This window comes from Arachis hypogaea, chromosome 13, assembly GCF_003086295.3.
Source record: "Arachis hypogaea cultivar Tifrunner chromosome 13, arahy.Tifrunner.gnm2.J5K5, whole genome shotgun sequence".
In the NCBI taxonomy this organism is placed as follows: Eukaryota; Viridiplantae; Streptophyta; class Magnoliopsida; order Fabales; family Fabaceae; genus Arachis; species Arachis hypogaea.
In genome coordinates, this window is record NC_092048.1 from 143,318,412 (window position 1) to 143,390,500 (window position 72,089).

At 32.4% G+C, this 72,089-nt stretch overlaps 4 protein-coding genes across 4 annotated transcripts; 1 reads left to right on the forward strand and 3 right to left on the reverse strand.

Annotated features, from left to right (window-relative positions):
* Window positions 1–446: 446 nt before the first annotated feature.
* Window positions 447–2,267, reverse strand: LOC112792522 (uncharacterized protein At4g22758). Its single transcript, XM_025835790.3, has 2 exons — window positions 1,361–2,267; window positions 447–894 (listed from the first exon to the last, which is right to left on the reverse strand). Exons 1-2 carry the CDS (start codon window positions 1,593–1,595, stop codon window positions 701–703), a joined length of 429 nt encoding a protein of 142 aa, XP_025691575.1. The 5' UTR covers window positions 1,596–2,267; the 3' UTR covers window positions 447–700.
* A 9,412-nt stretch (window positions 2,268–11,679) lies between these two features.
* Window positions 11,680–12,036, reverse strand: LOC112783916 (VQ motif-containing protein 1). The gene has a single exon (XM_025827000.1). It carries the CDS (start codon window positions 12,034–12,036, stop codon window positions 11,680–11,682), a length of 357 nt encoding a protein of 118 aa, XP_025682785.1.
* Window positions 12,037–31,804: 19,768 nt separating this feature from the next.
* Window positions 31,805–32,554, reverse strand: LOC140177786 (uncharacterized). The gene has a single exon (XM_072210957.1). It carries the CDS (start codon window positions 32,552–32,554, stop codon window positions 31,805–31,807), a length of 750 nt encoding a protein of 249 aa, XP_072067058.1.
* Window positions 32,555–35,886: 3,332 nt separating this feature from the next.
* LOC112792523 (cullin-4) lies at window positions 35,887–43,535 on the forward strand. The gene is made up of 17 exons (XM_025835791.3): window positions 35,887–36,784; window positions 38,086–38,201; window positions 38,301–38,647; window positions 39,101–39,281; window positions 39,606–39,728; window positions 39,805–40,092; window positions 40,425–40,550; window positions 40,677–40,778; window positions 40,905–40,958; window positions 41,362–41,468; window positions 41,608–41,668; window positions 41,767–41,898; window positions 42,014–42,151; window positions 42,254–42,334; window positions 42,526–42,606; window positions 42,889–42,969; window positions 43,104–43,535. The coding sequence occupies exons 1-17, from the start codon at window positions 36,457–36,459 to the stop codon at window positions 43,215–43,217; spliced, it is 2,460 nt and encodes an 819-aa protein (XP_025691576.1). The 5' UTR covers window positions 35,887–36,456; the 3' UTR covers window positions 43,218–43,535.
* The last annotated feature ends 28,554 nt before the right edge of the window (window positions 43,536–72,089 follow it).

Consider the following 72,089-nt stretch of genomic DNA (forward strand, 5'->3'; position numbering starts at 1 on the left):
CAAGAATAATATTTGGCCTCGCCGCTGGAAATGTCTTTGGGCACATGCTGCTGCTGCTCTTCTCTCAATTTGTCAATATTCTTCAATAAAATTGGCAAATTTGCGGGTACAATTCGTCCAAGTAAAGCAACCGTGTGCACAGAAACAAATATTATTTAGATTTTAGATTTCTAGAAAATGTTATTATTGATTTATTTTATTTATTATAAATACAAATATTTATTTTTCAAACACGATTACAATTTACGAGTTAACCGGTGTCTGAAGATCAGAATCGACCAGAACACACATTACTATATTAGGAAGTTGTGGTGTTCTAGTACGTCCCTCCTAGCCCCAGCTGAGGTGAAGGTGGGTGAAATCACATAAGTTGTCAACAATTTACAGATCCCAACAACAAACACGTGTTCTGACTTAAAGAAAAAACAACACAACTAGCCCAGGCATTTTAACTTTGCGCTAACGGAATATTCCTCAGCATATTACACTTAACGGTTGAATAACATCAATTCTTATCCCAATGAACATCGAAAGCCTAAATATCAAAGCTTATTATTAAAATTCACTAAGGAGAGTGAGTCCCCAGGCTAGTGAGAACAAGAGAAAACCAACCAGTATAATAATAAAAAAACAACAACATGAAAGAAGAACAATGATGTAAGACTTGAACGACAATGAATTCGTTGAAACTCTCAAGCACTCAGTGGGAAGAAATCTTAAGGTTGAGGGACTTGTTGAACCAGGCCTTCCAGCTGCCGCTGCCTCTGCGGGAGAGGGTGGTTGTGGTCTCACTTGCATCAGCATCTGCCACACGCCTCGAAGATGTTTCCGGCTTCCTGCATAGCATGAAGTTCCTTGCTCCGTGTGATCCAATTGTCTCCCAAGGACTCAGGGCTGCACAAACATTAATACCAATTCATAATTCAGAACCATCTCAATTTCAAGCAATTGTTTTGTTAAAACAATTTCATTCTAAGCTTGCCAATGTAGCTTTTTTTTTTTAAAATGAAATTGAGCTTCAATGCTTTCATTGGGTACAAAATTTGAAAATTTCTCTTTTGGCTAACCTTAATACGTGACTCGTTAGCCAAGCCCTTAACCAATTAAGACAAAAACAAAGGGAAGAATCAGGTTTTCAAAAGAAGAATGCTTAAAACATGTTAATGACGACAAACAAAAGATGCCAAAATAGGGTTCCAAAATTTCCATTAAAACAAATGTAAAAAATGTCAACTTGATAAAACTAGAAGCTACAACGTCAACAGAGATTCACAAACTCAACGCAGGAATACAATTACAGCAATGCTGAACAGAACATGAATGCAGGAAACAAAAAAGTTTCAGAATTTGGAGGAAGTACCATCAGATCCAACAAGGGGGCAGTAGAGGGCAAATCCGGCGGTGTCGGTGCCAAGAACAGGGAGCCTCCCCTCGCGGGCGTAGGACTTAAGGGCGGTGTCGATGACCGCCGCAACAAGGTCTCCCTCATTCACGACAAACCGAATCGGACCCGCGCTCCCAAGCACGTTGATGCTTATCAGAAGCCTCCTCACGTTCGCGTTCTGGTTGTTCTTCTTCTGCTTGCTCAGCAACATCTTTTCTTTTCTCTTTCTCTCAAATTCCTCTTCTTTTTTTATTGAAATCAGTCGAAAGAAAAAAACGAAAACAACACACGCAGACAATTAAAAGAATTCACCGATCGGAGACGAATCCCTTAGCCCGGATCTGTAGCGATCACCGATCGGGTGAAGAAAAAGAACCAAAGAATGTGGATTCCCGTCGCAAAAGAAAAGGGGGAAATTAGGGTTTGTTAAATCGGCGTGAGAAGAATTCAGGGGTCGAGGCCGATGCAGCGGTAGTACCAGCCTTCCTTGCAAGAGCCGAATGCGAATGCAGATGCAGACGAAACGGGGAGGATTGCGCTCGCCCTTGAAGGAAGAAGGGGGCGCATGTAATCGCTGTTGCTTAGGGTTTCTACCATTCACAACCGATTTGAGCTTTGGGAGATGAGAAAAGAACGCACAAGAGGTAAAGGACCCAGTGTGTCGGAGAGAAAAAAAGATTGAAACTTTGTTCAACTTTTCAAGGGTGCATTAGAAAACGTGGGTGAGCTTCCTTAAATAAGGGTAGCGTAGGGTTGGTGAAATTCGGAAATTTCGGATCCGGATTCGGGTCCTTAGGGTTCTAGATTTTATTGTTGTTTTCTTAATTTAATTTAGTTCAATCATGATTTTCATCTCAAATTGTGTGTGTGTGATTCTTTTCCCTTGAGATTGTGCGAGCTGAAAGACACGCAATTTTAACAAGGCCAACAAAAATACTTAATTATTTACCCTAATTATTTTGGTTGATAACTTTTGTCTTGATTGGTTTATTTCCTTGGAATTAGGTTAGAGGGAGTTTTAAAGCCACTAAATAAGATATTAAATAAAAGAAATTATTTTCTTTAATATATTGAATTTATAAAAAATTTAAAATATAATATATTAAAATTAGGATAAAATACATATTTAAATCAAATAGAAGCAAAAATTACACCATTCATCCAAAATGAAAAATATTACAGGAATTTTCCATTTGGTTTAAATATGCATTTACCTTTAAAATTACTATTAGAAAAATTTTTAAATTTTTATTTTAATAAATATATAACAAATGTAATAAAAAATTAAATTTTTTATTTCTTATAAAAAAAATAATAAGTGACAATATATATTAACTAAAAAATATCTATAAAAAAATTTCTTTTGCAGTAATATATTTAATTAATGCCATTAGAACATTTGTTTACAAGAGTCTATTTTCTTTTGTGAATTTTTAAAATGTGTGAGCTAAAGATGCGCATTTCTACCTTTACAACGAAGCCAGTTTTTAATTCATGAATTTACCTTGTCAAAATTTATCATTTTTGTTTTGATTTTTAGATCACTCATTTTCCTTTTTGATTTCCTATGTGTTGAGGGTTGTTGAACTTGAACCAGAAACGTGTAGAAGATTACCGATTTGGTCATGTTTAGCATCGGATGCCCATTACAAAACATATTCTTTCTTAGGTTCATCGGTTCATGTGTACAGTACAGATGCTTGTTCAATTTCAAACAAACCAGCTTTCTATTAGACCCTTTTTTTATTTTTATTCAGTTTTAGATAAAAAATTATATAATATGTCATTATAGGGCGAATGTCATTGCTTTGAATTTGAATTTTGTTTGGCACATATTTGAATTTAGATATAGATTTTCATATTAAAGGAATAAAATTGGTCCCATGCCTCCTTGGGCTCTATGCATTTCCATTTGAAGAGAAAAAAATCTGAAAAAAAATTTAACCAGTACAAACAAATAAATAAATAATGTAAAATAAAAATACTATATGTATATAAAAATAATTATTAAATTAATTATCATATATTTATGTATATTCATATTTATATTTTATATTTTATATAAATAAATAATTTAATATCTAATATTTTGTGTTTGTTTGATATGAATTAATATAAAAAAATGTATAAATAATGTAATTCTTATTTTGAGTTTCTGTGCTTTAGTTTATTGGTAATATATTTATACAAAAACAAGTTAATTAAAATTATATTGAATTTAATTTTAATAATCCAGGCATGTCTTTTGTTCCCCAAACGTTTAAAATCCCATTGACAGTGGGCGCGTGTTTCGTTGTGACGCATTTGACCATGATCAGAAGTCCAAAGTAGTATGCTAAGTACGCCAGAAAATTCAAGAGCGGCGTCATTAGTTAGATTCTTAAATATTATTTCACCCCACTTGTATTGTAGTTGTAGAATAAAACTTTGTTTTTAAATGTTAGCCATCAATATCTGAAAATATATATTATTAATTGTGCATAGATTGGAACCCCATTTTTCCAGGCATCAAATTCCACATGGTGATGGCTTCCAAGACAGAGACTCTCAATCAATTAATCATAACTCAGTTGCAAATGGATACTGAATCGGTGAATCCTATTGGGGGGTGCAATTGGATTTCAATTTTTATTTTTGTTCAATCAATCAAACTAAAACGGCGGCCGATTATCCTAAATTAATGTACAAGTAATAATTTTGTTTCGAGTATTTATTTAAAGTTTTGGTAATATAAGTTGCGACTGAAAGTCTTCGACTAATTTCACGTGTTTTCTACTACCAATTAACGCAGAGCATAGTGCACCATGAATTAAATGACAAACTATCAGCTAGTGCATGTAATTTGGTACTTATTTTCTAAGTGATGTTTAACATAACATATAGCTATTAAGAAAGTGATTCAAAACTTTATTTCTACAGTGAATTGAACTAATTAATCAAAATGTTTTTTTAATATATATTATTTATCATTTCTGTTAACGAGATTTGAACCTAGGATCAAGAAGCTTTCTTCCTTTAAAATGCTCCTGATATATTTGATTTAGTTAAATGTGATTCAAATTTCTACAGATTTTGTTTCCTAATTTCCTCCCTACTTTTTTTTTAAAATGTTTTGGTAAACTGTTACTTTTTATTTTTATGGTGGGTCCAGGTTCCAGAATTCAATCTACTTGTGGGCCGTACTCTCAAGCTGATCTGCATCTATTGGGCCTACTAAAAGGCCTCACAGCTACTCTGTGGTGAAGGATAAAGTAGGTACAGGTCCAGTAAAATTATTTTTTTAAAGGATGTGACCCTTAAAAAATATCTCGTGTAAAATTGTATAGCCCTATAATTTCTAAAATTCTTTTAACGGTGTAATTTTTATTGGTTAAAATCGAGAATCTAACTTGTGAAGTTATGATACTTATCATTCATATATGTATCTAGTACTTTGAACCTGCGATTCTTATTAATGAAATGTGCTTTTAAAAAAAGTGGCACTTTGCTCCTGTTTTAATGTCTTGTTAAGACAAACTAGCTACTAAAATACATAGATCTATGTACATATATATCAACTGATGTTATATCTGAGTCCGCGATTATATTATAATGTAAGTCACATTATTCTTTGTTAGCACAAATTTCGACTCATGAAGACATTCGATTGTGTGGTGTATAGGAAGTCGAAACATGGCACAGATGGCCATAGAAAAAATTTCTTTTGATTATAACAAGAATAAAATGGTGATCAAGGTCAAAGGTTTAATGACTTGAGGAAAATCAATGAACAAGGTCGAAACCAAGAATGCATCACGTGGTAAATATGGATGCAATACAAGAACGTAAAATTTGAAAAGCAAGGCAAGATGGAACGTGGGATATCTCGATGAAAATGTTTTAGGGTCAAGGCAAGGTTGTGCCCTAAGAAAAGGGAGCAAATTAGGTTATGGTCAAGTTTATTCAGAAGTAAGTTTATTCTTGTAATCTATAAATAGGAAGAACTCAGAAAGTTTAGAAATTTTAATGAATAACACTAAATTATCATTTAAACTCTTAAAATTTTTAGTCTCAGTGACGCAAATAAAGTATTAAATGAAGTTAGAGCAAATAATGTTGTTCATATTTATGGCCAAAATATAACTCAAGCTGTCGAATAAATCCTAAACAGAGCAGGGTTAAATATAATGGTGACAAATTAACTTTAATTTATATCTCCCTTTCTAGATTATGTCTTACAGGTTGAACTCTCCAGGGGAGTCAAAACTCCTAAATTCCTTACAAAATTTGCTGGGAAAATGGAAAATTGAATATAGAGCACATTGCTTGGTATTCAGTCAAAATAGGCGAGTTAGCTAATAATGAATAATTGAAAATGAGATATTTTCTCTCTTCATTAACAAAGAACGCTTTTACTTGGTTTTCAAATTTGTAACCTAATTCGATCCATAGTTGAATTCAATTAGAACGAAGTATTCATGATCAATTTATTTAGGAGTGAAATAAAGGTGACTTTGTCTAATTTATTCACAGTAACGAGAGAAAAAAACTGAGTTGATCGATGACTACCTTATCCGATTTAAGAATATGAGAAATAAATATTTCACTCTTATTATTGAGCCTAAAATAGTTAATATGGATTTCAATATTCGAAAGAAATTAGTAAATCAATAATTTTTAGACCTAGCTCAGTTGGCTGATAAAGTCCAACAAATTGAGAAGTTAAATAAAGAAAAAGAAGAGCTAGAGTCGAATAAAAGAAAACTATTTTTCAATAAAAAGGTGAACTACATTGACTGCATGAGTGAGGAAGAGTCGAATAGTGAATCTGTTTTTGCTGCATAATTAAAATATGGGCCTCCGTATATATGTTGATCTCTTACTCCGGCAAAAGATAAGACTCATTTGTCAGGAGGAAAGAATTATTCTTGCGACCTAATAAAAGCTGAACAGATTTTCGATATGTTGTTTAAAGATAAGCAACTTGTACTCCCTGAGGGAAAAAGAATGCCATCTATTTCTAAAATTAGAAATAAAAAATTTGCAAAATTCATCAAACTTCAGGACATTATACTAAAAGTTGTGTTCGTTTTAGGGACTTGATACAAAAGGCTATTGATGAAGGTCGATTAAAGTTTGTTGATAAGCCTGAAATGAAAATGGATTTCGATTTCTTCCAAGTGACATCGTTGAAATAGAAGAAATGACATTTATAGTCAACATGGCTTGTGTCGAGCCTGTAAAGAAAATGAGTAATTCGAGCTAGACATGTTTGAGGCAGAAAGGTCTATTTATCCAAAGGTAGGAGAAGATATATTAGATTTCTTGTTGAGACAAAAGGAGCAGGAAGGAAATGTAGCAATATGCCCTTGATGTAATGTCTTGTTTGACATTTCAACTACTAAGGCTTTCGACTCAAAAGAGTAGAGGGTGTGTTCATCAGGAAGAATTAAGACAAGCTCGACTGATGCAAGGGATTAAAGGTCGAGAGCCTGTAGCTTCTATCAAACAACACATGCGCACGGTGGTGACAGTTGACCAGAAACCACAGGGGTGTCAAGTCGAACTAGAGTTCCTCCGTCAAATAACAAATAAGTACAGAATAATATCCCAAACTACTTTAGAAATTACAATTTCAATGTTTCTATAGAAGATTTTGGAAATTAGGCTGGAGCCCAGAAAAGAGGTAGGTCCAGACAAGGAGCAGGTAGAAGGGGCAATGGTCGAGGAAGGTCTCGACGTAATTTTCAAGAAAGAGCTCCATTCATTACAAGAACTGTGGCCCAAGCACAAAATGCTAGCTTATGTCAATACATTAGGGCCATATCCAGAATTGAGCAAAGAAAGTAAGTCACCTCAGAAGCAATAACAGAAGGGTGACAATGTATCCTCAAGCAAAGACCAGGGGACGGAGGAGTCGAAGGAGATATCGGCTATTCAGTCAATCAAGTTGATTCCCAAAAGAAAAGAAGACGAAGAGGCACTGACAAAAAATTTTAACTCTGTTTTTGAGGATGACTTAGATGTAATGTTTGGAGAAACTGGGCAATCTTGGTCCCAAACCCGAATTGGGTGCCTCCTTCTACAACATCCCCCCTGCAAATGCAGTGACCCCGTTGATAGAGCCTGTGGTGGGTGATACCTCCAGTGCCCCCGAGCATGATGCCCCTCTACTACTGTCCATCATCCGGCTGGGGATTTTATAATATTAAGTGTGTTTATCTTTAGTTTTAATATATTAAGTTTGTTTATCTTATGTGATTGTTACTGTGTGGTTTATTCTGTGACAGGTTTGCACTGAATACCAATGTTTGCAACACAGGAGATATTCAAGGTCATTAAGTCCATGTAGACTATCCATGGCTGGTCTACACGCAGATCCCGGCTGAGACCAGAGAGCGCTGATTTCAGAGGTGGGCAGTAAGAACCCAATTTGGTTAGAATTGATTTATTGTATTTGAACTGGATATTCTTTCAACTAACTAATGTTGGCGAATCACTTTTTGTAGTTGAAATTCATACGAGATGTGGAGCATAACCTCATGATCTGGAAGATCTACGACCACCGGACAACCAAATATTTTCTGCATATGATGAGTGATGTTCGTTAGGGGAAAGACCACCTGACGAAGTGGATCCGTCCAAACATCAAGCGTGACCTTGAGGCTCACTTTAGAGATAACGAGGCTTTCAAATGTCGATCTCTAATGAACATCACCAACAGGGCTTCGCCCAGGTCGTCGAGGTATACGTGTGGGTCGGCAACCTTCATGAAGACGAAAATAAAACTGGTAAGAATTTTGGCATTATTTTATGTTATAGTAGTTACTTGAATTAGTTAGAAGAGTTTACGGTGTTTAATTTCCTTTTTCATTATCAAGTTAGCCAATTTAGTTAGTAGAGTTTAAGGTGTTTAATTTTTAGTTTTAGTGGAATTAGATGGTTATGATAGGTTATGATATGTTAGATTAGGCTCTGAAATTGCTAAAAAATGTTGGATTATTTAACTGTTTGCTGATTTCTGCTACTAAAATTGTTTGAATAATGCTTGACTGTGAAATAATGATGTTAATTTAGTTTGGATGGAACCCTTCAAGGGTGGCTAAATTCGGCTGTCGAAATTTTTATAAGATTTTCATTTAAATCGAAAAAAATTAAAATTATGTTTTCGAAATTAGAATAGAGCTTTCCTGCTGCATAAATATTTGTCTGTCATTGTTTAATTTATTCGTTTATTTTAATGTTTGGTTGATATATTAATTTGTAGTCTAAGTCATTGGATCGTGAAGAGACACTAGCGGAGACCTTCAAGTATACCCTTACTTTGAAGGCAAACAAGAAGAGATTTGCTTACCAGCGATCAATGTCCCTCTATGTGAGTTTAAACTAATCCTAAATTTCAGCTTCAGTGGTTTAAAGTCAATTATTTAACTATTATCCTAATCACAACTAACGTGTGTAACGTAGGAGGAGTATCAGCAGAGGTTGGAGGCTGCGACCCAGCAATCTCAGCCGCCTAGTGGAGCCAACGAAGCCAGCTCTGAGTCCTCAATTGTGGATCCCGACAGAATGTTAGGCGAGACCGCCTCTGAATCCCATAAGAATTGCCACTTTGGGTTGGGTTCATTCTTCACTAGTGGCCTCCACTCCTCCGCGTTGGTGGCTTTCTCTGCTTCTGTCTCTACCACCGCCCTGTTGATCCACAGGAAGTTATCGACCTGAGGGAATAGGTGCAGAAGCTAACAAGAGAGCTTTACTAGCAGCAGGAGTAGTCTGAGCAGAGGTATCGAGAGATTCTTGCATGCGTTGTCGCCAGCTTAGACTTGACGGAGAACCTGGAGCAGCTCGAGCGGCTGCGACAGCAGATGGAGGAGTACAGCCATCAGACGCGCGCTGGAGGCAGCGGCGCTGCTGGTGGGGATCCGACGGTAGTACCTACTCCGCTGTCGAAATTGGGGCACCACGACGCCGCCACCGCCAACGAAGATGATGATTATCAGGATCTATAGGAGTTAGGGTTTTATACATTTTTGTTTGTCTAAGGTACATTACTTTACTTCTGTGTCATTTTATTGTATTCATACCATTTATTTTTAATAAAATAATTTGTCGATTTCCGCTAATTTTAGATTTCTGATAACAATTTGGTTAATAAGAGTTTTAATTTGAGTTGACTATTAGTTGTCGCTAAATTGTGCCAAAAATAAAAATTAAAAAATAAAAATCCTGCCGACAGATGTATCTTTGGATAAGTTTTTGCGCCGTTTGAAGCGAAATGGCACCAAAGTTACCGTCAGATAAATATGACGGTAATCATCAACTTAGGCTTGACAATTCATTGAAAACATCGATGAAAAATTCGTTGATAATTAGCGTTGGACTGAAAAAATCTACTAGTAAAAGGTTTCTGGCACCGTTTATACCGTCAACTACAGGACAATGGTAAATCCGACGATAAATTCCACGGTAATGAGCGTTTTTCTTGTAGTGGAAGAATTAGGATGACCAACACCAATAGTGAGCCGTCAGGCCTCTGGCATGTTTGTGACAAAGAGAGGATAGTAGTGGTCGGTGAGGAAAAAGAGCGAGTGTTTGAGGAGGCGGCAAAGTCTAAAAGGGAAAAGGAGATGCATGATATATGATATAAGATAGTGTTTGATTGTTATTCATATCTCTCTAAAATATAGATGTGGGGACACACGTTCTCTGTTTAGTTTAATAAAACATAATTTTTAGATCGACACAGACAGACACGAAGACACTAAATTCGTGTACTTTCAAATAACTAAAACACTGAGACATAATTTATGAGACACTGATATTTTAAACTTTTATCCTTATTTAATTTTTAAAAATCCAAAATTTACCCTTTCATTCTCCCAAACCTAACTCCCTTCTGTATGTTAGCATCTTCTACCTCCCTCCAACTTCTCATTCTATTTTCAGTGGCTCATGATTCTTTCCTTTCTCCCATCTTTCCTTTATCAATATCCTCGCCTCTATTACTGCTCTCTACGAGACTCTCATTATCGCTGTCGCGTCCTCCTTTCTTTATTTCTCCCTCTTGTTAGTAATAATAATTTGGGTTAAAGTTAATTTATTTTTGGTTATGAAGGATAAAGGAGAAAAATAGATGGTGATAAATGAAAAATTCGAATAGTGATAGTAAAAGTAGAAAATGAAGATATTATAAATTTTTTAAAATTGTGTATTTTATGTATTTATTTTATTAAACAGAAAATATATGTACGTGTATTTTTTTTTTTTTGGTTTTCATGTACGTGTATTTTATGTCTATATTTTCTTAATCTATGTTTCAGTATCTACATCTCAGTATATAAAAGCTGAAGAATTAATTTATATTAGATTTATACATATAAAGAGATAAAAATATACTACTATTAATTTTAATGTATAAATAGTATTTATGAGTTATATATCCAAAACATACCTGCATAATAAATGCGAAGCACTTATATTTTATCGATCCCATTGCATTGTGAGGCTACGGTTGAATGCAGCACATGAATAGATAACATATAGCTGTTTCTGGGGTCCTCCGTGTTCAAATTTTTGTCATAAGAATCAGACAGTTAGGTTATTTAATGTCCCGTATATAATAATTAAGGAACACACGTGGTCATGGCAAGAAGTATATATATATAACTAACTAACTAGTTACGCGAACTAACACAGTTTACAGTATATTGGGAACGAAATTGACGATAATTAAGTAATTGTATATTTCAGACTTACAGTTGATTAAGTTGGATCAAACAAGAGCGAAAATTAAGCAGAGTAATTAATGTAATGTATATAATGTATGTACAGGAAATGCATCTTCTCCGGTTTTTTTAACAGCTGAGGAAATAAAGTGTGATTTTTTAACATTAACTTTATAAGTGGGACTAAAATTAAATATAAGAAAAAAAATAATAAAAAATAAGAGATCATAATTAACACTATCTAATTTTTTTTTATTCCGCAAAGTTTAAGAGTCTAATGGATCTTTATAGTATAAGATGAAGGTTCTCCACATGTTATTAATTAATATATATTCAATATTAGCTTCGGATTACAAACCGAAGATCAATTAAATTGTGACTCCCATGGACTGACTTGTATTTGTTTTTGATAATTCATGACATAGATTCTCCTATTTTATTTCTCCAATTCAATTAGATGATAAAGGAAGAGATTACTCGATCCATTTCCGTATCGCTCATAATATATATATTAATTCGAGCACCTATTTCAGATGCATATCCCATTTTTGCACAACAGGGAGAGGATCACTCTGTAGCTTAGCTAGCTAGCTAGTAGAGTAGGTCGTGAATGGAAGGCAAATCAGACAACAATGCATCAAAGTCCTTGAAGGAAACATTGTTGTTGAGTATGATGGTAGCAGCATGATGATTGACGGCAACTTGTTCTTGAGGCTTCTTGGCACCGATACTACCATGACGATATGCCATAATTGCTTCTTCTTCTTGTTCTCGTTCAGTGAAATATAACGGTGAAGGAGTAACAATAGGCATGGAAGAGTTCTTGCCAGTGAGAGATTGAACAACTTGTCTGAAGTTAATAGGGTCGGTTTCAACGTACCTTGTTTCGATCTGCACTATCTTTGGAGCAACACTACTACCACTACTACGACCATTGTTGTTCATCATGATGATGTGTGGTAACTGGTTAGAGACAGTACTAATAAAAATAATAGTTTGTATGGTGAGAGCGTGGATGGGTGTTTATATAGCAATGCAAGTGGCAGTCATGGGAGACTAGTTGACCGGTCGACCACTTCATTCCCATCGAGCATCGAGTCAAAATCTTCAGCTATTTTGATTGGCCAAGTCAACTTTATCGTCATCATCAAACCTTTTTTCCCTCTATTACTAGAGCCGAAATATTTACTTCTACGTATTCCTACGTAAACGTACATGTATTTTTTGGGTGGCCCTAAACGTACATGCATGTTATGTTATTTCTGCAACTCTATTCTAATTATTGATGATTTTACTGTGATAATAAAAATTAAATATTTAATTTAACAAATATTTAAAAAAATTTTATAATACTATACAATAAATATCGCTTCTTATTTTTCTTAGAAAACATTAACATTTTTCATAATTTTATTCTTTTATATTTTTAACTAAAAAAAATGTTCTAAAATCAAACCAAATCGGTCGATTCAACTGGATTAATGGAATAATTTTTTTATTAATCCGATTGACATAAAAAACTACTTGTAAAAAATTAGCAATTCAGAAGCCAAAAGCCCAAACCCCAAAATACCTATCTCCTTTCTCTCTCTCACGGAACCCTAAACCAATTACCTTATCTCTCTCAAAGATCCAACCCAACCAGTAGCACCAGGGACGGTTCTACATACATTGTTGTGGGGGCAAGCGCCCCCACTACAATTTGAAATTTTTTTGAGTAATACATGATAATAATATTTATTTGCCCCCATTAGATTATTAAATTTGACCCCACAATAAATTTTTACTCAACTTTTGGTACTTAATCGTCAATTTAAAAATTTTATATTAGAAATTTGTTAGAATTTAGAATGATCAATTCTCAAATTTAAACGAAATTAGTGTTCTTTTTTAAAAATCAACTCAAAAGAATATTATTTATCTTCTTTTCAAATTAACTTTAATTTTTGCATAGCAACTGTATCAATTGAAAGAACTTTTTTAACTATAAATATAAATAAGAGTGGACTTCTAATTGTGTTAGGAAGTGAATTTTTAAATAATTATTTAGTAATATATATAAAAAGAGAGAAATTTTGATGGTAGTTAACAAAAAAATTATTTAATTTTTTAAAATATAAAACCTAAAATAATAGAAATTTAAATTATATATTATTATTTAAATTACTATTTTAGTATTGTAATTTATATATTAGATATTTTGAAGGCTAATCATATTTTACAATAATAAAATATAATCATAACAATAGTTATGTTATATGTACATAAAAAATAATTATTTGTATAAAATATATACTAAAATATAAAATACACATTAAAAATAAGTTAAACAATACATATATTTATACACAGATATATAATAATTAATAAATAATTTAATATTTAATTTTTTATATACATATATTATTTTTATTATAAAAATAATTATGATGTTATATAAATTTTGCCCCCACTACCAAAATTTTCTGGATCCGTCACTGAGTAGCACCCAGCACCCAATCCCGCCATCATGCATCAAACTCTTCTCCTCAGTTAGAGAATGTCATCAACGCCGGTAGTAATAGAGAGATGGTCAACACGAAATTTTTTACCGTCGATCCTCTTCGCCTTTACATCTTTTTTATATTTATGTCGTCTCTTCTTCAAGTGCGGTTAGTTTGAATCCTCCTTGCTGCTCAGTTTGCTCGATCCTCGTCTCTATCTCGCCGTTCCTCCCTCGCTGTTAGCTTGGTTTCTCCTTCGCCAAAAAGTCTTTTCAGAATTACTGTTGGCGGCGTTGCCATTTCTATCCTAGTCGTTAAGTCTACCTCTGTCTTCGAGCCTTAGCTTCTCTCTATCTCTTTTTGAATGTCTCTCTTCTGCCGCCGTGGACTCTTCGTCATCTTTTTTTGTCGCCGTGAAATTACAATATTTGATTATGTTACTCTCTCTTTCTTCAATAATTAATTTAATTTTTTATTTTATTAATTATAATATTTTTGAGTTGCTATATTTTTTATTCTGGATTCTAGTTGCTGGACAGAATAGATTTTAGGTCCTATATAAAAATTTGATTAAGTGTTTATTTGGGTGCCATTAGTATTTATTTGGACGTCATCATCTTGATAAAAAAATATTTTTTAATTTAAAAAGATATTTTTTATTTTCTATGTGTTTAACAAATTTCTAGTAATAAAAATAAAAGCACTCGAAAAATTAAAAAAATATCTTTTTTGAGAAGATGTAATTTACATCGTTTTTAAAAGATCATTTTTTCTTTAAAAAAAGATGTTTTCATATAATAAATAAACAAAAAAGTACTTTTATATTGTTATACCCAAACATAATTGATGATAGATAAAAAGATCTTTTTACATGAGATATCTAAACATAAAGTTACTTTTACTTTTCCATAAGATCTTTTAAAAAAAGATAACTTAAAAATTTTTTTTAAAAGCTCACCCAAATAACAGATTTTTTTCAATGAAAAATATATCTTTTTTTATTTTTTAGTGTGTTTTAAAAATTTCTAATAGTAAAAGAAAAAATACTAGCAAAATTTTGAGAAGTTATAATTTACATCTTTTTTAAAAAGATATTTTTTTCTTAAAAAAAGATATTTTTCACATAATAAATGAACATAAAAGTACTTTTATTTTATTTTACTTAAATATAATTAATAGATAAAAAAGTCTTTTTACATAAGATATCTAAATATAAAATCACTTACTTTTGTAAAAGATATTTTAAAAAAATATAATTTAAAAAAAAAGATCTTTTTCGAGAATGGCACTCAAATAAACTCTAACTTTGTTGATTAATTTTGTCGTTGGACAAAATAGATTCTAATTGCTGCTTTTTTTTTTTGCCTTATTAATTTTATGAAACTAAAATAATTTTGTTGATGGTTGATTTCAATAGTTCTAGGATGACTCTGTTAGTAATGCTTCACTATTTTGTTAATTTTGATTTGAATGATGATTTTAGAATTTTGAGTTTTAATTCAGTTCTAGTATGATAAGATACCAATGTTAATTAACATATTAGGAATTAATGTAGTTTAAAAAATACTATATCTTTCTTAATTGAAATAATTAATTTTTTGGTGAATGAAATTTTGAGGAGTGAACTATCAACTTAATTTGAATTTATTTTTTAGAATGATAACGCGATCCCTCAAGAAAAAAATGATCTATTTTGATTTCTGTCATTTATTTTGTGACACAACGCAATTTCTGTGACTGTTTTTTCGTCAACTCTGAACGAAAAATGCTGACGTGTCAGGTTCAAAAAATGGACAAAAACTTAATTGTTTCTAAATTTAAATTGGTTAGGAGTTTGTTTGTCTTTATTTTTTAAACGATATCTTTTTTATATTAATTTTTTATTCATTATATTAATATTATTTTTCAATAAATTATTGAATATATGGTATAATAAATACAAACTAATTAATAAATTATTCAAATTTAAAATATTATTTATTATGAAACTAAACAAATAATTCTCAAATATAATTTTTTACTATATAATAATAAATATTAAAATACTGTTACATTAATAATAACCCTATAATATTAGGGTTATTAATTTAATGTAAAGATATCAAATAGAATTATTAATTTATTTTAAAAAATAAAAAATTAAATTTATTATCACACAAAAATTTTTTACTATATCTCAAATAACGTGTTCATTACTTTTCACTTTATTGTGAAAATTATCTATATCACCATACTTGATTTTGAGTAAAATATATGTAAATTTAATTGAATTTTAATATACGTAAAATTTTAATCAATCAACATTATTCTTATATTGATAAATCTTCATCGATATGTAGCCTTATGACAATATGCATTATTAATATTATTGATACTTTGAGTTTGTTGAGTTTATAAATGGTCTCCATAATATATATATATATATATATATATATATATATATATATATATAATTTTTTATTTCATTTAGAGAGATAAAAAATTAAAGTTATTTATTACTCAAAAAAATTATTCTATATCAAATAATGTGTTCTTTAATTTCTAATTTATTGTGAAAATTATCTAGATCATAATACTAATAGTATATCATAAGATTATTATTATTAATGTATTAATCGTATTTTAATATTTATTATTTATATATATATATATTATATTTGTGAATTATTTATTTAGTTTCATAATAAATAAATAAAATTTAAATAATTTATTAATTAATTTATGTTTATTATACCATATATTCAATAATTTATTGAAAAAGAATATTAATATAATGAATAAAAAATAATTTAAAAAATATATCATTTAGAAAAAAAGGATAAATAAATTCTTAACCAATTTAAATTTAGACACAATTAGATTTTTATCTATTTTTAAATCTGACATGTCAATATTTTTCGTTCAAAATTGACGGAGAAATAGTCACAGAAACCACATTGTATCACAAAATAAAGAACATGAATTAAAGTGGATTATTTTTCTCTTAAAAAATTACATTGTTATTCTAAAAAATGAATAAGGACTGAGTTGATAATTCACTTAAATTTTGAGTGTGACTTTATATATGGTTATTAAAAAGGGTGAAAGAATTCTCTAATGCTATACAATTTGATTTGGTTGAGAATTGTGATTCAAATAAACGTTTTTATTTGTATATATTTTTTTATGTTTTATTTCTTTTATTGTGAATTTGGTGTAGACTAATTTTAAAGTTTATGGTGGACAATAGAATTGAATTGTTATTTATAATGGAACAATGAGTTAAATCAATTTATTATTTGTAGTACTATGATTTCAGTTGAATTATTAAATTATTGGATCAGTTATCCAACTGATTTATTTAACAGTTCGATTTTCACAATTTTACTGAAATAACAAAAAATGTTATAATATTCCGTAAAACTACTTTTATCGAGATGTATAGTCTTCTTTTTCCTCGTAATATGTAGTGTAAGTCATCAGTCTCTTAGCTTAAGTCAAATTGGTCAATTATGGGGAAATTTCTTTCTCAGTATTGAACATTTGTACTTTTCTAAATTCATTCGGTCAAACTCAAGATTTAGTTTTTAAGTAGTTACCACAAACTAATATTTTTAAGAAAAATAAAAAAGTCAAACCTGGTGTGATTCTCACATATTTTTATTTAGTTCATCTCATCCTTATATTTAATAGTCATAAGCATTAATTTAAATGTGTAGGTAAGATTATTGTATTAAGAATTTAAGATACATCCATAACTTGTATTTAAATAATTATATTTGAAACAAAAATATTTTTATATTATATTTAGTGATAAGCTATAATACAGTTCATACTCATATACTGAGTATAGTTATAAAAATTGGATTATTAATAAAAATATAAAGTAAATCTGAATTTTTTTATATTGTATGCTCTTCTTGTCATTAAATTATATTATTTTTTATTATTTCATATGTTAATTATTAATTATATAATAAAATTATATAATAATTTTTTATATATTATTTTAATTTTACATTCACTTATATTTAAATTAAGTATATTTTTTATGATTATATATGATATTTATTAATATTATTTTTCAATAAATACATATAGTATATAACAATACAATAAATATAAAAATATTTTAATATAAAAATAAAATTTGAAAAATTTTTATCATAAAAAATACTAGATTTTATACATTTATTTAATAATAATCGAGTTATAACTTGTCGATTATAATTTGTTGAAATTTAATTATTTTTAAAATATTAGTTAATTAAGATATATATTTTAAAAATTTTATTATCTTATAATTTTTATTTATATAAAACTAATTCAATTAATAATTCATCAGTTAAATCAATAAATAAATAAACTAATGACATGATGAGTTCCATTACCGATTTGATTGTTAAATACCAGTCGCATTTAATTTTTTTTTTTTTTTTGACAGGGGCTATGAGCTAGAGATCTGACCCTGCCCAACCAGAACCTGATTCGCCTCATTACTCGCTTTCCCCCGTGCCCGACCCTAACTCCATGTCGTCCTCCTCGCATCGCTCTCTGTTAGGTGTTGCTGTCATCGTGGGATCTTCCTTGCCAGGCCTAGCTGATGCATGAATCTGAAGGCTGAAGCATTCTTCCCGTTTTGTAACCTCAGTTCCTCTCTGCAATGAGACGTCCCGCGATCTTTCGCCTACACGCTTCTCCTACCCAGTGATAAACCCAATTTGTAGGGCTTATCTTGTATTGATTTTAGGGGATTTTATCACCTTTTACCCACATTTATTCAATGAAATAGCATGGTTTTGTATATTCTCCTTTAATTGTGCTTAAGAGTGAAAACATGCTTTTTAGGTCTTAAAATAAATAAATTTAATTCACCTTGATTCCATTAGATGCCTTGATATGTTTGTTAAGTGATTTAAGGCTTAGGAGGCAAAGATTGGATCAAGGGAATGAAGAAAGAAGCATGAAAAGTTGGAGAACTCATGAAGAAATGAAAGAACCGGAAAGCTGTCAAGACGACCTCTTCGCACTTAAACGACCATAACTTGAGCTACAGAGGTCCAAATAATGCGGTTCCAGTTGGGTTAGAAAGCTAACATCCGGGGCTTCGAAACGATATAAGATTTGCCATAGTTGCTACACGTATGGTGGCGCGCACGCGCATAGTACGCGCATGCGCCGTTGCTGCCACCTGGTTCACTTAAAGCAAAACGTGGCCAGCGAATTCTAAAGCCTTGTGGGCCCAATCCAACTCATTTCTGATGCTATTTAAGCCAAGGATTGAAGGGGAATCAAGATACTTTTCATACTTTTGACCATTAGTCATAGTTTAGTAGTTAGAGTTAGTTTCTAGAGAGAGAAGCTCTCACTTCTCTCTAAGATTAGGATTAGGATTAGTTCTTAGATCTAGGTTTTAATCTTTGCTTTCTTCCACTTCTACCTCTCAATTCTTTGTTGTTACATTCATCTTCTTCTACTCTTTTGTTGTAATTTCCTTTATGTTGTTCTTATATTTTGTTGTAGATCTAGTATTGTTCCTTCTACATTCTTCCAATTCAATAAGAGGTAATTCATACTAAATGTGTCCTCTTTGCTTTTCTATTGTTGATCTTTTGTTTTTGTAGTTGTAGATTCCTTTAATTCTTGCATTTAATAGTGTTTACTTTTATTGCACTCTATGTGTTTGATGAAATGTCTCTTTTAGTTTTAGTGTAGATTTTATTCCTCTTGGCCTAGGTAGAGTAATTAGTGACACTTGAGTTATCTAATTCCTTTGTTGATTGGTAATTGGAGAGATTGCTAATTGGTTTGGAGTGCACTAAAGCTAGTCTTTCCTTGGGAGTTGGCTAGGACTTGTGGCTCAAGTCAATTCATCCACTTGACTTTCCTTTATTTAGTAAGGGTTAACTAAGTGGTAGCAATGAACAATCCTCATCACAATTGAGAAGGATAACTAGGATAAGACTTCTAGTTTTCATACCTTGCCAAGAGCCTTTTATAGTTGTTAGTTTATTTTCATTGCCATTAACTTTCATGCCTCTTATCAAAACCCCAAAACAACTCAAACCAATAACAAGACACTTTATTGTAATTCCTAGGGAGAACGACCCGAGGTTTCAATACTTCGGTTTATAAATTTAGGGGTTTGTTTTAGTGACAAACAACTTTTTGTATGAAAAGATTATTGTTTGGTTTAGGAACTATACTTGCAACGAGAATGCATTTGTGAAATTCTAAACCATCAAAAATCCAATCATCAAAATGGTGCCGTTGCCGGGGAGTTGCAATGGTGTTGTGTTATTGGTTATTGTATATATGTGAATATTGTGAATAGCTTGATTTTTTTTTGGATTGCTTGCTAGTTAGGACTTTGTTTCATCATTTCTTAGTAGTTTTTGTTTTTATTTTCTCTTTTCACCATGAATTCTCATTTTGGCTATGAGTGTGATTACAATTATGTTGTAGGTGATGAGGACTATAATGAAGATGTGTATCAAGGATGGGATAACCAAAGGTGGGAGGAGCCATTTGCTTATGATCAATCCTCATGGCAACAACCCCCACCAATGCACTATGAAGAAGAGCCATTCTATGATGCATACCAATCAAATGGCTTTGGTGAATCTCCTTGTGACTTTCAAGAACCACCACCATATGCCTATGATCCATACCTTCAACATAACTCTCAACCATACTCACAAGCCCCTTCTTACCAACCACCTTCATATGATCCTAATCCATATCCACCATTCCAACAACCATATGAACCACATATAGAGCCACCACAATTTCAACATCAACATTTTCAAGAGCCACCCCCTCCATATTATTACCAAGATGAACCACCTCCAATAAATGAAAATTTTCAACCACAAGGTGAATACTACTTTCCACCACAACCTCCCATGGAAGAATACTCATATCCATTGAACCAAGAGCCACATGATCCTAATCATATTATCCAAGAGGAACAAGAGTCAAGGGATCATCTCAAGGAAGCATTGGATCAATTTCAAGCAACCATGGAGTGTGTTGTGCAACAAGTGGAAAGAGTGGAAAACATTGAACCACCACAACTCCACCAAGACAAACCACCTTCCTATTATGAACCCTTTCCCCAAAATGATGAACCCTTCCACCCACCCCAATCTCTAATGGATGAAACCCTTGATGTTCTTGTTCAAGGGCAAGAAGAGATGAAAAGGGATGTGCAAAATTTCATGGCCGCCTTGGATGCGGTAACAAATCAATTAGCATCCCAATGCTTGAACACTCAAGGAACTCCCATGGATACATGTGGAGAATCGAATGAAGAACATAGCATGAAGGAGAGATTGGAAACTCCGGTGGGAAATGAGGGAAGTTGCTTTGTATTGGAACAATTGGAGGAAGCTTTAATTGTTGAAGACACGGAAGAAGTGGTAGAAGACTTAGGAGATGCGGAGCCTCCATGGGAACATAGAGTTGAAGAAAATCCCTCCAAGATGATTGAAATTGATGCTAGGGAGGAAAGTGCACACCTTCCAAGGCATATTCCATATGAAGACTTGGATGGGATAGAGAAAGAATTGAGTTCCCTTGGTGATGAAGATCAAGCATCAAGTCTTAGTGGTGAAGAATCTTTTGAGCATGAAGAACCTTCTCCAATTGGATTTGAAAGCGTTGAGGAGGTGGAGGCAATCAAGGAAGCAAACAAGGGAGTAGAGCTTGCAAGCACATTGGAGATACCTCTCCCCAAGCCACCACCATCCACTCTCTCATTCAAGTGGGTAAATTCCTTATACTCAAGCTTTATTATTCCCCTTGAATATGGTTTGCTTGAAACGGATGGTCAACTTAGATATATTTGTGGCTTTAAGAGTAAAAAAGAGATGGTTAGTGGTTGGAAGCATCATCCTAGGTTCATTATGGTCACATGTCCAAAGCTTGATAGCAAAGGTTGGTGTATAACTAGAGTACATGGGTCTAGAAGGATGTTTGGTCACTTTGTTGAGAATTCACCTTGCTCACCACCCACATGGATTAATGATAATCAACTTGGAGATGGGTGTGAAGATAAAATATGGGATCCGGGAACACATGAGGATCAACATTGGGAGCCCATGGTTTGTGAAGAACTCCATCAAAGCTTGGAGATATTAATCTTGAATGATGGAGCTTATTGGAAGTCCAAGCATTGGTGGAAGTTCCAAGATAAGTACAAGCACAAGCCACCTTGAGAGAAGCTCCCCATAAGTCCAACTTAAGGACAATAAACAAAAGTGCTAGGTGGGAGACAACCCACCATGGTAACTTCTTTTCATTTTCTCTTTTGTAAATATTTGGTAGAATTAGTCTAATTTCATGTTTTGTTTAGTTAGTTGAGTATATTTGGTAGTTTAATATGTTAAATAAGGTTTTATGGTGTTTTGGTAGCTGTTTGGAGGTTTGGAATGCTTAGATTGGTGCAAAAACATAGCAAAATTTTTTGAAAAAACAGAGCACCATCCACGCATACGCGCACTGCGTGCGTACGCGTGCATCAAGCGTTTTGGACCATCCATGCGAGCGCGCCATGCACGCGTACGCGTGGACTGAGAAGTTCCACCTTCCATACCTTGACCCGAGAGTTAGGCCTGCACTGTGCGGAAATTGGGCCTGAGGCACAAACTTATTTGCGCACACGCGCACATGACGCGTACGCACCACTCTCGAAATAAGCCATCGACGCGCGCGCGCCATGCGTGCGTACGCGCGGATTTCCTTCCTTCGCCACATTTCTTTTCTTTTCCTCTTTCTATTTCTTTCCTTCTCCTTTCTTCTTCCATTCTCCTACCCCTCATCCAGCACTCCCAAACACCATGGATAACCATTTATTTTAGTTAGTTAATTAGTTAGTTGGTTAGTTGCTTAGTTAGTTTTAGTTTAGTTTTCATTTTATTTTCTCTCTTTTCATCATAAGTGTTGGATTATTGACTTTGTTTACTATGCATTGCTTCCCCCTTATTGCCTAAATGCTAATTTAGCATTAATGTTTTTAGATAATCTTTGTTGGATCCTATGATTGAGGTTATATTTTGCTACTTGGTCTTGAGTTTTTCATGCTTATCTTTTGAAAAATACCAAGTGATGGGAATTGCCTTCGAACTTGTAACTCTTCTTGAATTACATGATTTGGCCACCATGTGATTTGAGCCTTATTTTGTGATTAGGCAACCTCTTGATGATGGATGATGTTGTGCATTTACCTTAATGCATTGTGTTTCATGATCATATGCATCCATATGTGTTTGACTTGAATGCTTTCATGCTTCTTTAATGCTTATTTTACCTTACAAGTTTACTTAAAGCATCTCAAGCATACTAGAATAAGTAAAGTGCATGCTTCTTTGGTGACATAGCTTTTTATGCTAATGTGTGTTCTAAACCGCGCAATTTAGAATTCACACACCTAATATTTCTTAATGTCACACTAATTCACTTACTCAATTCTAGTGATTTACCTCATTCCAACAATTATGCTTCCTTGCTTTTGTATTACCCTACCTTATGGTGTTATATTTTTGTTTTTCATGATGAATGCACCACGAGCAATAACGGAAGCAAGACTAAGAACACGTAGCAATCCGGAGAGTCGCCGTACCCCCTTGCTCATCTTTGAGTGCACCGAGGACGGTGCAAACTTTTTAGTGTGGGGAGGTCGTCCGACCGATCAGCGATTTTGGGTGACAAATTTCTAATCCCAACACTTTTGCATTTCATTTTAGGTTTTTAGGATTTTTGTTGCATTTTCTTATTTTTGCATATATATACACAATAAGCTTAGTCAAAATAATGAAAATTTTCAAGATTTCTATCTATAGGGCACCTCAATTGATTTGAGTGAAAACTCTTCATAGAACTTGCTTGAAATATATATATATTGTGGATCATAGATTTTGAGTTAAGAACACAAGCAAGTGAGATTTGAGCCTAATGGTGTGGCTACATCCTATAACCACTTATTTTCCTTCTTGTGTGCATTATTCTCTTTCTATAATTGTAATCTTTGATTTGTTTGATTCTTTATGTCCATTATTTTGTGTATTCATGCATTTATATGATTGAGGCCATCATTTCATTAGCTCACTTACCCAAATGGCCTTACCTTTTATCTTCCTTTGTTAGCCAATTTTGAGCCTACGATTAACCCACTTGGTTCTTTAATTTAGCACATTACAAGCCTTAAAGCGGAAAACAATAAATGTCCTTATTTGGATCTTTGATTAGCTTAGGCTAGTGTGTGTGAGTATCATTCAAGTGTGGGAACCTTGGGACATTGGGTGAATAAAAGGGTAGTTTTGTATTATTATTGAAAATATTGGGAATTGGGTACATACTCATGTATTGATCAAATGTAAAACCTTATGCATTGAGGTTTTTGTATATAGAAAGAAAAAAATGAGAGAAACAAAAAGAAAAAGAAAAGAAAAATAATATGGAAAAGAAAAAAATAGAAAAAGAAAGAAAAAGAATAAAAAGAAAGAAATAAAAAGGGGACAAAATGCCCCAAATCAAAGTATAGTCCAATAAAATCAATGCATAGGTGTTGTGAAATTAAAAAGGAATACATGAGTATGTGAAAAAGTGAGGAATGGGTAGTTAGATTAGAACTTAATTGTATAGGATGTCATAGGCTAGGTGGGAAGTTTAAGCTTATTAAAGATTCAAATTCCAAGCTAACTTAACCAAATATGCATCCTATCTTGACCCTAGCCCCATTACAACCAAAGAAAATACCTCATGATAGATGTATGCATGCATGAGATATTTGTTGATTGTTAGAAGAAGAACAAATCTTGGAAAATATGATTAGGGGAGAATTGAGAGAATCAACCCTAAACACTTGAGCGAATAGAGTGCAAATACATCCGGTGAGGGTTTGATGCTCAATTACATGTTTCCACCTATGATCATCTCTTCTCATGCAAGTTTGTAAAAATATTTAATAACTCAATTCAATTTTGGATTAGACTTGCTAGTCCTTAGCCCTTGTGCATATATGCTTCTTGGGAATTGATTTATTTTGACCAAGCAATTGCATTCATTTAGATAGTTGCATATAGGTAGATTGCATCACGCATTTAGTTAGTTCACATTGAATAAATGCCATACCCTTACTTCATTCTTGGTTTAAGCATGAGGACATGCTTGGTTTAAGTGTAGGGAGGTTGATAAACCCAATTTGTAGGGCTTATCTTGTATTGATTTTAGGGGATTTTATCACCTTTTACCCACATTTATTCAATGAAATAGCATGGTTTTGTATATTCTCCTTTAATTGTGCTTAAGAGTGAAAACATGCTTTTTAGGTCTTAAAATAAATAAATTTAATTCACCTTGATTCCATTAGATGCCTTGATATGTTTGTTAAGTGATTTAAGGTTTAGGAGGCAAAGATTGGATCAAGGGAATGAAGAAAGAAGCATGAAAAGTTGGAGAACTCATGAAGAAATGAAAGAACCGGAAAGCTGTCAAGACGACCTCTTCGCACTTAAACGACCATAACTTGAGCTACAGAGGTCCAAATGATGCGGTTCCAGTTGGGTTAGAAATCTAACATCCGGGGCTTCGAAACGATATAAGATTTGCCATAGTTGCTACATGTATGGTGGCGCGCACGCTCATAGTACGTGCATGCGCCGTTGCTGCCACCTGGTTCACTTAAAGCAAAACGTGGCCAGCGAATTCTAAAGCCTTGTGGGCCCAATCCAACTCATTTCTGATGCTATTTAAGCCAAGGATTGAAGGGGAATCAAGATACTTTTCATACTTTTGACCATTAGTCATAGTTTAGTAGTTAGAGTTAGTTTCTAGAGAGAGAAGCTCTCACTTCTCTCTAAGATTAGGATTAGGATTAGTTCTTAGATCTAAGTTTTAATCTTTGCTTTCTTCCACTTCTACCTCTCAATTCTTTGTTGCTACATTCATCTTCTTCTACTCTTTTGTTGTAATTTCCTTTATGTTGTTCTTATATTTTGTTGTAGATCTAGTATTGTTCCTTCTACATTCTTCCAATTCAATAAGAGGTAATTCATACTAAATGTGTCCTCTTTGCTTTTCTATTGTTGATCTTTTGTTTTTGTAGTTGTAGATTCCTTTAATTCTTGCATTTAATAGTGTTTACTTTTATTGCACTCTATGTGTTTGATGAAATGTCTCTTTTAGTTTTAGTGTAGATTTTATTCCTCTTGGCCTAGGTAGAGTAATTAGTGACACTTGAGTTATCTAATTCCTTTGTTGATTGGTAATTGGAGAGATTGCTAATTGGTTTGGAGTGCACTAAAGCTAGTCTTTCCTTGGGAGTTGGCTAGGACTTGTGGCTCAAGTCAATTCATCCACTTGACTTTCCTTTATTTAGTAAGGGTTAACTAAGTGGTAGCAATGAACAATCCTCATCACAATTGAGAAGGATAACTAGGATAGGACTTCTAGTTTTCATACCTTGCCAAGAGCCTTTTATAGTTGTTAGTTTATTTTCATTGCCATTAACTTTCATGCCTCTTATCAAAACCCCAAAACAACTCAAACCAATAACAAGACACTTTATTGTAATTCCTAGGGAGAACGACCCGAGGTTTCAATGCTTCGGTTTATAAATTTAGGGGTTTGTTTTAGTGACAAACAACTTTTTGTATGAAAAGATTATTGTTTGGTTTAGGAACTATACTTGCAACGAGAATCATTTGTGAAATTCTAAACCATCAAAAATCCAATCATCACCCAGCCCGGTGCTGTCGCCGCTGTTGATGAATCCTCCTTGGAGATTTTGGCCAGTATGTTTCTGCCTCTGTGACCCTCTGCCTTGCAGCATCCCGCATCGGACCAGGACCCTCAGTGCTCCCCACTCGACCTGCCCTCCAGGCTTCACCAATACGGTTAAACCCCTCTGTAGTTGGCCGCCGTGACGCACTGGGTTGAAGCTGCTCTCCCCCAACATCTTCTTGCATGTTCCGGTTTTCCACCGTCTCAGGTAAGTCCACCTCTATTTGTATTCCTAGATGGTTGGTTGAGATTAGCGTCCCATTAATTGGATTATGTGTCCGTAGATTATGCTAAAGCATTGCGAATCTGGCCTCTATTCTGATTGTGTTTCTTACAGGATTGGGAACATTGATTGTCCACTGTCTCATGAGAACATTCCCCACTGCCATCACTGCGAGTTGGTGAGCTACTGTGTTGCCTTCCCTTGGAGTCCAGGTAGCTCCCACCGCTGGCGCCTCTTCCAGCAATTGTAGGATGTCTCTGAGGATTGCATCCACTTCCGCTATAGGCGTTCTAGCCTTAACGGCTTGAACCAGAGGTAAACAATCTGTCTCAATAATACAGTTTTCTATTTCAAGATTCTTGATGAGTATGAGAGCTTCTCTGTATGCCTGAGCTTCTGCTGCTAGTGCTGAAGTTGTGATGAATTTTGATGTTGTCCCAGTGATTATCTTACCCTACCAGTTCCTAACAACGACTGCTGAGGCTGCCTTGCCTGTATCCCTTTGGAAAGCTGCGTCGGTATTGACCTTCAACCTATCTTGTGGTGGTGGTCTCCAAGTAATTCTCTTCCTATCACCAATCTTGCCTCTACTTAAATTGTGATCTGTGCTGCTTCCCCTTGTTGTGATGTGAAATTCTGTTGCTAGATATTCTGCATTGATTATTACTTGTTCTGGATTGATATTTGTATGCTGGAATATGTATTGGTTCCTTGCTTTCCATATATACCAACATACACACCCTAGATTACATAAAATTCTTTCCTGATCCTTCCCCGTCCCACTTTTTATTTTCTGAACTGTATCCATTATCCATTTTCCAAACTATGCCACATTATAGACTGTAGGTGCTATTTGAATGCTCGATCCGAACCAAACTGCTCTCGTCCACGGACATAAAAGTAAAGCATGTTCTACAGTTTCATTCTCTTCCTGGCATATGTTACATGAAGGCTTAACTGCACATTTACGCTTAAATAAATTATTATTTACTGGCAGAATTCCTTCCACAGCTTTCCATAAGAACATTCTGATCTTTTGTGGCACTGGTAGTCTCCATATGGTCCCCCAAACCTCCCTGAAGTTCTGACTTGATGAAGCTTCATTGAATTTTGTCTCTTCTTTTGCATCTTTCTCCTCTTTCGCTGCCCGATAGCCCGATTTCACTGAGTACTGTCCCTCGGATCGGTATGGCCAGATCAGATTATCCTTCTTATTTATCAGGCTGATAGGTGTTCTGATAATCAATTCCGCTATATTCCCTGGAAATAACTCCTTAATTCTATTCTCATCCCAGCCCTCCCCTTGTTCTATTATTTCGCTCACTTTTTTGATTTGGGCTTCTCCACATCTACTCACCCTTCCTATTCCAGCTACCCAATTATCCTCCCAGATGTCTATCTCCGTTCCGCTCCCTATGCTCCATCTACCCTTCCTTCTAAAGAAATCCCTCCCCTCCAATAAGCTTTTCCATATCCATGACGCGTTCCTTCCTTCTCTCGCTTCCCATAGGCTACAGTTAGGATAATAAATTGCCTTTAGAATCTTTTCCCAAATGGTTTCCTCCTCTTTTAGTAGTCTCCAAGCTTGTTTCGCTAGGTGCGCAATGTTTTGGCATTCTAAATCCTTGAACCCCAACCCTCCATTTGTTTTGCACTTAGTCAAATTTTTCCAGCTTTTCCAGTGAATGCTTTTTTCCTTCCCGTTGTTTGCCCACCAAAACCTCGCTGTTGCAGCCTCGATTTCTTTGCAGAAGGATTTGGGAAGCTTGATGACGTTCATAGCAAAAGCCGGGATCGCTTGAATTACTGCTTTTTATCAAAATCTCCTTTCCGGCTTGATTTAAAAGCTTCTCTTTCCATCCTTGCATCTTGTCAAATATTTTCTCCTTTATCCATTCCAGCACCCTGTTCTTGGATCTTCCCCATCTCGCAAGCAGCCCTAAGTATCTTCCTGGATCCTCCCATGATGCCATTCCTGTTATCTCCTCTACGTTCACCCTATTCTGAATAGAAACTTGGCCACCAAAGATTAGCCTGGATTTCTTCGTGTTGATTCTTTGTCCTGATGCCTCCATGTATTTGTTTAGAATCTGAATGAGTTGATATATCTCCTCCTCTTCTGCCCCTGCAAAAATTATACAATCATCAGCGAATAACAGGTGAGTAATGACTGGTGCTGATGGGGCTAGTCTTATTCCAGATATCATCTTATCCCTCATCGCCTTTTCCATAAGAATAGTGAAGCTTTCAGCTGCCAAGATGAATAAGTAGGGTGATAAGGGGTCTCCCTGTCTAAGGCCTCTTTGTGGGGTGATCCTCTTAGATAGCTTCCCATTTATTTTAAATCTGTAAGTGGCACGTTTGACGCAGCTCATAACCAATCTCACCCATTCATTACTGAAACCAAATTCTTCCATAACCCTCTGTAGGAATTTCCATTCTAATCTGTCATAGGCCTTATTCATGTCCAATTTTATGGCCAGGTCCTTGCTTCCCGAGTTTCCTTTTCTTTTTAACATATGGAAAGCTTCCTGCACAATGATTATATTGTCTTGTATGAGTCTTCCTTTGACGAAGGCGCTCTGAACTGGGGATATGATATGATCCAGCACTTTCCTTAACCTCCCTACCAAGACCCTAGTTACAATCTTATAAGCAAAGTTGCAGCAACTTATTGGTCTGAGCTGATTGAGATTTTCCGGTTGTCTGACTTTTGGTACAAACACAACAGTAGTTTCCCCTAAATCCCCAGGTATGAAACCTTCTTCGAAAATTTGCTTCACAACTCCACAAACTTCTTTACTTAGAATCTCCCAGTGTTGCTGGAAAAATATCCCATTTAAACCATCTGGCCCCGGAGCTTTCAACCCTCCCATACTAAACGTTGCCTCCCTTATTTCCTCATCATTAATTTTTGCCATTAGTTCCTCGTTCATCTCTCTGGTGACTCTCCTTGGTATGTCTCTTACGCACTCTTCCAGGTTTCTATCTCCTTCAGAGGTGAATAACTTAGTATAGTACCTTTCCACTAATCTCATTATGTCTGCCTCTCCTTGTATCCACTGACCTGTCTCATCTTTCACTTTGTCAATTCTGTTCCTGATTCTTCTCTGAATGGTTGTTGCATGAAAGAATGATGTGTTATTGTCACCCCATTTTAGCCATTTCAGCCTTGATCTTTGCCCCCAATATTTCTCCTCTTGTTTCCAAAGTTCAGCTATTTCCTTCTTTAATTCCCTATCTCTTCTTTGATTTCTTTCTGTCAAATCAGCCTCTTGGATATGATGTAATTCTGTCTTCTTTCTTTCTAATTCTTTATCTGCTTTCTTGAACTTCCGTCTGCTCCACTCCATCAGCTCCCTTATGCATCTATTTCTCTTCCTTTTAAAATTATCCCAACAATTTCTGTTTCCCTCATCCTGTTGCCAACCCATCTTAATCACCTCTTTACATTCCTCATGCTCAGCCCAAAACACCTCAAACCTGAATTCTTTTCTTATCCTACCTCTTGGTTGAGTTTCCAAAATAAGCGCACAATAATCCGAGCTTATAGCTGGCGCTGCTTTTAGACTAACATTCTGGTATATCTGCAACCAATTCCAATTCACTAACACCCTATCTAGTCTCTCCCTAGTAATGAAATTATCTCTAGGATTAATGAACCAGGTGTATTTACTACCTTTAAGGTCAACATCCATCAAATCATTATCCTCTACAAACCTTCTAAATGTTTCTAAACAGATTTTTGGTTGTGGACGAATACATACCTTTTCTTCTTGACTTAGTATGTCATTGAAGTCCCCCAAAAAAGCTTGAGGTACCTCCTTATTTATGTTGCTTACCGTGAGCTCCTGCCATAACTTCCTCCGCTTTTGAAACATAGGATTTCCATACACAAAAGTACCCTGCCAATTCAGATAATTATTAATGTTAATGTTAGCTTTAATATAGTTGTCACACCATTCATAAACATTAATTTTCGCATTAGATTTCCATAGGAGACATAGTCCACCGGACAAGCCCCGGGGTTCTACGCAAAACATGTCATCAAACTTCAACTTCCTTTTTATCCTATTCATTCTGTCCATATTAGCCCTAGTTTCCATAAGAAATACCATAAGCGGCTTTACTTTTTTACATAGATTGTATAACTCAGAGATTGTCGGGGCAGCTGCTATTCCCCGACAATTCCAGCTAATAATACTCATGGCTGAGGTTGGGGCATGTTAAGGCCCGCCTCCTCAGCCATTTGACCTTTCTTGCGAAATTTCGAGTCTTGTGTTGCAAGTTGATACTCCCCTGAGTCTCGAGAAGCATTGCTGTTCCTCAATTTCTTGGCCTCCTTATCCCCACTATCCTCCCTCCATTCCGTGTCTATTAGCAAAGGCAGCTGTAAGAGTTCTCTTTTCCTTTTTAAATTCAGTTTTATTTCCAGCTTCTTCGCTAGCTGGGTTTCCCAATCCGCCTGTGCTTCCTTTTTTTCCTCTTGATCTTCATCACTTGCTAACTCAACATAGTAGTCATTCTTCCCCAAGTGAGCATGCTGATCCTCAAAGTCATGATCTCTCTCCTGCCCTTCGTATGAAATTTTCTTTTGTTTTGTATGTTTCCTTTCCTCCTTCAGTAAGGCTGGATTTTCGTTCTCTCTCATTCTGCCTTCACCCATTTTTTTACCCTTGTGTCCTGCTAACATCAGCCTTTTTAATTCCTGGCCTATAGTCTCTCTTCCTGCTTTATTTTCCAGGCCCAACTTCCCTTTTGTAATGCTGTAGCTATTCACTTCCCCTTCCTCTATTATATATTGTTCCAGTCCATTTCTTTCTACCTTCTCTCTATGTAAAATATTTACCTCTATATTAGCCCTATTTTCCTTTGTTGGGCCCTCCCTTCCTGACCTTTGTGCTTCAATCATGTTTCCTCCTTTTTGGGCCTTATTGTTATTGGCCCAATAATTTTTCCTCTCCATTATCTCCTTAATTAGGCTTTTAAATTTATAGGCAGCTTCTAGAGTAGTCTGCGTATTCCTAATTCCCTGAAAATCAGGGATTTTTTGTACTTTCTCTACCTGCTCTTCTGCCTCCGCCATTTCTTCCTCTCTCTCAGTTTGGTTTTTCCAGACACTCTCCTCCCTGATTTTCTGCTGAATCGCCTGTTCCTCCCTTATCCTGCTCTCTTCCGAACTTTTCTTCTCCCCACTTTCCCTTTCCCAGTTCTGTTGTGCACGCTCCCATTCCTCTCCCTCCTCGCTTCAACGCTGTTGTTTTGAGCTTTCTCCCCCCGTCGTTGAACCTGGTCGTCCATGACCCACTCCCAAACCTGGTGCATACTTCTTCTTGGTTTGATCCCAGCATGCCATTGCTGTTGGGTTCTTGCAAGTCTTCTTTTCATGCCCTAAAATCACACAGTTGAAACAGTAGCTATCCGGCAACCTTTCATACCTGAAGAAGACCCATAAAGGAGGCAGCTCCTCCCTGTCTAACCAGAAGCCTGTGGGTAGCGCCTTGGTGATGTCAATGCTGACCCTGATTCTCAGATATGATTTCCTCAGAATGCCATCCATTTTAGGGTCCTCCGCCTCAGCTAATACTCCCAACATTTCTCTTATGCGTGCGCCTATCTCTTTCTCCATGAGGTCAAGCGGAATGCCATGTATTTGGATCCAAAATTCCATGATGTCATGATCTACCTCGAATACAGATTCTCCCTCCCTCCATAGTCTAAGGTTGACCATATTTCTTCTAACATTCCATGGCCCATTCTGCATGATCTGTAGTCCTTTCTTTCTATCTTTGAAACTGAACAACATCTTCTTCGAACCAATAGCAATAACTGCAACCTCCTGTGGGTTTCCCCACATTTCCAGTAAGGCATTCTTGCATGTTTTGAAGCTTATCTTGTTGTCACTTATTATCTTGTCCACTACATTTAAGCAATCTTTCTTGTATCCCAGCTCTCCTGGTCTATTCAGCTTGATTACTCTTCCTTCTATACTACTCATGCTGTATGTTGCTCACTATATTTTGCTGTGTTTTGCAGGTCTTACAACTGTTCAACCGCTCAAACTGATAAAGTGTAGGGGATGGTTGGAGGTGTGTTGTGGGTGTTGAGGTTGAATAAAACTCCCTTTTTGGAGAAGAACCCGAAGTTCTTAGATGACTCTCCTATTGAGAGATGAAAGCTCTCAAGTGCAGAGCAAAGAGATTAGATGGATGGAATGACCAGTCGCATTTAATTTAGTTTTTTTCTTGGACATGCCATTTAATTTTGCTTGTACAAACAATGACACACACCCCCACTTGATGTGCAATTTGGGCCTGATGGAAGTTATTGCTGATTGTGGGCCTCCATAAACTGATCGGGGACAACGAGATAGCAAGAAAATCAATGTGAAACTGCCTTGTAATAAAATTTTTTGGGCTTATGCAGAAGCCCATCCCAAGTTCTATAACCTAAGGCAGCAACTCATTGGCCAGCGACACACCCTTAAATAGAGTTCAGTATCGCGACAGATTAGTCTTTGATTTGTCGGGTTATGAGATACCGTGAGAAACCTATATATATATATATATATATATATATATATATATATATATATATATATATATATAGAGAGAGAGAGAGAGAGAGAGAGAGAGAGAGAGATTATATCTAAAAATATTAAATTAATATATTTTGTATTTATTTTAATAAAAAACATAAAAATATTAATAAATAATACAATTTGTTTTTTATTAATTTTTTATAAATATATTTTTTATTATTATATTTATTATATTTATTTTTTTATTTAAAAAATAAAAATAAATTAATTTTTTATAATTTATTTTAATTTATTATAAAAATATAAAAACACAAAATTTTATATTTTTATTTTTTATATTTTAATTTTTTTCGGAAAAGCTCTGCATCCATGTATTTTTTACATGGTTGTTAACCAAGTAATTTCCTCCACACGCGCGTCCCCTTCCCCTCACTCGTTTGTCATACACGCGCTACATATAACATGCTGCAATCTAAAGCTTTGCTCAGCGTAAACCTTCTGCTGCAACGTAAACCTCCTTCTTCTCTGCTCACGTTCTTCCTTATTGATCTGCATTGCCTTCGTCGTTCTCTTCTGGTCGCGTTCATCTTCTCGTTTTCTTATTTTGATCTGGTTACGTTGCATTTATCTTCTTCCTATTCTTCTTCATTTTCTTCTTCGATCTGCAATTCTAAATCGAAACAATAAATGACTCAACTTCAAATCAGGAGAGCGATTTGGATTACTCTTCTCAAACGAATCAAACTGACAAAGTTTGGATTATTCACTTTTGAATCGAATTGAATGAAATGCAATTGCTAATTTGAATTGAATTAAATGGACGGAGGTGTACTGAATTGAATTGATAATATGTAAATTGTAGGCAGAGTTATTTGAATTTGATTTTATATAATGGATTATGTTTCGTTCACTCAGTACTATACGATTGTTTCATCGTGAGTACTGTGTTCGGTTCACCATGAGTATTGTGTTCGGTTCATTCTGCAGAAATCTGATTGAATTTTATTTTATATAATGGATTATGTTTCGTTCATTCAGTACTATACAATTGTACTGTGTTCGGTTCACCATGAATAATGTGTTCGGTTCATTCTGCACTATTCAAAACTCTTCTTCCCCACCTTCTACTGCTTCTTCACCAGAGAGAGAAGAAGGAAAAGACAAAAAAATACAGCAACAACAACAACAAAAGAATGACGATAGGGTTTTAGGGTTTAGGGTTATGGGTTCAGGGTTCAGTTTATATGGGTTTAGTGTGTTTCAAACTTTCGGTTCACTGTGTTCATGGTTGAGGGTTTAGATTTTAAGGGTCTAGGATTTAAGGTTCAGCGTTCAGGGTTTTAGGGGTTTAGGGTTTATGGTAGGATTCAGGGTTTAGGGTTTAGCATTCAGGGTTCGTTCATTCGGTACTATACAATTATATTGTGTTCGGTTCACCATGAGTACTATGTTCGGTTCACCATGAGTACTGTGTTCGGTTCATTCTCCACTATTCAAAACTTTTCTTCCTCACCTTCTACTGCTTCTTCACCAGAGAGAGGAGGAAAAAAACAAAAAAATACAACAGCAACAATAACAAAATAATGGCGATAATGAGAAAACACATGAAGAAGAAGGAACGCGAAAAAGGAGGAGAAGGAGGAACGCAAAGAAAAAGGTGAAGAAGAAGACGCTCCGTGCGTAAACGAGCGTGAAAAGAAGAAGAAGAAAAAGAAGAAGAAGAAGAAGCGCGAAAAAAGAAGAATAAGCGTGGGAGAGAAGAAACGTTGAGTAAGAGCTATTTCGTGCGTGTTGGGCGCATGTATTTCACGTTTTATTTAATGGTATTGAGTTTTTTTTTTGTGTTAGACCAACTTAATTACATGATTATATGAATGTGTAACATCCCGCTTATTTTTAATGTCTCGCCAAAAACAAAGGCAGCTCAAGCGAATGGTTGCCGCTTTTGATTTTTTGTGTGGGAGAGAGAAATGTGTATGACAATAGGGTGTGAGAAGAGAGGTGTTTTATTTGGCTATGAGATGACACAAATCGGAGGCACCGATTTGTTTGCATTGTTTTGTTTTTTAAACAAACAACACAAATCGGACGGTCCGATTTGTGATTTCGAAAATAAAAAAAATTTAATGTTAAAATCGGACCGTCCGATTTTTATTTTAACAAATAAAAAAATAAAAAATGTAAATCGGACCCTCCGATTTGGAGTTTAACTTTTATTTCAAGCAAATCGGACCCTCCGATTTGTAATTTATTTTTTTCATCAAACAAATCGAACCGTCCAATTTAAATAAAACACCATATAAAAAAAATACCTAATTTTCTAATAACAATGTATTACACATATATTTAATCAATATAAAAAAAAATTAGCCAATGGTTGCTCCATAGCCGAAACTTTTGTTTGTGCCCCTCAATGATATGCTCAGTTAAATAAATGCTAGTAAACCAAAAAAAAAAAAAAACTGCTAGTACGTTCTGGGAACCACAGGGCAAACACCTTTGAACTTACAAGGAAAAAAGAAGGGGAAATAAGGGGCAAAGTACAAACCGAAAATTCTGAGAAATTGCTAGTACTTTCCAGAGACACTGATCTTGTAATAAGACAAAAACAAATTCAAAGAAAATAATAAATAAATATCTCATTTATCTAATATATCTGATCTTCTTTAAAAATAAAGACAACTGGGAGCCTTAAACTTTTAGTCGTGAAAAATTCATTTAAAATTAGTATTTATTAATCAAAATGATGAAATTATCCTATAAAAATAACCAAATTATGATTCAGGTTCACTTTAAAATGTCACAAATCTCCAACTAGTTTAAATAACTGATTACTAGTTAAAATATCACGGTTATTATCTAACAGTAACAGTAACGGTAACACTAACACTGATATCTTGCAAGCATTAGCACTTTTTTTAGGAGTCTCAAGTTTTTTTTTTGTTCCCTCAAAATACAAGATTGATTTATGTAAGACGAATATAGAGTGGATTATTAATCTTTTTAATATTAATTTCATAATTTTAGGAATATCTATTTCGTCAAATAAATGAGATTTTTTTAAATGTCATGGACTAGTTTTGTTCTCAAGTATTAAAACACTATTTTAATAATTTATTGATCGAAATATTTATAAAATATTTTTAATTATTTTTTGCCTTATGTTAACTAAAAAAATTAATTATGTCTTAATATTTGTTAATTAATGATGTCTATGAGTTATGAAAAGGGTTAGGTTTATAGTTCGTTGTAATGAAAAAGAGGAAGATGAAGTGTGATCCAGAGAGTGAGAAGCAAAGAAGAGAGAGTTAAAATTAAAGAACGCAAAGTACAATGCTCTCTTGATCACTTTTCATTTCATGTCTCATCCCACTAAGCGCTCTGCCACCGCATCCACTGACGCCTCCTCTTCCTCCGCCGCCGCTGCAGCAACCATGAAGAAGGCCAAGTCGCAGGCCGTTGCATGCTCTCTCGACTCCAAGAACTCCCTCAGTCACCACCATCACCACCATCATCGCCAGCATCCAGACGACGCCCTTTTCGACCCTGCCGCCTCTCCGATGGCGCTTGACGACGATCTCAAAAGCGACGACCAGAATGCGCGCGGCGCCGTCGCTGCAAATCTGTCCCGCAAGAAAGCCACCCCTCCTCAACCCGCCAAGAAGCTCCTCATCAAGCTCCGCAAAGGTTCCATACTCCTCAATTTTTGCCCTTTTTCCTTTTGAGGATTTTGTATAATTCGGGGGTGATGAATGGGGTGTTTTATTTGTGTTAAGGGCCTCACTTTAGTGAATTTCTTAGCTGCTTAGTTAACACTAGGGGTTTGAGTTATGTTAATGGCTTGTTCTTAATACAATTTTTGGGTTAGAAATTGAATCGAAGTTTGTTAATTGGTAATCATCTTATAGAGCAGATATATAAGATTTTGTTCATTGGTTACATTCATAATAAATAAACTTTGAGAAGCAAAACTGGAAGCCAGAGAACTCTTATTCATTTTCAGCGTTGCAGCAATAAGCACAAGTTATAAGCTGAAAGCAAGATGTGTCCATCTGTCTATGCAGGGGAAAACTTTTCATTGCTTGCACGTACTCTATAATGTGTGCTAGCTTTCTCTGTAGTTTTATTGACATTTGCTGTTAACGAGCCAAATGCCTCTTTCCTATGGCATGTTATATTCAGTTTTGATGTAATACTTTTCAAAACACTGTTTGATAGTTCTACTTCTAGTTACTGATTCTTTCGATCCTCATGATAATGATGATAAATCTTGTACAGGGTGGTTTGATTTTGGAAGAATACCAATAAGTTAGCTTTTACTAACCTCCATTGTTCTCTGCAATATATCCGCACTATGGGCCCATGTGTTGTTGTTGCTAGATGGCAGAAACTATGACAGATTATAAAAGGAAATTCTTAGTTAACCCACTGAATCTTCTTCTTTGATATGGATATCTGTATAATAGCAATATTAAGGGAGACTTGCATACAGAAATTAGTATAAAATCTTGCAAATGTAAAATGAAAAGATATATGACTGGCCTGACAATTCAACAAGCATGGTCTCACCATTTGCTTCCCTCTACTTACTTCTCTCTTCCTCTCCTTTATATCTCTGTGATTACAAATGATTCTCTCTCCTTTCCACTCCCTTGCTACATTCTCATGGCGCCTACTTGAGGTGTTGGTCGTCTAATTTCCTTACCACCCTTCTTAATCACCCCTCAGTAAGTGGTCGCTTGCTAACACAATAATAATTTGTTCAACCTGGTTTTTGTAGGTTCAGATCCAATTAAATCTAGTTTTTATGTAAAAGATACTAATCTGATGTATCTATCAAGTATTAACCACTTCCATCCAGTTCTGTGCGGCCTTCCATCCAATAACTTGACATTGCAAGCTTATTTTCCTTCTTTGACGTATATTCCTGGCTTCATTTCTTTGTATGCATTGAATTAGTAATAATTGTAACTTTTCTTTTTGTAAAGGTAAACCAACGATGCCACCGAATTTTGAGGAGGATACATGGGAAACAGTGAGATCAGCTATTTCAGCCATATTCTTAAAGCAACATCTTTCTTGTGACCTGGAAAAGCTTTATCAGGTAATCATGAAAAAATACTTAAGTGACACCTTCGGTATGGCCCTGTGAATATTCATCATTCAATATAAATTCTGGCTAACTAATAATATTTGTTTGTAGGCTGTGAGTGATATGTGTCTTCACAAAATGGGGGCGAATCTTTACCAACGGATTGAAAGGGAGTGTGAAACACACATATCTGCAGCACTGCAGTCTTTAGTCGGCCAAAGCCCAGACTTGGTTGTTTTTCTATCTCTAGTTGAGAGATGTTGGCAGGATCTTTCTGATCAAATGTTGATGATTCGTGGTATAGCCTTGTATTTGGATAGGACATATGTGAAGCAAACTACAAATGTACGGTCACTATGGGACATGGGATTGCAACTTTTCCGCAAACACCTTTCACTATGTCAAGAAGTGGAACACAAAACTGTTACAGGTCTTCTACGTATGATTGAAAGTGAAAGGTCAATCCAATCCTCTATCTGTTTTCAAACGAAGGTTTTATGTTTCTACTCCCATTCCTTTTCTGGAATTGTGTTGTTGATTGTGTGTTGTATGAAATGCATACATTGGGTCTATGTTTTCAAATAGGAATAAATTGATAACGATCAATATCATTCTCCAAGCTAAAATTACTGATTAGAATAACCAAAGGTAGGGGTAAAGGTTCCCTCCTTCCTTCTTCCTTCACATTTTTTTTTAAAAGTTTGGAAGTAATAAGGGCAACTTTCACTTAAGGAACATTCACCTAACCAAAATATAAGCCCCCATCTCAAATATTATATAAAACACTATTTGAAGTGAAAAATGTAGAACCAACTCTAGCGAATGTCACAAAAGAAAAAATAATATATTCCATTGAATCCTTCATTTTACTCCATGTCTTACATTTTTCAGTATTATGCATGATTTTTCAGATTAGGTGAAGCAGTTGATAGAACTCTCTTAAACCATCTCTTGAAGATGTTCACTGCTCTGGGAATTTATGCAGAAAGCTTCGAGAAGCCATTCCTTGAATGCACATCTGAATTTTATGCTGCTGAAGGTATGAAATACATGCAGCAATCAGATGCTCCAGATTACTTGAAGCATGTGGAGGTGCTTCTTTTCCCCAAATTTCTTGTATTATTCAGCTTTCATTATTGGCATTTTTCTTTTTTTTGGCAGCGGGAAAAAAAAGAGGGGGTGGGGGATTGTTTGGTGGACTACAACTCATTCAACGATGACAAAAAGCACAGGGCTGCAATTACTGATATTTTTGTGTCCTCATTTTTGTAACTATTTGCAAATGGATTTGCCCTGCCCTTTTAGCCTATGTCTGACCATAAAAGTTATCCTTCTTTCCATTTGTCAAACACTCAGATCTTTCACATGTCGACACTATCTTTATTGTGGTGATATCTTTTGTTCTCATTTCCGCAGACAAGATTGCAAGAGGAACATGAGAGATGTTTGTTGTACTTAGATGCAAGTACTAGGAAGGCGTTGATAGCTACTGCAGAAAAGCAACTTCTTGAACGTCATATACCTGCCATTCTTGACAAGGTTCTGATTATCTGTGCCTGGTGAAGTCTCTCTTTTGTTGGTTTCTGCCTCTATAATTCTTTTTCTTTGTTTACAGGGTTTTACAATGCTTATGGATGCGAATCGTATTGAAGACCTTCAGAGAATGTACACGCTTTTTTCGAGGGTCAATGCACTTGAGTCATTGCGGCAAGCTCTTAGTTCCTATATCAGGAGAACGGGGCAGGGCATTGTTATGGATGAGGAGAAAGATAAAGATATGGTTTCATCCCTTCTCATATTTAAGGCTTCCCTTGACACAATATGGGAACAAAGCTTTTTCAAGAATGAAGCATTCAGTAACACTATCAAAGATGCATTTGAGCATCTTATCAATATCCGCCAGGTACATGATGAAATATCTCAGTATAGCTTAACCTGATTAGTTTTAGCCCACTTAGTGTTAGAGTCGCTTCAATCATGTGATATAACTTCAAACTTCCATGTTTGCTATGCAAAATTATCTTTGGAATTTCTACCCCATTTGTTTATCAGATTATGCAAGACCCATTCTTGAGCTCATTGAGTTAGAGGGCTTGTCAAAATAGCTAATAGTCCTTTTGTTGTTAACCTGTTTAAGATTTTAGGTCCAGTGATTCTATAACAGTTAAAGTCAGATTCTTTTGTACAGTGTGATTAGCAACCATCTAATGATCCCGTGCTATATTTTGATGACAGAACCGACCTGCAGAATTGATTGCCAAATTTTTGGATGAGAAGCTTCGAGCAGGTAATAAGGGCACTTCTGAAGAGGAACTGGAGGGTACACTTGACAAAGTCCTGGTTTTATTCAGGTTCATTCAGGTATACTCTGTTTCATTGTTGGGGTTACTCCTACTTATACCTGTTGTAACTTCAATTATGGTCCTGGTATCACACACTTTTACTTATCCTTCATGAAACTGGCTGATGGATTCTCTTTTGTTAAAGGGCAAGGATGTATTTGAAGCATTCTATAAGAAAGATCTTGCAAAGAGACTGCTTTTAGGAAAGAGTGCTTCTATTGATGCTGAGAAATCTATGATCTCCAAGGTTGAGAATCTGCCCCCTCCTCTCTCTCTTTTTCATTTATTTTTTTATTTTTATATTTTTGTGATAAATGGGTGGTTCCTTGGAATCAATTTTAATGATATTGAGAATTTCCTTTCATTGATATAGTTGAAGACAGAGTGTGGCAGTCAATTCACAAATAAGCTGGAAGGAATGTTTAAGGTACATGTATCTCTGAATTATTTTATTTTATTATACAAATATGATCCAAAATTTGGCCTCTTAATCTGTACTTCTGTAGCTGTTCTTTCATGTTTTTTGTCACATCCAAGATTGGGTGGCAAAAAATGGATGGCAATCATCAATACTTGCCTGTCTTTGTCTTCTTTTTGGCTTGCCTGTATACATGGAATTAAACCCGGTGATTAAATATCTAATCAACCAAAAAAGTCACATGGACAAATAATCAATCAATTGTTCTCTTCGTTAAAAGAAACTCTTTTCTTTCTTTGTCTTTTGCTTTTTTTTTTTAATTATTTTTTTTCTGTTACTGGAAGATGTTATGAATGTGTAAGTGTATTCATTGACACCTTCTCACAGCTATGTTCAAAATTGTTCAATTCAGGACATTGAATTATCAAAAGAAATAAATGAATCCTTCAAACAGTCATCCCAGGCAAGGTCAAAACTACCATCAGGGATTGAAATGAGTGTTCATGTCTTAACCACTGGGTAAGCATTGTTTCTTACCTATCATACCTGATCTTGTTTTATCAAAAAAAAAAAAAAATTCCGTGATCTTGAATAATTTTCGATGAATTTTTTTTTTTTTTTTGGGGAGAACCTTTAGTAAATTGTTGGATGATTGCAGGTACTGGCCAACATATCCACCCATGGATGTTAGACTTCCTCATGAATTGAATGTTTACCAGGTTTATCTATGAGTGCTCTTTTGACTGTTGGGCAGTCTTGGTGCTTTTTGAGTGCCTCTCTTGATGTAGATTTTTGCTTTTCTATATTATCGTCTCAGGATATTTTCAAAGAGTTCTATCTAAGCAAATATAGTGGAAGACGTCTGATGTGGCAAAATTCATTAGGTCATTGTGTCTTAAAGGCAGAGTTTCCTAAAGGAAAAAAGGAGCTCGCTGTGTCCTTATTTCAGGTTGGCCTTTTGACAACCATTATTTTAGATGTTATTATTTCCATTGCTTGTGCAGTCTATCTTGTATTTTGTACATTTCCATTATTTATTAATTCTCCATGATTGGCTGTGTCAGACTGTTGTTCTAATGCTATTCAATGACGCCGAGAAACTAAGTTTTCAAGATATTAAAGACGCTACTAGCATTGAGGATAAGGAACTGAGAAGGACTCTGCAATCACTTGCATGTGGAAAAGTTCGAGTCCTACAAAAGGCGAGTTTGCAATTATTTGCAGAGTTTCCAACTTTCCATTATGTTTAATTTGATCTATCAGATCTCTTGGATTTCCTAATTCCCTTAATGAACGCATTGCAGATTCCCAAGGGTAGAGACGTCGAGGATGATGACTCATTTGTTTTCAATGACACGTTTATGGCTCCTCTTTACCGTATAAAGGTGCCACCCTATTGCCTATAAAAAATAGGGATCAGATCGGATGATTCTATTCCGTGGTTATGTGTTTTCATTCTGCCAGAGTTTCAGCCTATTGATGAATGCTTGATAGGAAGTTTTTAGTGATCTAGCTATTACATGGTTCTTTTTTCACACTACAAATTACAAACTAATTTTAATGTTATGGGGCGCAGGTGAATGCAATTCAGCTGAAGGAGACAGTCGAGGAGAACACAAGCACCACCGAGAGAGTTTTCCAAGACCGTCAATATCAGGTTTATTTTCTTTCTATCCATGCCTTTTCCCACTTGAGCTGATGCACTACTTTGGCTTCTCATGGAAGTTAAATGTTTGGTGCACTGGTATCTTCAATCGGATATGTTTGGGGCACTAATAAATGCCTTTTGAAACCCGTGAGAATCCAAGTTTCATGTTAAGTCATTAGGATCATTCATGCATTGACATCTACACTTTATACAACATCTGTTAAGTCTGTTATGCTCCATCATCTGTAGTAAACATATTTACATTCGTGACAACGACATGGTTCATTGCAGGTTGATGCTGCTATTGTGAGGATAATGAAGACTAGAAAAGTGCTTAGTCACACCCTTCTTATCACTGAACTCTTCCAACAGGTAAAACTAATGGTTCATTTATCAACTAAAACGGTATATATGTCTATCAAAATGCCCCGTTTGCTTTTGTTGTGCGATTAAATACAAATGACCACTTCTGATTGAGACTGCTAACTAATTTTTTTCTGAAACAGCTCAAATTCCCAATAAAACCAGCTGATTTGAAGAAAAGGATAGAAAGCCTTATAGATAGGGAGTATCTAGAGAGAGATAAGAACAACCCACAAATATACAATTACCTTGCTTAAATTAGTATGCTTCTGACTTCACATTATAGAATTTTCTTGAATTTTTTTTTGTAAATGACAATCATGGGAAAGACTTCACTGAGTCCCTCAGTCATATATGTATAGTATACTATGCTGGATTCTCCCTCCAACCTCAACCCCCTCTCTTTTTCACTTTATCTACAATCGTACTGTAATTATAAACCCTTTTTTATTTTGCCTCTTGAAGTTTTCTCTATATCAATAGTTACTCATCTTAACTACTTTCTGTGTAACGCGGTAAGAATCATCTATACCACATAATCGCATTGTAATTTATAATATTTCTTTGCAGCCTTCTATAGCATGGTATTCTGTGACCCTTTTGCTATTAGCAAATTTCTGTTTATTGGTGCGAATTGTAAAAAGTAAAAGTAAATAAAATGTTAAGCATGTTTGAATAATCGAATGCCTTCAAAATCTAGTTAATAGTTCATAATTAAACTGATTTTTTCCCCAACGCACTTTCACAATATTTAATTCAGGCACAGGTAAGTTTCTGAAAGTTCATATTTGAAGTAATTTGTAATCTATATATATGAAAGAGTTGGTGTATAAATTCCTTTAAAATTTTATTATATATAATTTATAAAAAATATTTTGTTAATTCAAAATTAAATTTATTATCTCTTTTATTTTAATATATATACATACTATTTCTCAAATTTGTTATTATTATTCAATTAATTTATAATATAAATGCCTGAATGGTGAGATTATTAATGCACTGGTGAAAATTAAAATAATATTTTTTTTGTTGAGAATTGGCTTAACGAGGTTGCTCAAAGTTACTACGCAGAAAAGTAAATGTCCTATTGATTATTTTGTGTATGTAATAATTTATTGGCTATTTTATATATATAATAATTTATTGGCTAACTATAAGTATTTAAATAGAATTTTAAGTAGGTTGAGGGATATAATGGAAACCCTTAAAAAACATAAAAGCTTTATGATTAAAATTAAAAACAGAAGAAAAGGCCCGGAGTCAAAAGAGAAAAGGATCAATAAGCCGATGGGCGAAATTCTATTGGATAAAATGTTAAAGTACGTACATGGCCCATGACTAAAAAAACACACGTACATGCCCTTGAAAAAAAAAAGGAGGTACATGCATTTTCACGCAAATAATTAACCTGTATTAACCAACCCACTTAAATAAGTGTTGAGGTTTGAATCCTACTTTATACATGCCGTAATTCAAATCTTTAAGAGAAAGTATAGAGAGCCAATGACCTAAACATACAATGTGTACAATAAAGGTTTAGAAAGTATTAGAGATATGATTATTAGTGTTACATTGTCCTATCAGGTTACGTTTTTGGGATGAGTGGTTTTAGGATATGGTATTAGAGTTCCAGATCCGGAAGGTCAAGAGTTCGTGATGTTCATTTTATTCATAAACCAAAGATTTAGTCCATTGTACACATTGTATATTTAGGCCATTGGCTCCGTAGCACTACTCAATCTTTAAATGTAATTTAAATTCGTAACAAATTAGTCTTTGTCTAACCCGGGTATTAATAAAAGTTAAAAATTTTAATTTAAATGCATCACTTTAAATCTCATAGAAAGTAGAAACACTCGAATATGTCCTCTTATCCATCCACTCTAAATCAATTTGTTTATTTATTTTTTAGATCGTTGAAAGGAAACTCAACTTGTTCCACTAAATCAAGTTGTAGAAATTATACATCCCAAAGAAGTAGCCGCATGTATAATAATAAGTTCTGCCGAAGACTATACTCTATTTCTCTCAAATAATGAAAGACCATGCTCTTCCAATACTTCTTCTGACAGTTAGCTCAGTCGCAGTCATGACTCATTCACAATGGAAACTAAAGTTGGTAGCCTTTTCATTATGTTGGTGTCGTTTTCATTTTCTTTTTGGATGCCGTTCAAAAGAGAAAACCAAAAGCTGAACATTATTTTGTTTTTAACTGTTCTATGTCTAAGTTGGAATCTAAGTTCGAATTCCACTAGGGAATGAGAATGACCATACATGTAATGTAACGCAGCATGTGTATGTATGTATGTATGTATCATGTGTGTAAACTTTCTCAATGCTATACTAGTTGACTTTATTTTTGCCACCACATGCTTGACTAGTGTAGCAGTGCTATGTTAACAAATTTGAATACATTATTATATACATTTCATAACTTCATTCTCCGTGGGTACTATATATACGTAATAATATATAATGTTAATTAGTTACCCCCAAAAAATATAATAACTAAAATATATTATGTATATACATACCAAAATCAACTACATTTATATCTAAAGACATATGTCATTTAAATTATTTTTAATGTATATTTTGTATTTTTAATGTATATTTTGTATTTTTATATATATTCTATAATAATAATAATTAATTTTGACGTACATCTGACATGGTTAAATTTTAATTTAGAGTAAAATATTATTTTTATCTCCAACGTTTGGAGTAAGTCTTAAAGTTGTCTGTAACGTTTAAATTCTCATATTTATGTTTCTAATGTTTAAAAATTGATTCAATGTTATCCTACCGTCATCAACACTAACAAAACTGCCTACGTGGACAATACACGTTGCTAACCTCAAACATGTGTATTGACACGTATGTCCCTTCGCGCTTATTGTTTTTTTTAGCATACAAAACAGTCTCATTCAGATGACAGAAGAAAAAACGTAACACTTCATCTTTCACACTCTTTGAACCCTACCACTTTTTTTTCCTCTCTTCTTCGAGCTTGATCACAGTGGAAGACAACGGATTGAAGGTAGTTTGGGTTTCGATTTTCTCTGCGAAGGAGAAGATTGCTCCATCTTGATCTTCACAAGTGTTGAAACGGCACAGAGTGAAAAGGTATGTAGAATCTATGTTTGATCTTCGTTTCAAGTGAATAGTTCATGCAAGTAAATCTGTTAATGTATAGGATTTTTGTGATTGCAATATTGTCATTGTTAGGGTTTGGAGTTCTTGATGGTAGCAAAATTTTTTTATTTACACTTTTTTCCTTAAATATTTAATACCTTTTTTTTGTAATGTTTGAAACTTGTAATAGAAAAAGTAACGGAAGATATGTATCATTTTAGTGTAAAAATTTATCATCAAGGTAGGTTTCGACTTGAAGGAAGGCCTCTTAGGTATTTGGGTGGGGAGACTTCCATTATAGACTATTATGATGAAGATGAATGGAGTTATTGAAGTATATGAAATAGTGAGTAGATAGTGCTATGTGAAGAAGGATATCGTTGCCATGTGGTATAAATCTGTGAATGCTGGGACAGAAGAAGGATTGACGATGCTGAAAAATGACAAGAATGCAATGGATATAGCAAGAATTGGGGTGAAGGATGATACGGTTGAACTTTATGTTGTTCACAAGACAGGTGAAATGGAAAAGATGCAGAAGATGTGCAACTGGGTCAAATTACTGGTCCTATAAAAATAGGTGATGAAGCTGGACCTGGTCCAATTGTTGTGTATAAAGGTCATGGTGTTGGACTTGGAACTAAGCATACAACTGTTGGGCCAACTGAAGTAGAAGAAGTTGGGTCCATGAGTGAAGGATCATGTGAGGAAGTGAAAGGACTGATGCTGCTGAAGAAGAAAATGAGGGGAGTGAGACCTCTGATGATGATGACTGTGAACCTAGGGGGAGTGAAAGTTCATGGAGTTCTGATTCAAGTGATGGTTATGCACTAGACCATAGTGTTGAAAGTCTTGACTTTAGTGGTAGTGATGATGACAGAAAGGGGGGGGGGTGAAGGTTTAATTAATGTGAACATCATAGGAGAGGGAGAAAAGAAATCTGTACTTAGTCAGACCCAAACTCAATCTTTACAACCAGCTGCACCAACTCGTGGAAAGGAAAAAATTGTGGGAGAATTTGGTGATGAGGATGAAGGTTATAACAGTGAGAATTTTCTAGATATTCAATTAAGTGATGATGAGGATGGCATGTTGGGAAAGAGGTATCCGATTCACAAGAATTTGAAGAACATTAGTTAATACAAATGGGAGGTGGAAACTTTGTATGTGTCAAGATAGGAGTTCAAGGACTGTGCCACTGCATATATGTTAGTAGTTAGAGAGATCTAGCATTTTCAAAAGTGGATCTTAAGAGGGTTAAAGTGGAATGTGTGGAGGGTTGTGATTGGTATACATATAGTGGAAAGATGAAGCATGAACAAAGTTGGCAGTTGAAGAGTTGTCACAACAAGCACAATTGCTCTAGGAAATTGAAGATTGGAATCATGCATGTAAAATGACTGAGTAAAATTTTTTTCGAAAAAATTGCTAAGAACCCAAAAATTAAATTAACTACACTAATGAGGAAAGCATATACTAAGTGGAATGTGGAGCTGTCCAAATCTAAGGCTGTCAGAATGAGGAAATTTGCTCTCGATGAGTTGCAGGAGACTTACATAGAGCAATATAGAAGGATGTATGATTATTGTCATGAGTTGCTTAAGACAAATCCGAGATCATCAGTATATTTGCAAGTCTAGAGGCCACCTGAGTTTGCATATGAAAGACCAATGCCAGGGATAGATTTAAGACCCAAGTTTGAGAGGATCTATGTTTGCTTGGATGCCTGTAAGTGGAGTTTCATGGTGTGTAGGCCCATAGGTTGTTTCTTGAAAACACCATATGGAGGATGGCTTCTCACAACAATGGGTTGGGACCCCAATGATCAAATCTTGCTGATCATATATGCAGTTGTCGAGGCTAAAACCAAGGACTCTTGATGTATGCACATCAAGGTTTCTGTTTCAAAAACATTGATGTTCACTTTTTTAATCAAAAATAGGGTTTAGTACAAACTTTTGAAGAGCTTGTGCCTGGGATGAACCATAAATTTTGTGTCAGACATCTATATGCAAATTTTAAGAAGAGATTTGCAAGACTCCAACTAAAGCTAATGATGTGAAATGCTACGAAAACTACTTATATTCAAGAATGGAAGAGAAGGATTCCTGAGATACAGAAAGTTGATTAAGGGGCATACAACTATCTAATGGAGATTCTAACAAAATATTGGCATCATCACAGTTTTGCAGCTAGACCTAGATGTGACACTTTAGTAAACAATATGTGTGAAGTTTTTAATTCTGTTCTAGTTGAGGCTAGGGAGAAGCCAGTGTCTATGCTAGAAGATATTAGGGTATACATAATGAAATGTTGGGCTGACAATAGGGACAAGATAGTGGGTTACAACAGAGATTTGTTACCCCAAATCAGAATTAAGGTAGAAAAATAGGCAGAACAAAGTGGTAATTGGATGAGTGTGTATGATGGACGTGATAGATATGAGGTAGTTAGCGTCCAGAGAGGGAAGAAAAAATTTGTGGTTGATAGACATCACGAGTGCTCATGCAGAAAGTTTCAACTACTAAGAATTCCTTGTGCTCATGCAATGACTTATATCAGAAAAATGTGTTTCAATGTTGATAGCTATGTTACTGACTACTACTACAAAAAAAAAAACATACGTGTCATGCTACCAACACGTTGTCTTCCATATAAATGGACCCAACCTTTGGGAAAGAACTCAATATGATGCTGTGTTGCCACCCATTTATAGAAAATCTATAGGGAGACCTAAAAAGAAGAGGGCACAAACTGCTGATGACCAACCTACTAGATTTGGACTATTTCGTGAAGGACAACAACAAAAGTGTTCCTATTGTTTTGAGTCTGGTCATAACAGACGAACTTGCCCAAAAAAATGCAAAGTCACTCCAAACTCTGTTGTAAGCATCTGTTATTAATTATTGGTTATATTCCTTAGTTTTCTGTTTGTGCCTCATTGGATTCTACACTATTTGATTCATGCACAGGTTAAAAATGGTGCTGCTTCAAATTCAAAGCGAAGATCATGGAGATGTGTCACAACAAGTCTAAGACTCTCTGCCAAAACTAGTAAGGGATCTGAGCAAGACAGTAAAAAGCAAAAGAGAAATAACAAAAGACTAACATTACACCCAAAGAGGAAGCCAGCTATTAGTACCTAGCAATCACAAACTGATTCAAAAAGGGCTAAAGTGAACCATTCCAAGATTATTTCTGCACTAACTCCAACTATGCCAAGGGTGTTACCAAGCCCAGACCAGTCAAGAGTGTCACTCTGTCCCAGCTCAAGTTCATGGCAAAAAATCCTCCAAGAGCATGGAAAAATATGAAGTGATCCAATATTGTGATGCATTTTGCTTTTTGTGATAGTAACAAACTATGTTTGTTGATTTAAGTTTTTTTTTTTTTTGTGATGTTGCTACTTTAAAAACAATGTTTAGCATCTTAGCTGATTTATTTTTGGAGTTATTAAACTCAAATTATCATATCTAATTATCTATATTTGTTAAGTTGTGAACTATTGCAACATTAGGCCTAATGTTCAAGTTAATACTTTATGCAATTTCATGATCACTATTTCAGTTAATTACATTTGCAAATATAGTTATTATACTAATGCACCACAATAATATAAATTGAAAACATGATGGTTGTTAACAATGAATTTTATTCACAATCATTCAATTCAGAAACTACACTTGATCTAGGCTAATTCCTACAATTACAATCAAAATACAAATAATATATTGCAACCACATCATACTAGTTTCTATGTTATCTAGTTTCATTGCAAAGAAAACTTTCCATTTCTTGTCGATGTGATCCTTTTACATAGCAATATTATAGCAGATGTCCATCTAACCAGAGATAGCAATTGTTACTGCCAAATATCTTTTTTACTGTTGTCAATTTACCCTTTAAAGTTGTGACTTTTTTTTTTCAATTTTACAACTTGTGGTTCTTCCTTTGACTCTGTCCACACAAAGTATCCATATTCTTCTCCAATCTAGGCAAAAAAAAAATATCCAATAAGATAAACAAATATTAACAAGTTATAACTATCATCACAAAAATTACATTTTTTACTTGTTCCATAGTTAATACAGTCTCAAAACCTCTATCCAGAATTTTCTGCGGTTGACGAAGTCGTAAGTACTGACCTCTCCCCACAATAACAAGTTGTTCTTCGTCGATGGACTTGACTGCTATTTTGATCCGAAACACTATTGCTATGTGCTGTTTGAGAGCCCTGCGAAGCCATGGAATCAACAATGAAAGTAAGAGAAAAGACAATGGTGAAAAGATAAAATTACAAAATAAGAAGACATTTTGTAAATTAGGGTTTTTAAAGCTATTTTAATTAAAATTTGTTTTTATTTATTTATTTTTATTTAATTTTCACTGACGGTCACTGGAGTACGGTTGTCACAGTGGACAATAACGTTCATGTAAGTAGTTTCGTTAGTTTTCCTTAATGTAGATGTGGTAGGGTAACATTAAATCAATTTTTAAATGTTTGGAAACATAAATAAAAAGATTTAAATATTAAAAATAATTTTAAGATTTATTTCAAATATTAAGAATAAAAATAATACTTTATTCTTTAATTTATTAACGCATTCTAAGAAATTATCTTTATGCGAAAGCAATCACAATCAGAAAGTGAGTTTGCACCAAACCTTTTTAAATTATCATCTCTGCTGAAAATATTATTCCTAAAATATAGGAGACTTAATGCATAACGTCATTTCGAGTTGCATTGGTTTATATAGTTCTATATTAGCATCATATCATTTTTTTTCTTGTGTTTGGTTTAGCTTTTACGCAAACTACATTTAGCTAAAGAAGACATATGTTACCGCTAAGACTCAATTATAATGAATTATTTTCTCGTTTGTATGGGTAAAACTAATAGTTAATATTTAATTTGGTTCCGAATTTATATATAAATTTTAGTTTTAATTTTAAAATTTTAATAATTTTTATTTAGTTTTTAAATTTTATAAATTTAATTTATATTAGTTATTAAAATAATTTTCGACACAAATTATTAAAGGAAGGCTGATATAAATAATTAGATACCATACTAAAACTTGTAAAATGATACCGTTTTAATTTTAGTCTTCAAATAGTTTAAAAATGATATCAAATTACTTGTTTTGAGAAGAAAAATTTTAAAAAATACTACTTATAATATTGTTTTTAGGCTATTTAAATACGAAAATAAAAATAAAATCGTTTTACAAAATTTAATGTGATATTTAACTATATCTACGTTAGCATTTCGTTAATATCTGTAAATCAAAAATTATCTCAAAAGTTAATATAAATTATATTTGTAAAATTTAAAGATTAAATAAAAATAATTAAAATTTTAAATTTAGGTTTGCATGTAAATTTAAAGACCATATTAATAAGAGTACTTGACAAATGCTTATCTCTAATATCAATATAATCATGATTCATGACAAGACTACTTGACTCTTCGGCCATAATTCAGAAATCCTATTGGTAGGATGTGGTTCCAACTTCCATTGAGCCCAAAAGTTAAATATTAAGCTAAGGTTTCTCATATTCTCAATCCAAATGAGATTTATTTTTAATGCACTTTCTTATGATTGCAGTTAAACATTTGGAATAATATGAAAATGTGTAGGGTTGAATAATATATCTGGATAGCTTAATTACATACCATATAATAAATAAATAAAATTAATTTGTCTAACTTAGCCCTAAAACTTAAATTAGCTTATGAAGGGAGAGAAATATTCAAATTTATATAGGAACTGAAACATAGCCGAAACGACCAATCTTGAAGGTTGGGTGGGTCGACGATGACTTGATGAGCCAAATTGACTGCTATACCATAAACGCATTTTGTGGATGTATACATGACATGGCAGTGAGATCAAAAATATTTCCCCCCGATAAATTCAAATTTAACCAGTCATATTTAAAGTTAGACCCATCAAAAATCGGGGAATTGAGACATGAAGCACTTTGGACGCTGACATGGTACTAAGATTTTTTATTTTTATAAATTAAATAAATATAATAATTACTAAAATAAATTAGTTATTATATTTATAATAAATTAGTTAGTATATTTATTATATTTTTTAAATTATTTATTTTGGTAATTATTACATTTATTTAATTTATAAAAATAAAAAATCCCATGATACTAGTTAGCCAGGATATTATTTTTTTATCAAAGATAGAAAACTCAAACCTGCAACCTCTTAATTGAGTATGGGGAGACTATGCCATTTGAACTATTACTCATTGGCTAGCCAGGATATTATTACGAAGAGAAACAAGGTTTTTATTATTTTTTTTAGTGTTAATAAAAAATTTTAAATTTTTATTTGAATAACTGCACAAACTAAGGAGAAATATTAGAGAGTTAGTATGTTTTGTGATTTGTAATTATTAATTAGTCTTTATTATTAGTGTTTTTAGTGGTGTGAGATTATATCTATCAGTGTGTGTCAGTGTGAGATTATTTATTTTTCTTTTGCTAGTTAAATATTGGTCAAATTTAAATAAAATACTGTTTTTTAAACTTTCTCCAAACTAAATATATATATATTTTTATAATTTTTAATTGATAATTTAATATGTAATCTAATATTAAATAAACCTTTGTTTTTTATATTTTTTAATAGTATAAAAATTAATTTTCCATCTTTTATTTTTTTTATCTATCGCACTTCATAAAGAAGTGGTGGCTTTGTGCTGCACCAGGCACAAATCACAAACCCCAGAATTTCCTCCTTTAATTTATCCTCCAAATGACTCTCGTGCTCAATTAGAACTGCAATTACATAGTATATACCACACGTTAATTAATTTGTTCCTTTTACATATTCATCATATCAAGATTCATGCATGCCGCATATTTAGAGCCAAATAAAGTCACATTTTTCTGCTTTCAAATTTTAGCCAAATTGAACTCATATACGTTAAGATTTCCTGTTGCATTAGAAATATTGTTAAATGACTCAGATTTCTGATTAAAGGCTTGCGTCTTCTTGTAAAATATACTAAAGTTAGGTTTAGTCTTATTAATGTGGACTTCTTCAAAGATAGTTTTCTATAAAAATTGTAATACTCAATGTTTGGTAAACTAATTAAAAATAATTTTCAATAAATACTAATAAACAGGAATGGTATTTAATAAAATAATTTTTAAAATTTAAAATAACTGTAATAAACGTAAATTTAGAATGGAGTATTTCAATCGTAAATAAAATTTGATATCAATAATTTAATTAAACATAAATCTGAATATTTATTAATATATAAAATTATATTAATTTTTTTTATATTAATAAAGACAAACTAATAATCTTAAAAAGTATTTTCTCATTTTTAAAAGCACTCTAAACTTTTTAAAATTATAAATATAAATATATAATTTTTTTTACAACACAAAATAAAGTATTTATACGTACTCTTTAAAAAGTTATATATTAAACTAAGCCTAATACTATTATTCACTATAACCAATCAACTACACTAGATATATCTTAAAATTAGTCACTATAATTTATTATTAGTATGTAAAATATATATACATTAAAGTTGAGTTAAATTATATAAATATTTATAGATAAATATATAATAACTAATTTTAGAGATAAATTTTAGTGGGTAAATAATATTCTTGCATTTCATGATACAATTTGATTACCTCAATAATACGATTTGATTCAAGTTAGAGGAGCACATTTCATTAGTGTGCGTGCATGATCCGTAAGAGATCACTAATTTTAGAGATAAATTTTAGTGGGTAAATAATATTCTTGCATTTCATGATACAATTTGATTACCTCAAATAATAATAATAATAATAATAATAATAATAATAATAATAATAATAATAATAATAATAATAATAATAATAATAATAATAATAATAATAATAATAATAATAATAATAATAATACGATTTGATTCAAGTTAGAGGAGCACATTTCATTAGTGTGCGTGCATGATCCGTAAGAGATCAGTGAACATTTTATTTATAAGGTCTTCATGTGTTACATACTATTAGACTCATAATATAATTGGAATAATACGTTGGGATCATTAAATTTAGATAGATACATATACATATATATTTTGGTCGTTCTTATCTTTTAATTTTCGCCCGAATGTTATAGAGATCTTATATGCTATTTGGACCACTTAGTAATTACGTGAAGGATTTTGGTGTTATGTAATTTCAGTGTAATTGGAAGTAGATTGTACACGCATTCATAGTTTTTTTTGTATGTGGATAGTATCCGTATGTATTCTGTCAATGTATTCAAAGTTTTGTCATTGTACGTTATTTTTCGTTTGTTACAATGCAATTCACATTACAATGGCCCTTTTTTCGGTTGATTAATATTGATTTGATCACATTTGGATGGTATAATATTTCTTTAAGATGAATAGATTGATAAAGTAAAAAAAAATTAAGAATTTAATCATTATTAAACTAAAATAATAAAATTTATATACAATATAAAATTATGAAATTAATAATAATTAAATATTTATTTTTTATTTTATCATTTTTTTATTTTAAAGGATTCTCTTTTATATATATATATGAACTGTTATTATCTTTGGATCATCAGAATTTATAATAAGATATTATTAATTTGTTAATATTAACTAATTTTTTAAAGATAAAATATATTTTTTATTTTTAAAATTTGATAAAAATTTTAAAAATACTCTTAAATTTTATTTTATTTTAATTTTGTCTCAAAAAATTTTTATTTGCATCAAATATACTCTGATGACTAATTTTTCAAACAATTTAAGACAAATCTTAATTTTTTTGAAACAAATAAAAAATTTTTGAACCAAAATTAAAACAAAATAAAACTTAGAGATATTTTTAAAGTTTTGTCAAACTTTAGAAACAAAAAATATACTTTATCTATTTTTTAAAAATTATATTTTAATATTAATATTAAAATTTAAAATTTAAAATTTATGATTTAATGTTTAAGATTAAAAAAAATCTTTTAACATTGACTAAAAAATAATACAGCAAGGAAAATAATCTCTTGATGCGTTGAAAATATCTAATAATTTCTCGCTGTCATGCTCTTGTTGGGATAAGAAGAATACAAATGACATTACTTAGCTGGCAAGAAAACCAAGATTACATTACTCTATTCTACTATATAGTTATAGATATAAAATTTCTGTTATATTAGTGAGTTAGTATGAGTGCTATATACAGAGATCAGTAACATCTTATCAAGTGTTAAGTGTAGACACTCATTTACATCACAATTAATACAATAAAACTTCAATTGTCTCTTCTCTGCTGCTACTGCAGAACTCTTTCTGCATTTTATTAATTTCACAATCTTCTATTCAATATTCTTAATTTCTGGTAACTAACGGCTCTAATAAAAATTTCACTTATAGCTGCGTGCTGGAAAAAAAAAACAAAAACTAAAGTGAGAATAATATAATCAAGTTTTACTCGCTACTAGCATTGATTTGGCTACGGACTCTAATATAATGTCCAAAATTAAAGCCTAAAAAAGAAGTTAATGGGATCAACTTCCTTAAAAGAAATATATAAATGAAATATTTTCTCAATTGAGAAAATCAGACAAACTTTGTTGTCATTTAAGCTGATTTGAATCCTTAAAAAAAATCACTTAAATCATAGGCTTTGGTAAAGAAAAGAAAAATAAAGAAAAAAAAAAAGAAAAAAAAGAAAAAAATAAATAATAAAAGAGGATAAAATGCCCGAAAAGTAAATGGTGATAGCAATGCATATGTATTGTACTTAAAATTGGATGCATGAATATGTGAAAAACATAGTTAATGGGTAGTTAGATTTTATATTCTGATTGCATGAATTGTCTTACGTTAGGTGAAAAGTTTGGGTTAATCAATGATTCGAACTTTAGTCTACTTAACCAAATACAATCATACATTTACCATAACCCCATTACAACCCTTAAAAAATCTCTTGATATGTGTATCTGTGCAATAAATTTTTGTTGATTGGTAGAAGAAGAGTAAGTCTTAGAAAGCAAGATTAGTAGAGAATTGAGAGAATCTAACCTTAAACACCTGAGCGATTACAGTGTATACACTTCCGGTGAGGGTTCGATGCTCGATTCTTTGTTCCCGACTTTCATGAGATATTTTCTTTTGCAAGTCTATTTGCACCTCATTTTATGATTTGAATTAGTGGTATCCAGTTCATATTTGTTCTTGGAGACTTTGATTTACTTTTAACCAAGTGGGTAAACTTATTTTTACATTTAGTTGCACTCATATAAATAGGTTGCATTTCATAAATTCTACCATTTTCTCTTCATCTCCTTTATAGTTTCTCTTGAATTTAGCTTGAGGACATGTTAATATTTAAGTGTGGGAAAATTGATAAATCGCTATTTTATGGTTTATTTTGTACTGAATTGAGTGAATTTTATCCATTATTCTCATACTTATTCATAGAATTCGCATGTTTTACAGTTTCCTTCCTAATTTTGTGCTATGATTGAAAACATGCTTCTTTAGCCTTAAATTTACTAATTTTAATCCTCTCTTATTACCATTCGATGCCATGATATGTTTGTTAAGTGTTTTCAAGGTTTATAGGGCATGAATGACTTAGAGGATGGAAAGGAAGCATACAAAAGTGGAAGAAATACAAGAAATTGAAGGAATTGCTAAGTTGTCAATCTTGACCTCTTCGTACTAAATCGATCATAAGTTGAGCTACAAAGGTCTGAATGAGACTGTTTTAGTTGCGTTGAAAAGCTAACATCTGGGGTTTCAAAATGATATGCAATTTGCCATAGTTGTCTTGCAGTTAGGTGACGCGTACGCGTCGCCCATGCGTGCGCGTCGCAAGATCAGCGTGATCAGTACAAGAGGCAAGCGACGCGTACGCGTGACCAGAAATTGTTCGGCGACGTGTATGCATGACAGAGCGTCATGTGCTACAATTACAGAAAATGTTGGGGGTGATTTCTGAACTGTTTTGGACCCAGTTTCAAGCGCGAAAATACTGATTAGAGGCTGTAGAGTGGAGTTGGAAGGGGGAATCAATTCACACTTTCATTCATACAATTTTAGGTTTTAGATGTAGTTTTCTAGAGATAGGTGTTAGAGTTTTTAGTCTTGTTCCTTCTCAATTTCAGAATTCTACTTTATTTTAATTTAGTTTTCTTCTACTCTTATTTGTTCTAGCACTTTAGCTATCTACTTCTCTTATTGATTCCTTTATTTTGCTAATTTAGTTTATGAACTTATGTGTTACTCTCATCCTTCATTAATGCAATTTATGTTTCACGTTTCTTATTGTTCAATTGCTTTGTTATTGTTATTTCTTTGCTTTGGTTAGTGTTAGATTTTGCTATGTCTTATTAGTTTTCTATGTTTTTATGTTATGCCTTCCAAGAGTTTGATAAAATGCTTGGTTGGATTTTAAAATATAGTTTTTATGTTCTTAACTTGGATTGATCAATTAGAGACTCTTGAGTTATTAAAATTCTTTTGTTGATTGGTGATTGAAAATTGCTAGTTGGCTTAGGCTTCATGATGAACCCCATTTTTAGGGTTTATTGATGGAAAGCAGAAGCTGGTGAATTAAAAATTATTAAAATGATTACGTTGTAAGTATAGTTCTTAATTCACCAAAAATCTGCCTATCAATTTAGAAATATGTCACAGAGAGTTTAAATTAAAATTACTGGAAGTTTTAAGTCCCAGGTCGTCTCCCAACGAGTTGTAGAGAAGTGTGCTATCTTATTAATCAGATGTTCAAGAAGTTGAGTTGAGTAAATTGGGATTTAAATTGAGGGAAATTAAATAATATGAATAAAAGCCTTGACTGGGAATTGATTGGTTGGGATCTCTATCATTGATGGAGTGATTTTTAAGATTAATTTATAATTAATGGTTGCTCTGTTTGGTTATCCTTTACTAGGTAAGGAAAAGTCAAACAAGTTGAATTACTGGATCTGTTCACAAGTTACAACCCACTTAGTTCAAAGGGATTGGCGTCGGTGACAGGATGGTAATTCAACAGTGAACCTAATTACAAATTTTCTTTCAATCCTTCCAACTCAAGAGTTCCTTTTTAATCAATTCCCCATCAAGTAATGAAACTACTCACGCATTGTAAATAATAAATCCATAAAACATGAAAGGGAATAAAAAAAAAGACATAGTTATTGAAATTGAAATTGAATGAAAAAGAAATAATCCTTGTATTAAATAATCATAAAAGTATCTGAATGACAAAATTGAACAAAAACAAGGAACATGGAAGAATAGAACCAAGTTAAGAAGACAAACTAGAGTGATGAAGTCTTGATGAGGAAATAATTCTTCTCAATGTTCCAATGCTAAGATCAATTAAAGATTAAAATTAAAAACTAGAGAGAAAAAACCTAAGAGAGAAAACTAGATCTCAAAACTACTGAATGAATGTCTGTTGTTTCTGCATATTCTCTGACTCTAGTCTGCTGTTCCGGGCCGAAAACTGGGCCGAAATAAGGTCCAAAATCGCCCCCAGCGAATTCTGCAGATTATGCAGATCGCACATGTCACGCGATCGCGTCATCCATGCGGACGCGTCGCTTGCGCTTTTTCCTCGCCACGCGTTCGTGTCGTCCATGCTACCGCGTCGCTTGCGCTTTCCAATCCGCGCGGCCGCGTAAGCCATGCGGCCGCGTCACTGCGATTTGCGTTCCTTCGCGCGGTCGCATGAGCCATGCGACCGCGTCACTTCTCGCTGGTTATCTCCTCAAACTCTTGTGTTCCTTCCATTTTTGCTAGCTTCCTTTCCAATCTCCAACTCATTCATGCCCTATAAAGCTTGAAACACTTGACACACAGATCACGACATCGAATGGAATAATGGAGAATTAAAATTAAATAATTAAGGTCTCTAGGGAGCAATTTTCAAACATGTACTAAATTTAGGAAGGAAGTCTAAATGCATGCTAAATTAATGAATAAGTGGGTAAGGATCATGACAAAACCACACAATTAAATACAATATAAATCATAAAATAGTGGTTTATCATTTATCTTGTGCTTAATTTAGGGGATTTTATCACCTTTTCCCACATTTATCCAATGGAATAACATGATTTCATGATTGTCTCCTAATTTGTGCTTAAGTGTGAAAACATGCTTTTTAGACCCTTAATTGTTAATTTTGAATCACCTTTGATTCCACTAGATGCTTTGATATGTTTGTTAATAAGTTCAAATTGGAAAGGCTAGGAATGGATCAAAGAGATGAAGAGGAAAAGCATGCAAGTGGAGAACTCATGAAGAAACAAGGATTTGGGATGCTGAGATCGACGCGCACGCATGGAAAGTGACGTCGCAAGGCGACGCGTACGCGCACATGACACGTACGCGTGGACAACAATTTGTCAAGCGACGCGTACGCATGACCCACGCGCACGCGTCGGTGCTTGCACGTGACCCATTTAAAGTGAATCCGCTGGGGGCAATTTTCAGGCTTCCCATGCCCAAATCCAACTCATCTCTAATGCTATTTAACCCAAGGATTGAATGAGAATCATAACCTTCCATCACATTAGTTTAGTTTAGTTTAGTTTTGGAGGGAAAGTTAGTTTCTAGAGAGAGAAGCTCTCTTTTCTCTCTAGAATTAGGATTAGGTTAGATCTAGATTAGGATGTCTTAGATCTAGGCTAATTTCATGCTTTGATTTACTTTTCCTTTTGTAATTCTTGTTCTTTTACATCTCTTCTCTCTAGTTTACCATTTAATTCTTGTAATTCTCTACTTTTATGTTGATGCACTTTTGTTCTTCCATTTTTCTTTTATGCAATTTCATTTTTTCATATTCTTTTATTGCTTAATTGGATTGTTGTTGTTAATTTCCTTGCAATTGAGTAGTGTAGATTTACTTTTCTTTCAATTCTATCATGCTTTCCTTTTATGCCTTCCAAGTGTTTGACAAAATGCTTAAAAGGATGTTATAGTAGATTTTTATGCTCTTGGCTTGAGATGGTAACTTAGGAACTCTCGAGTCACTAATGTCCAAGTAATTGATGATTAGAAGCCGTTGACTCTAGCCATCACTAATTGATTTAGTGGATAGCTAAGACTTATGGACTTGGATTGATATAGCTCATTTGACTTTCCTTTACTAGTTAGAGGATGATTTAATGGGATTGATCTTTGCCAATTCTCATGTTGTGGTTAGTGATAGGGATAGAGATCCTTGACCACCAAACCTTGCCAAGAACGTTTTATCATTTGAATTCTTTATCAATTTACTTTTCCTGTCTCTTATCCAAAACCCCAAAATATACAACTCATAACCAATAATAAGAACACTACCTTGCAATTTTTTTGAGAGACGACCCAAGGTTTAAATACTTAGGTTATTAGATTTATTAGGGGTTTGTTACTTGTGACAAACAAATTTTTGTATGAGAGGATTATTGTTGGTTTAGAAACTATACTTGCAACGACAATTTATTGTGAAATTCTATACCATCAATACTTCTCATTCATCACTTCACTAAATCTAGTATTTGATTAGAACTTGTGAACTTAAGTTGATTTTACTTACTTGACTTTCCTTCAATTGTTAGAGGTTGACTAAGTGAAAGTAAAAGGCAATTACCATCACAATTGATGATGATAATGAGGATGGAAATTCCAATTCTCAATCCTTGTTAGGACTTTTTCTTAGTTGTTAGTTTATTTTCTTACCATTTTACTTTCTTGATCCTTATTTCTAAACCCAAAAATACTTTTCCATAACTAATTATAAGTACACTTTCCTGTAATTCCTTGAGAGATGACCCGATATTTAAATACTTCGGTTAATTTTATTGGGCTTACTTAAGTGACAAACAATTTAAATATTGATTGAGGTTTAATTGTCGGTTTAGAACTATACTTGCAACGCATTATTTTTGTAAAAATCTTTACCGATATTTTTTCTCCGTCAGTAGAAATTTTAATTCTATTGTAAATATAATTTAGAGACAAATACTATTTTGGTCTCTAAAATTTAGGATTAAAATCAAAATTGTTTCTAAATTTATTTTGGATTTGAAATCGTCTCTAACATTTTATTTGGTATTAAAATAATCCTTCCGATAATTATACCCTTAATATCAGCATCTCCATCACAACTCCTTCTTTTTACTCACACATTCAAAAGAGAGAGAAGCAAAGACTTAGAAAGAGAGAAGCAAGGCTTTTTATTCTCCCCCACCCCTTCAGAAAAAGAGAGAAGCACAGACTCAAAGAGAAGGAGAGAAGGAAGCCTCGCCCTTACCCTCATCGTCGTCGTTTTCCAAGCGTCGCGCCAGGCCCTCGCCTCATCTCATGTTCTTCGTCGTCGTTGGGGAGGTGGTGGTGGTCGTGTTCTTTGCGTTTTGCAGCATCACCACAGCGGCTTCCTTTCCCTTTTCTCCCTGTCCTCCGTCGTCCAGACTCACTGCCACCACTACCATGCAGCTCTACCGTTACTGCCATCATAAGCAAGTTAAGATTCAAGTTCCTAATTCTTGTTCTTATTCATCACAATCCCTAATTCCCTAATTTTTGTTATCGTTTTTGTTCTTTTTCTGGATTTGTTGTTAGTTTTTTTGGTTCTTTAGTTTTGATGAGAAATTGGAAGAAGAACAAGATGTTTTTCTTGTACTTGACTGTTCTTGATAATTAGATTTATGAATTTTTGGTTCTTGTAATTAGAGATCGTTGAGCTTAAAGATCTATTATAAATGATGAGTAAACATTATTATTAGAATAAAAATCAATTATATATGTAATTAGTTTGTTTAAGTATGTAGAAAATTAATATAAAGCAAACTGACCCAACAACTAGCTTATGACCCAATAATAAGCAACCAAAGCCCAACATTGGTTCAGATCCAATAAACACGCATATCATTATATTTGATCCCAAAAAAAGTGGCTAATCTACAAAGAAGAAGGAAAGAAAGAATTTGGCTCAAGAACAAACACAAGCCTAACTAGGTGATTCATGTCCATTCATTCAAATTGGTTGCAAACTAAAGAATGAAACTACATTTTTATTGAACCAAACTACAAAATCACCAAACCAAACTCTCTTTTCTCTTTCTTCTCTCTTTTTTATCACCTACGTAAAATCATGAAGAAAAGTAAGAAAAAGGAAAAACTCTAATTACGGCTAAATTAAAGTACAAAAAGTAGGTTACCAATTCAATCAAAGAATAAGGAAGTCAAGGTTAAAGGCAAAGATTATATTCGAAGGACAAATCACAAAAAATATTTTTAAATTTATGCTTCATTGAAGATTGGTAAAAAAACCTTCCCCTTGCATGCACCGGATTGAAAAACTCAAGATTTGAAGATCATAGAGCTCTGCTGTAAATTAAAGATGAAGAAAGAAACTTGAAATCAAAGTTCAAATGCACAGATTCAAGAAGCAATATGAAAAAGAATGAAAGAGAAGATAGAATATATGATGCATGAATAGTTCAATTATTACTACTACTTTAATTCTTTTCTGTGACACCGCTACTGCTACTAATTATTGGGGAGAAGTCAAATATCTTAAAGCAAAGTTTTAAATTTTTGAAATTTTACTTCTCTGTTAAAAAGATAAACGATTAAAAATTGCAGTAAAGAGTGAGAACATAAAATTTGGATTCTTATAACTTATAGAGTTATTACATTTTTTTTTTCTTCATAACTTTTATTGAATATTCTATTTAAGATCTAAGCTAAAATATATATAAGAACATAAACCAAGAATATATAAAAAAAAGTAGTTATTGCTTTTCTTGTTCTGGTAGTTCAGTTATACTCCTATCAAAATTTGTTTTTCAATAATAATATATTAAAATTAAATTCTAAATAAAAACAAAAAATATGTATAATTAATTAATTGTTATATTTTAAATGAGTTAGAGCGGCTAAGAATTAGTAAACAACAAATTATATCCTCTATGGCCAGCAAGAATATATGTACATATATTGGTGAACATGCCCATTACTGAACCACCTCTAAGGTTGTCCACATCTACATACATCTGCTTGCGCTGCATGCCATGTGCAATATCTCAATACAAATCCCTAGCTCTCATCTCTACACTCCTTTCATTAGCCGTATTTTGACCAGCCACCACTCCATTATTATTTAATTTGCATTTTGTTTAACCAAAATTTTCACAATCTTTTCGAATCCTTCTATATATACGCTAGCTACCTAATTCTTTAATTTGATTTACGTAGATTCCTTTTTTCATTTTGTTGGTGATCTCGACCCTCCTTTTCGGAGAGTGCATGTACTCAAAAAAAAGAATATAATTAAAAAAGAAAACGTTAAATAAAGAAAATGTGGACAAAAAAAGAGTTGAGATTAACAATATATGAAAATTGTGTCAAGTTTGGACAAATTACTAAAAAAAAGAAAGAAAAAATTTCACCCCTTTCTTGAGAGATATTTTGATTTTGTTTAAGAGAATACACAATGCTTAAGAGAAAATTTCACCCCCTTTTTTGAGAGATATTAAAATAGCATTTTTTTTTTCTATTTGTAAAATATACACTCTCTTCTTTTATAATTTTTTAAAAACTTTTTTTTAAATTTATTTTAAATTTTTTGTGTTAACTAATATTAAATTGACTCATTTTTTAAAAAAAATAAATTATTTTTTACAAAAATACCCTTTAACAAATATTTTTTTTTTGTGATTAAATTTTGTTTACAAATTCCTTTAACAAATTATTTTTTTACTGATCAAATTATATTTTTACCAAAATATTCTTTAAAAAAATTTTTAATAATTAAATTATTATTTTTTAAAAATACTCTTCAATAATGTTTTTAATTATTAAATTGTCATTTTACTAAAGTTTTTATTAACAATTATTTTTGTACTTTATTATTAATTTTTTGATATTAATATTTATTATTTTCATATTACATTAAAAAATTTTACCATTATTAAGATGTATAACAATTAATATTAATAAATAATTTATTTCATAGAACTATTGAAAATTATTAATAACTTTATCGAAACTTATGTAAAAATAAGAATAAATCCCAAATTTAAAAAATTAACATCTCATTCCTTCGCATCTTTACAAAGTAAGTTTCTTGGTAATAAAAAAATTATTCAAGGGTATCTTAGAAAAAATATTTAATCATAAAAATTTTTTTTTTAAAATATTTTAAAAAAATATTTAAAAAAATACAATTTAATTAATAAAAAAATAATTTGTTGAAGAATATTTTGGTAAACAAAATTTAATCACAAAAAAATAAAAATTTTGCTAAAAGGTATTTTTATGAAAAATAATTTATTTTTTTCTTGAAAAATGAGTAAAATTAATGTTAGTTAACACAAAAATTTTAAAATAGATTAAAATAGATTAAAAATAAAATTTTTTAAAAATTAGAATCGCGGGTGTATATTTTATAAATAAAGCAGAAGAAATTATTATTTTAGCATCTTTCAAGAAGAAAAGAGTAGAATTTTTTCTAAATTTAATTAATTTTTTTATCAAAATAGGATTGTCTTTTTATATTAAGACTAATTTTATTTTATTATTAATTTTTCATACAAAATAAAATTTAAAAATAATTTATTTATGTAAGTTTAAAACTCCAAAAATTCTCTCTTAGAGTTCCTTAATATAAAAAAGAAACCATTTTTGCAGTGGTACCCGACAGTTTGTTAAGTTTCGTTCCTTTTTCTTGTCCAAAGAATATGTAACAATTATTTTATTATTTTATGCATATCTTAAATATTCTTCTGCGTGATTTATTGATTGGATTATAGAAAAATAGTATATATTATCCCAAAAAAATTATGTAAACCTCGGTTGTCTTTAAGAATAATAATGTTTAAAAATATTTTTGTTTTTTTTTTCAATTAGAAAATTATTTGAACAAAATTTACAGAAGTGGGTTAGAAACACAATGATGTCATTACCTTCTTATACTAAGTTTACAATATTTTGAATTTGTCATTCTAATTTTATGGTAGAAAAGATATATCTGTAAAGATTTCGACGTTCAAGTTAGTTTGGTCGTAAAAAATATTAAATTAGATATCATATTTGAGTACACGTATTTAAAATAGTGCGTATATTATGAGGTTATCAGATACCTTTTTAAGTTTAGTTGATTTAGGAGAATAAATTATTCATCTCATAGATTATTTGCATTGATATTTTAATTTGTTACGTTGTGGTATTATATCTTCTCTTCCGATACTAGGCTTATATACAATTAATATTATAACATTTTTTAAAAGAAAAATAATAATTATAATATTTTCATTAAACTTATAAAGTTAAATGGTGAGACATTAAGTAGATTGATGAAAAATTATTATTATAATTTATTCTTTTAAAATATAACGTTTTGAAATCTAAAATAACACATCATCAAATTAGTTCTTTTAGATTTGAGATACTCTTGTACCTAATTTTAAAAATAATAGACTTAGAGGAATAGTACATAACAATTAGGTTAACTCATATTTTATTTAATCATAAATAAAATATAAATTGATATAATATTGAGTACTGCGTATGTATATATAGTACAGTTCTCATTAAAATATAATTAACTAAAATAGTAGATGATGATCACATGATTTGCATCCCAATACCCATACAAAATATATGCTTTTGGAGATTCTTTAGTTAGTTTAATAGAGGATTTGATTGAGCTCCTTGATTGAGAAAACAAAGATTTAAACTCCGCGATGATAGATCATGCAAGCTAAGCCAAACCCTATATCTAGACTCTAGATTCTTTTGTTTTACTACTTACCAAACATGAATAATTGAGAGGAGTGGAATTGTAGCAAAAGGGGTGTATATACACAGAACTCTTTGTATTTTTTTTTCTTAGTATAAATTTAAAAGAAGAATAAAATTCAGTTAGTAATTAATTAATATAAATTTGAATGTGGATTTTTTTATATTTATTTTTTTAAATAGATCATTTTTTAATTTTTAGATATATACATTTATTGTAGTTTTATCTAATTTTTAATTACATCTTTATATGACTTAATCAGAATTCAATTAATAAATTAGAGTTTTATTTATATTCCCTTATATATATATATATATTAAAAGAGCAAATAATTGAGCCTAGCTTGGCTAATTTATTTGAAGTTTGAATTGAATATAAAGGCATATGCATATATTAATATATAATTAGTCACCAAAAAAATATATATTAATATATAATTATAAACATAACATTTGATGCAAAGTTTCTATTCTCTTTTTCACCCTTAAATTTGATTTTCAGGCTATGAGGAATCAAAATTACAGTTTCTCTAAATAAGAATGAAGGGTGTTGTTTCCCCTCTTTCAGTTGGTTCTACATACCTTAATGGTTATGATGGTGAACAGGTGAAGTAATTAATAATATATACTACCTAGTACATACAGTGGCATGGTAGTTGAACTATTAAATGATGATTTATGATTAATCCACTTGTTTCAAGTTGGTGGGTACGAAAGTCGCTGCAATGAGGTAGAATATATGTGCCTTCTGTCAAATAATCGCCGGGGCCGGGCTTAAAAATAAAAACCTAGTTTATTTGTGATGGATTATTATTAGATAAACATAAGAGAGATTAGGATCAATCACATCAGGAGTTTCCAAATAATGTGGGCAAGTTGGCCATGGTTATCACTATCACGATGATGGTGCCTATTAGGGTTTGGAAGAGGTCATCATTCTCAATATTAATTAATATTAATATATACAATATCAAATAGAATGTAATGCAAGTGGCCTGCTGAGAGGGTCGCGAAAATATATAGTACATTATTGTTGTTTCTTTTCCGTGAGTCCCTCCTCTAATCGGAACATCAATTAAGTGTACGAGAATGAAAGAAATGAAGGAATGCATAGCATGCATCATCTCAGTAAGCAGTAGAGAAGACTGAAGACTGAAAAGTGAAGAAAGAAGAGTGAAAAGAGTAGGACATATTTCACTGTCAGAGCCATAAGCAACTTGCTTCTCTTTGCTATTGCATAATGCGAGAGTGGGGGCATATTACAACAACACATCTCGACGCACCCCTATCAATATCATTTTTCTTTTTACATTACTCATTCTTAATAATTACTAATGTACTTGCTCACTTACATTTGAATATTTGATAATTATAAATTACACTACAAACATTTGCAATATAAATTCTAACGCACTATTGTCATATTTAAACTTGTATAAATATTAAATCATACTACTTATCAAATATCCAATATAATATTATTAGAAGAACACGATTATACATATTTATCTTTAACTAAAGAAAAATGTGCTTATTGTTTTAATTGCAACCAAAAGTGAAAAGCTGCAACAAGTACATACATTTGCCAACTTGTTTGCTACAATAATTGATGACATGAGTGGCAAGTGGCAATGCAACTAACTGTATGCCATGAAGTTTAATCATGGAACTTAGATGTAAAGTAGAGATAATCTCCATTAGTTTCTTTTCTTGCTTATTGCTTTCCTTTTTCCTTATTTTATTTTTTTTTTCTTTTTTCTTGTTTTTTAAAAAAAAAAAACAAAGTACTCTATAGTAAATTTATGTATGAAATGAATCAGATAATAGCATGTACAACTTTTTAAATAAATTTTTATCTATAAAAATACATAAAATTAGACACACTTTATTCAAGTATGTGTTCAAGTCAGCTCAATCCATCAATTCATCAGTCAATTAACATTTTTGATTGGATTGGACTTCTTTTAATTAAAAAGCTTTTTATTATTTTATTTGATCGGATAGGACAGACCAAATAACACTAAATTAGATCTTATGGCTAGTATCCAATTTAGTTTGGAGAGTAATTTAAAATTTTTATCTACTATTTTAATTATTACCACTAAAGTGATAATCAATCCAGTTAACATAATTTTTTATCAGGCAGTGGAGAGTATAATCGCCCACTATTATTAGATAATATTTTTTCTATTGACAATCAACTCATCGTCTTATTTTATAAATATTTTAATACTTAAAGTATTTTTGTTTAACTTACATACACTTTATTTAAATTTTTGTTAATTTAGATATCAGAATCCTACAATACTCTTCACCATCATCCAAGAAGCAAACATAAACAGTTTTAGATATGTTTGGATCATAACATTCAGACTCATTTTTACCATTTTAATTTTAGATAACACTTCAAAATACACTATATTAAAAAAATATTTAAGAATATAAAACTAGTGCGCCAATGTGTAAATAATATAGCTATTATATAATATATTTGTCGATATAGTTTATCATTTTCTGTAATTTGATTGGTCAACAAAACTTTTTTTTAAACATTTTCTGGTAGAGAAATTAATCTCATAATTATTTACTCTAAAATTATTGAAATCATCATGGTTTGAGCAAGTGTGGTTTATTTTCTAGGTTTTGTTCAAATAATCATGATTTGGATATTTAAATGACGTAATAGAGGACAATAATAATCTATTGGACTCTCCATTAATCTTTTATTTTTACCTTTAAATGGTTGTGAGAGCTTCGTGATTGTAAAGGTAACATACCATATATACTTTTAAACAATTGTAATTAATATTTATTAATTTTATATTTTTTAAAAAAATAAAATTTAAATAATTACTAATTAATAATAATTAATTAGTATAGAGTACAGTTTAAAAATATTTATTGATTTATTATTAGCTAAACTCTTATTGATTACATGATGAAATTAAAAAAAATTACTTGAAAAAAGATACAAGAAAACTAATCAAGCTATGTTGATAATTATCCTAACTAGTTAGCTGAGTCATTATTATCAGTTTATCACTGATAATTGACATGTACAATATTTTAAAAGAAATATTAAAGGACCATTTAAATGTATTATTTTTTACTATTTTTTTTAGTCATCAACTTAATTTTTCAATTTAGTAATTTAATAATATACTTTTAATTCATACTTTAAATATTAATGACTAATTAATGACCAAATAATAGACAAAAACAATAAATTTTGATAATTCTCTAATATTTTTCATATTTTAATAATAGATATACAGATTTACTTATGTGTATTAAAGTCTTACATATTTTAAAATAAGATCTTTAAAAACTTTATAAATGGGAGATATTCTTCATCTTATAACTTAGTGTTTAGGGTTGAGTTAAATCCACTCAAAATCTCAATTTGAACAATGTGCAGGTATGGAAATTTGTGTCCTTCAATAATAAGCTTGAGAAAAACTAATGAGAAGTTCATGTTAATGTTTCTTTAGTTCAATAATGAATTCTAGCTATTTGCAGTGTAATTGGATTTCTATTAGATTAATTCGGAATGAAAGTCAATCAAATTAAAAGTCAGTTTCTGCTGCTGCTGCTCCCAAAAATAAAAATAATTAAATTGTGAAGTGTAAAGTGTGGTTGCATTGTATAGTGTGGTTGTCTTGTTTCATCATTGTAAAGTGTGGTTGTCTTATTTCATCATTATAAAAATAATTTTGATCATTGTAAAGTCAATCAAAAGTCAGTTTCTGCATTGCTCCCAAAAATATAGAAAACGGAGGAGACTTCACTATATATGGTAATGGTGGTTGTAATGTGTGGTTGTCTTGTTTCATGATTTCATCATTGCTCTAAACAACTTTATGTGGATAAGATGTTTTTGTCAAGGTGCCTTAACCATGGTTGAATCCTTCACTCGTCAGAATGATGAAGCGCGTGATGTTCAGATTTTTAGACAATTTGTTCTTATATATTATTGGTTAATTATAGCATTTTAGAAAAGTTAAAATTTCTAAAATGTCAAAAACATTCAGAAGAATTATAATAATTTTAGGGACAAGGGGCGAGTAGGGGCGGATTTTTGCTCTACCCGACACTGTTCTGCCGTACAACAACCTGCATAGAATCCGTCCCGCTTCTACCCACGGGTAATAAAACGTTAAACCCTAACCCGCTCCTCCTACGGGTACTCGCCCCACTCCTATCCGCCCCTATAATTATTAAAATCCAATAAATAAAATTAAATTTCAAAATTTATATAACTATCATCACATACATAACATAAATTAAAGTAAAAATTTAAATATAATACAATATTATTAATCATTTACTAATTATTTTACATATATTATACATTAAAATTATATATAACGGGGCGGGTATAGACGGGTATTACCTAAACCCGACCCGCCCCTCCCCTCCCAAAAGCCCGCCCCGCTAAAAACCCGCCCCAAGCAGATAGAGATGGAGTGGATACCCGCGAGTTCGAATAGTATTGTCGTCCCTAAATAATTTCTAAAGGTATCATTGATGGCGTAAAGGACCTACACTCATCAAATTATCTGAACATGTGATACACATTTGTACCATTTAGTCCTATACACATACAGTAGTTAGCTCTGTTATTGGCCATGGCCGTGTGCTTTTTGTTACATATATTCATAAAATGTGTTTATTTATATTTATTTTTGCTTTAATATTATCTAGATAATTTATAATTTTAATTATTAAAACGGATATACAATTTATGTGATGAGATAGATGCCATATATCGTACAATTTTTTATTTTTTTTATTAAAATAATTTTTCTATTCAGCTTCTTTAACTACAAGATCTAATTTTAATTCTAAATATATATTATCTATTTTGTTAAAATTTTCAATAAAATTATCATTAATTTTGGATATTTTATTTTTCAATATTTTTTAGTAAAATATTGAATGTTAGTTTTTCTGATATATATGGTTCAGTTTTTTTTGCTGTGTGTATGATTCAGATGTTTATTTGAATATTAGTGCGAATTAAAAAAATATATAATTTTAAAAAATTAACTTGATATTGAATCATAACAATTATATTATTAAGTGTATATTAAAATTAATTATTAAAATTAGTTATCAGTATATAATATATATTAAAACACAAAATATATATTAAAAATAAATTAAGTTATATTTATACATAAATATATAATAATTGATTTTGATAGTTAATTGTAGTATATAAATAATATTTTTAAAATCTTAAATAGTTAGTTTTCTAATTATATTCATTAATTAATATTTAATATATATGGACTAAATAAAATAAATGCACGCAAATGTTTTTGACAAGAACCACGTCTTATGACGCTGACTAAGGCAATATAGAAACATGGAAAACATTTCAGCAATTAATTAGATTCGCCAGGTTAAATTTTCTCAATTACTCACAGCTGAACCAATAATATCCAACAGAATTACTTGGTTTAAGATATTCTTATGAAAACAGAAAATCAAAACAGCAGATATGCTATTGGAATGAAATATCTTTATAGGATAATTTGCTACTGAAAATGACATTGCGATATATATGGACGAATTAATAGGTTTTGCAACAGGGTAATGACTAATAAATAAAATGTTCAATTTCTTGTTTGGTCGGTGCAATTGTCGATGTATACGTAAAGGTTTCCCTTATCAACAGTTCCAGGCTTCCGGATCCTTGGTACCACTCTGCATAGCAGTTAGATATTTATAATAGATACGCATATTAAACTTTTCTCTCAAATAATACATTTTGAAAAGCAAATAACGTATATGTATTGACAACAAACATATAGTGGTGTCCTTATTACACACTTATGTTTTTGGCAATGTGATTTTTTAGACTTTTGTAGCTAACATTTTGTGTCGATACACCTAAAATAAGCAGACAAAACTAATTGCCCACACATATATATGGATATAATAGGATATATTCCATGCCTTTTATGACCACGAAGTAAATTCACTACAAACTAATCCAATCAAAATGAATTAGTTAAGTTAATAGCTAAAACTAATAATTAAAAATAATAAATTCTAATCACCTTTTAATATTTCTCTTATATTAAATCAAATTGCTAATTAATTACATTAAGATAAACGCCAAGAATTACTTATAACAAACCGTAAGAATCTTATTAATTGATGTTACTAAAGCGGAAAAAGGAAATTCTTAC

What these genes read in the sequence shown, in the direction of transcription:
- LOC112792522 (XM_025835790.3), bottom strand. Translation starts at nt 1,595, where the DNA reads ATGTTGCTGAGCAAGCAGAAGAAGAACAACCAGAACGCGAACGTGAGG. An exon ending in CCCCCTTGTTGGATCTGATG is followed by an intron (nt 895 to 1,360) that starts GTACTTCCTCCA and finishes ATGTTTGTGCAG; the next exon opens with CCCTGAGTCCTTGGGAGACA.
- LOC140177786 (XM_072210957.1), bottom strand. Translation starts at nt 32,554, where the DNA reads ATGAGTAGTATAGAAGGAAGAGTAATCAAGCTGAATAGACCAGGAGAG.
- LOC112792523 (XM_025835791.3), top strand. Translation starts at nt 36,457, where the DNA reads ATGTCTCATCCCACTAAGCGCTCTGCCACCGCATCCACTGACGCCTCC. An exon ending in CCTCATCAAGCTCCGCAAAG is followed by an intron (nt 36,785 to 38,085) that starts GTTCCATACTCC and finishes CTTTTTGTAAAG; the next exon opens with GTAAACCAACGATGCCACCG. An exon ending in CGTATGATTGAAAGTGAAAG is followed by an intron (nt 38,648 to 39,100) that starts GTCAATCCAATC and finishes ATGATTTTTCAG; the next exon opens with ATTAGGTGAAGCAGTTGATA.
- LOC112783916 (XM_025827000.1), bottom strand. Translation starts at nt 12,036, where the DNA reads ATGATGAACAACAATGGTCGTAGTAGTGGTAGTAGTGTTGCTCCAAAG.